Source organism: Anopheles nili, chromosome 2 (genome assembly GCF_943737925.1).
Source record: "Anopheles nili chromosome 2, idAnoNiliSN_F5_01, whole genome shotgun sequence".
Lineage (NCBI taxonomy): Eukaryota > Metazoa > Arthropoda > Insecta > Diptera > Culicidae > Anopheles > Anopheles nili.
In genome coordinates, this window is record NC_071291.1 from 57,524,683 (window position 1) to 57,596,528 (window position 71,846).

Consider the following 71,846-nt stretch of genomic DNA (forward strand, 5'->3'; position numbering starts at 1 on the left):
CAAAGTATGACATTATAAAACTGTAGTTAGAAGTTTAGTTTGAATACTTTAATTTACGAAGTGTAAAAATAACTGTATTATTATTATGATGATGATTTTGATTTAGGTCCTGATATTAAAATACTAATTTTGCCTACTCATTTTGTCTTTCATTTCAGCTATTTTGTAGATTCGAATACAATCTAAATAAGTGATCTTAGTAAGTGTACAATGTTACGACGGTCTTTTCCAGAATTGCTGAAGTTCTTATTTATGATGGCTCTTTTGATCTTTCTTGGAAGGATTATTATTATTATTTAAAATGACTAAACATAACGATACTTTATTAGAATTACCAAAACAATAATTTAGGGACGGATAAATAAAATATTTATTACATGATAGAATGAATTATTATACGGAAAGTAGATGTCCTTTAAATATATGTATATATTAAAATAGCTATATTGATAGCTTTCAGTTATGAAGAGCCGGCGGACAAATAGAAGAATTCGAAACCTCAATATTCGATAATCCGTTTCATTTGCTAACCACATAATTTTCTGAGTATAAAGAATATCTCAATGCATATCAATAATAAATGTTTATTACTCATCTTCATTTTGTGTGAAACTAGACTCTGTTTCCTATGTATAACATACATATACGTGTAGCTTCCACATAATTGCAAGAGATGTATTCTTGCTTCTTTTTCCAATAATTCTCAAAGGAGACTAGTAAGCATTATTATCCAGGGATGTGGTGTTATGTTCTTCCGGCGTGAAATGTTACGGCTACTAGTATGAATATTGTTCGTCATCGTCACTTCTTTCGTACCCAGAAGTTCAAATAACGATCTGGATGTACAACGGTTACATTTCATGGTTTGTGTTAATCGGCTTTCCTTTTCAATCCTTAATCAACATATCACTTTTAGAAAAATTTAAAATATCCTTAGAGAAGTTGAAGTTGAGAGATTGAGAAGTTTAAAAAATCCTGAAATATCTTAGGTTCAATTTTTGGAAAAATAGTTTTTGCACGAAACATACTTATGACTTGTTTGACAATTTTACAAAATAATATGATGATCGACATGATGATGATTATAATATGATGATGACAAAATGGAACAATAATATGATGATCGGAGTCTTTTTACTTCTTGTTCCTGCAATATGTTTTTATCCTTCTGTTACCCCTTACCAGTAGTATGTTCTGGATGTGTAGTATGCCGAGAGAATGTGCGGTTTTTTCATTTAACTGCTTTTGTTTTATTCATATTGTTTAGCAAAGTGATTAGTGTATTTTATAAATAAGGATCAAAATTTGTTCCTGGTGGCTAGAAAAGTACTAAGTGAGAATCAAAGAGTGAAAGTGCTTTTAAAAATACAGAAATATTTTCTGACGGCATAGATTTTGACCAAGCTACACAGTGGCCACCAATTAGAGTCGATCGAAATGAATACCCATCTCCAAGGATCATCCCCCAGGTCTCCGGCGCCGTCACCTGATCCTGACGTTGACGAGGGTAGTTCTAAAAAACAGGCAACAAGGTAAGTATCTATGTTGCGCTCGTATAGCACGTAGCTGACAGTATTAAGTTATTAATTATTTAGGCAGCAAAATAAAACAGCATTATACATGCGTTAAAAATCATATAATATTGCAATTTATATTTGTCGAAATATAACTTGTTATTAACGTGTTATACATTAAATTTTAACTAGCTTAGATATGCTTTTGTTGTGTATTGATGATGATAATGCTTAAGAAAGCAATTGTTAAATGTTAATTAAATGAGTTTCAATAATACTTTTCAATCAATACACGATACAATGTTAGGTTTTTGATTTTCAATAAATATTCATGATTTACAAAATATTTTTTTCTTTTTAATATTATAGAGTGTTTAAGAAAAGTTCTTCAAATGGCAAAATCACCGTTTATTTAGGAAAACGTGACTTCGTTGACCATATTACCCATGTCGATCCAATAGGTAAGCCAAATTAATGAGTTAAGCATTTGACTTCTTTCGCTTGCTTGACAGAATATGTTTTGTATAATCATGAATTTATTTTATCAATTGACTCTTTTTTTCTTTTCGTTACATGATACATTCCTACTACCTCCATGTAAATCGTAGATGGTGTCGTACTGATAGACCCCGACTATGTAAAAGAAAGGAAAGTTTTCGGACACGTACTATCTGCCTTTCGGTACGGCCGTGAGGATCTGGACGTGCTGGGACTAACCTTCAGAAAGGATCTTTATCTGGCATCAGAACAGGTTGGTATATACATGTTTGCATTTAATATTTTGAACAATAGGCCAATTCATCAAAATATGTCACATTTGTTTTGTTAATTTGAAAAATATTGTTTGCATAGATATTAGTTATTCATTTAAAAAGAAAATAACACTGCATTTTAATTATAATTGTTAATATTGTATTTTTATTAACCCGATTCAAACAATTTCTGGTATATTTTTTTATTTTAATTTATTGTAACACTTATCAAAAACATTGTTGTTTAAATGTAATGCTAAATGCTGCTAATGAAATGATCCCATGATAGAAGCGAACTTATTCAAACCAATTTGAGGTACATGATTTGACCCAACAAAATATGTTCACTGGGTGTATGCGCCACCATGCGTCTCCATTGCTTATGATTCAACTTATTGAAAAACCGTAAACCTTCCTGCAAGTAATGTATTTTGTTTGTTCAAAGGATACGATACAAGCGTGTTTCTAACATCAATAGAGATGATGTAATTTTGATTCCCTAAAAGCTTTTTTCTTTCGATCAAAGAATTTCAAGCAGAGTAAAAATTATGGATGTAAAATACGTTGAAATTCATTTTATAATGCCATTTCTATGTTCAGGCTTTGAAAAAATTGCCGGTGACGAATATTATCTTATTTTATCTCATTCCGCTATAGCTTGGAGCCATGTATGCCTTAGATAGAAGTTGGTTTACATTACACGTAACGAGCAAAGCATGTACCATGATCGTAATAAAAGTTTATGACTCCGTTGACACTAGAGAAGTGCATTAGTAAAAGTGCATTCCACTCGTTTTTTTGTTGCAATTGAAGTGACATATAACTTGACATGTCAAATATAAAATATGTTCGTTAGTTGAATATTTCTTGCGCTATTAATGTATATGCATTCCCAAATGCTTGTAATTGTTTTAGAAATACGTAGGATATTTGAGATAATTTGTATTAAGATAATAACACATATTTTTGTAATATTTACCGTTCAGTCATTTATTTTTCGTATGTCTATCATTGACTTTCTTTTTTGAATAAAAAGTGATATTATTTTTATAAATGATCTTTTTTCTTGATGTCAATTCGTTTCAAATGGAATAGTGCTTTTACATTGAGGAAAAATGCACTATTGCATAAGTCATTTTAGAAATAATAAATAGAATCCACATGAATAGAATCCACCGAATTAGTGGAAATGCATTAATATTCAATAATCAAAAATGTCATATTTATATGTTTATTATTCATTTACTTTTTCATTATTTTGATTGTTGCTAATTCATTATTCATTTTTTAAAATTGAATCTAATTTTATTTTCAAATGAACACGTATGATGTTAGAGTAGTATGATTGGCGCTATTGATTATTTGTATAGTTATATGTAGAATATAGATGTAGCTGTATAAATCATTCTTTATTAGTCTTTCTCAACGTATAACGTATATATAAATTCAATTATTCCTACGAACAGATTAGCAGGCAAGTTGACCGCCAGTATTGCTTCAATTATGCAATTCTCCCAGGCATTGTTTTGATTGTAATGTAATTTCGCCTCCATCCCACGGTTGGTTGTTAATTATTGCAGTCAAGTCGACCACAGCGACAGCAAAAACCACCATGGAGAACCGCTGCCATGCTCGACAGTGTTTTAGATAACATAATCTTTCATTTCCTTTTGGCAAATGGGAAAAGAACGTCTGGCCACTATGAGCAAGGAATGGTCAATAATGACGTGTCGATGGTCCTTGCTTCCTTCCTGCTATTGGTTATTATTACTGTAGATAGCCCAGCATGCTCTCGTCGATGGTTAGTTTGGTGTTGAGTACAAGCCTAAGTAATCCTGGTGTTAGTTTGACTTGAAGAAATTGGGTGAATTTAATGAGTCCCCAATTTGGTTAGATTTGAATGTTTTGCGGCAGTGCTTCGCAATAAAACTCTTTGAGCGTAACTTAACGATAGCAAGAATATGTTTTATTTTATACTACCACGATTAACATCCACTACTTAAGATATTGTTAATGACAAAAATTTTTTTTTCTCCTTCGGATTTTTATTGGTTACTATCTCGAATGGGAATACTCGAAATAAAGCCTATACTTATGTGTTTTTATAATTAAATTTATTAGTTGAAAAGGATTTTTTAGCCTTTTGCTATTTGTGCTTTTTTTAATTTGAATATTTTTAAGAACGATTCATGCATCAAAACATTATATTTCAAAGTTTTCGTCTTTTTATTATACAAGTATTCTTTTTTGATATGTTGTTTACGTTATATTTTTTTAAGTTCAACTGGAAATAAAAGTCTCATGCAAATACACATAATTTTTTTTTGTATTCATTGCATCGTAAACACATTCCAAGGTGTAATAAAAAATTTCATTCTGGAGGCAATCCCATTAATAACGGATTATTAACTACTTCTTAACAGATTTTTCCACCATTGGAGTCGGACCGGCCTCTCACCCGCCTACAGGAGCGTCTGATTCGGAAGCTCGGATCAAATGCGTATCCCTTCTACTTCGAGGTGCCCCCACACTGTCCAGCATCTGTCTCGTTGCAGCCAGCTCCCGGCGATACCGGTAAACCATGTGGTGTAGATTACGAGCTCAAGGCCTTTGTTGGCGAATCACAAGAAGACAAACCACATAAACGGAACTCGGTTCGGTTAGCGATAAGAAAAATCATGTACGCACCCTCGAAGCTTGGCGAGCAACCGTCAATTGAGGTTAGCAAAGAGTACATTCTAAAACCAAATAAAATTCACCTGGAGGCAAGTTTGGATAAAGAGGTAAGGCTTTACGTGTTAAAATATGTTTTAGGTTAGTAAGATCTAGATTTCTTCTTTACAATCAAAGATCTTTATCGTTTATTATTGAAACTGTTTTTAATGTTTTATGGTTTTATTTGCTTAATCTTTATCAGCTTTATCATCACGGCGAAAGCTTGTCAGTGAATGTACATATAGCAAATAATTCAAGTAAAACTGTTAAGAAAATTAAAGTGTCGGTCCGACAGTTTGCGGATATCTGTCTCTTCTCCACGGCGCAGTACAAGTGCACAGTAGCAGAAGTGGAATCAGAGTAAGTAGTGTGGTAGCTAGCAAAACGATTTTATAAATACTCCATTTCTTGAATATAATTCTTAATTCTAACGAATCAGCCAGTGTACCATCCCGATTGAGTTGCATAGTTTCAATATACTGTTTATTTTTATATAAGATAAGAATACTAGCAAAGATATTTCTCCATTTTCAAATTGTAAGCAAAAACAATAGTGAAACTGCATGATTTTTTATTAGTCGCGAGGTAAAAAGGACTCGCGTGTTTATATTTTAATGATGCTTGGATGAGGTGGAGTAGTTCCAAGCTGGTGAAGATTATCATAGTGTCACTTAAACATTCGGAATGTAAAAGTGCACTCTGGTTTATTTGAAGGATTGAATACTTGAAAAGAGAGGAAACATGTTTTGAGTCTTTTTCTCAAGGAGTAAATGTCTAGAGCTCCATGGTGAAGCATAAAAGTGTTACAATAACGACGAAAGCAAACGGAAAGGCATGAAGCTCCATGGCTATGTACGCGGGAGAGTTCAACCGCTACCGAATGCTCGGTTAGTTGCGTGAGGAATGGATTATGGGTACTCTCAAGGTTTTCAAGGATGTAATGCAAGGTTGTCACGAAACGACAACGTGAGGTTGGTAGCCAAAAGTGACTTAACGCGCGAATCTGTTTACTTCAGTTCGTGGATTTGTTAGCGTACATATGGCTGTTGGTGACATGTTACACTCCTGTTGGTGCAGGCAGTAGAAACGGTTTGCCACTTGGGGCTAACGATGCGTTGACGTTGCTCTTGCCCTGGTCTTCGTATGTACGCCGTTATTGCTTGTGTCTATAAGAGTTTCAGTGCCTCCTTAGAAGAAAAAAAAAATAATAAAGGTAAGTTCCAGAAAATGTGTTTTTTTTGTGATTACATACTGTTGACGGAGATTCCTCTTTGAAATCTACATAATGTTCTTTCATTTCATGGCGAGTTTTATACATGATTTATCCTAGTTACCGGATAGTTATTAGCTACCAGTTGCACGCTTACAAGCCATGGTATTTTATGTATACTTGCGCTACCATTTGATTCGAATTCTGACGGACCTATTAAGGGTTAAAAAGCGTATTTTGACATTTACATGCTACGTGATCCTTCAGTCGTTTATTAAATTTCCTTCCTAGAAGAACCGTTGATGAAGGATATAATATTAAAAAATAATGGGAAATTAAATTTTAACTAATAAACTGGTCGATAAATTGTATAAATATAATACTATTGTAGACATATAAATTTAATCATGTTGTTCTAAAAAATCGAAATTGTTTGTTTTTGTTTGATTGAATAACATTCAATGAATTTCAAGTAGATTCTAAGCAATCTATCAAGCTTGAACTCCTTTGACCACATTCTTGAACCATACGGCGGCATTACAAAAATCAATAACCGCTAAGTTACTAAAAGCGTATTCAACGAACACCGAACATACCCATTCGATGAGGGTGTTTTTTTCATTTGGCCTTTGCTCAAACAAAATGTTTCACGATACACTTTCCACCGTATTTCAACAAAACTGTGGTGAACGATAACTTTATCGAAAATCGTTTCTATGCTGCATTTGGAGGTCATATAAACCCTAATGAGAAAATAAGGTTTCTTGGAGCGCTTGTAATGGTTATCGGGAAGCCTTTTTACACAAGCCGATCGCGTCACAATAAATAGGACTAGTTCATGTACGACCATTACAATCTCAATAGATGTGAGGCAGCGTCTCTGAATGATTAATATATCTTTAAAAGAATTAGTTGAATGTTTCAATCGCATCGCGTCATGCGGCTTAAACGCATTTGTTGATTGCTATTCAATTTTAATCTTTACTGTTTCAGATGATGTTTTAATGTTTATATATTAAACGTTACACTTATTAGCTTTTTTCTTAAAATTCAAAACCTCGTCACAGAGAATACTCCGTAGGTCCCGGCTTTACCCTATCCAAAGTGTTCACCATTAAACCTCTTCTTAAGCACAACAAAAACAAACGTGGGCTTGCCCTGGACGGCCAGTTGAAGCATGAGGATACATATCTCGCTTCCAGCACGATGTAAGCAATACACATACGCGATATATGCACGATTATGTACCGGTGGAGGAGTTTGATCCGTGATAATGGGACGGTTAATCGAAAATTCGGCTTTTTAATACCTTGTCCATAGCATGTTCTTAAAATGGTTGTTTCCTGTTGTTTATATACACTCTCGTCGAGCGGCAGTAAAACCACCCTTCAAGTATCCTTTCATTTCAATCTGCATAACATTACACTCAGGCTGAATTTTAATTGATATTTTATTTTTAGTTGAATGATATATTATATACATTCAAATCGTTTTTCGTTTCGTATATAGTTGACCTTAATAATGGTACAAAGGTTTTTCTTGTAGCAGTATTTTGTTTTCGATAGGTAGTTTGCCATTTTCGAAAACTAGCCAGTTTCTTTCAAGCTAGTAATAGGCTAGTGAGAGCTAAAAAAGCTGCTTTATTATTATATTTTTAAGATATAATAAAATAAATCATAAGAATAACCCATTATAACAAATACTTTCATTGCATGGCGTTTCAATGTAACGTACCTTAAAAGTTTAGCGTACTTCGTCATTGAAAAGTTCATTAAATGTACTCTATGGTAAACAAAGCATGTGAAGCCTGTTAAATAATAGGTATCACGTTTGTAGACAATCGGATCAGGTGCCATCTTATAAATGATCAAAAATAACAATCAAATTTTGTATTTTTGTTATTAGCTAGTAAACATCTTTCAATTTGCTTAGATCAGTTGAGAAACCATATGAAAACACTGACAAACAATTGTTATTGTTTGTACGAGTATGTGCAGAATAATAGGAAGTTTTCTGGGTGGATGCTTGATTGGTAATAAGTTTCTTTTTTGACTAACACAATTCATGTCACTGTAGAAGATAAAATGAGTGTTATACATGTATTGGAGCAAATATTTCATACAGCTAAAGTTGATGTCATCATTCACAAGGATATAGCATAAACTATTTCGCAGCAACAAACGATGGGGACACAGTTTATGTTCGAAATATTACCTTCTTCTATAAATCTATGCCTGTTAAGAAAGGTTCAGTGAATTGTATTTATTTTGATTATGTTTCACTTATTGTGTTGTTATAATTTTAAGAAATTCCAGCTTTTTTGGAAAATTTTTGTAACTGTTGTGGAATTAAATTAGTGGCCTCGCTGGCAAATGTCGCTTAAACTGATTAGCAAAACATACTCTTCGATAAACTGGTGATGTGCTGTGTTGCGAGAGAAAGTGACCTAAACGGATTGAATGGTAGCGGAATGATCATGCGGTGTAGTGCTTGGAAAAGAAGATAACAGTTCGATTGTTAACTTCTTTGGGTTGTTCAGTACTGTAACTCTAGCAGTATTTCTGTTTTAACTGACGAGAATGGAAAAGGAGCAGAGTGCAGATAAAAGAAAATCAAATCATTCCACCGTTGCCACCGTTCACATTGCATATACTATATTGCTGGCTTTAAAAAAAAAGAATCAAGCACAATATTGCAAACAATTTGAAAGGTTGGCCCCCATATTGTGGCTTGAGTTAGTTTGGTTAGCATTCAACTCTGACCAGCACACGTGCGTGCCGCAAGTGATTAGCCTGCGTTTCCGATGAGTTTCCCGTGGATAACATTTGCTGTTAACCATGTGTTTGAGTGTGGATCGATGGGGGAACGTCGACAGCGCCACTACCGACGTCTCCACGACCTACGACATCGGTGGCGGTGGCGTGAAATCGATGGAAATTGGACCGGACAACATTTCATCAACTCTTTTCCATGATGTTGTTTGTGCAATTGCGCAAGTCTGTCGATGTGAATGTTGTTGATAATGCTAATTCATGGAGTGACGGTAATATGATTCGATTCAAAACCAACGTTCGTGAGCGTTTCACTTGATAAAGTTACCAGTCATAGAAAAGTGCGCCATTGGGCGTCTCCATCAAATATATGAGCCGTTTTTAACATATTTCATTTCTTAGTGTGAGAGTAAATTGACCAACAATCTCAAAAAATTCAGTATGTATTGTGCTTTAGTGATTTTGAACATATAATGTACGCACATGCTATTCATTCAAAATACAAATTATATTTAAAATATTGCAGATGGTGCACAGGCTAGATTCGTTGGATTGTTTTTAATTGAAAGTTAATGCATAAACATATTACATATTCTACGAAAATTAACGTCCATTATTTTCTTATTTTTTCTTTCCATGTTGATTTCGCAATATTTAAAATTTTATCTTTAATCCTTTTCTACGGTTTTCTCATATGGTACAACAATAAACTATTTTTATTTGATTGTATCTGCGAATTATAAACACTCATGTGATGAACGATGATTCGTAATTAATTTTTAAATGTTTCGGTTTAAAATACACATTTTTTGTGTATTCTTGTGTGTATGTACTGCCTTGGGAATTTGTCTAAAATGGCAATACATGTATAAATTATATCTCTGGTAACTTCTACGTCGATTCGTCGTTTTTGTGTCGGTACTCCGCCAATCATCAGAGACGGATGTCAGGTTGCTCCCGGTTTCACACTATCGAAAGTGTTTACGCTGACGCCACTGCTGGCCAATAATAAAGACAAGTGGGGCCTGGCTCTTGACGGCCAATTAAAGCACGAGGACACCAATCTGGCCTCGAGCACACTGTAAGTTGTTGATTTTTTCGCTTTTTTCTTTTTCAATTATTAGCATACACTGTTTGACTGTTCTTCTTTGTCTCAATCTGTTTGTCTAGTTTTTTTTTTACTTTTTCGCACCTCATAGGATTTACAACACCTTATAATTTAAATCATGATATATGGTGCATATTCAGACGCAACACAGAGTTTTTTGCTATCTGATATTCGTTTGTTGTTCTGATTCGTTTGTTTCTACAAATTTCGTAAGCTCCAGGTTTATTTTGACCATTTGTCACTCAGAGCTATTTTTGTTTCGAGTCGATCTTTTTTATGCATTAGTTTCATTAAAATTTGTTTATTTCATTCAAATATTTCATTCTTTGTGTGTGTTTTTTTGCATGCATGCATATTGTCTTTTTACTAGCAGTATAAATTGCTTTAAAATCACTTTTTCTAATTTTAAATTTAAGTCAAAATATAAAAATATACTACAATTGATCTTTAATCAATTATATTTGCGCAAAAGAATTCAAATTACATGCATAGGTTGACTGAGCTTCAACTATTTAATTGTAAAACTGTTGTCCATTTTTTTTTGTTTTTGTGTTAGTTGCAGCATAAGAACATTCATATTTCTGGATTTTTTTTCATGTTTAGCTCTATATCCATTTCTTTACGTATCTGGCTTTGCTTTCTTACATTTTAATTTTTTTTGCATCGAGTATATACTAATACATATATCTTTGTGTTTGTAGTATTTGTGTTTTAATGTTTGCATAATATTTGTATGTTTTATTTAACTCTTTATGTTTGTCTTAAAAATTTATATTTAGCCGCTAGCTTATAATATCTTCTTTTTTTCTCGCGCTTCGCTATATCTAACACTATTTAACTTATTTGCAGGTCTCGCACACTGGTCGACGGAAAATATAGGTAGAATCTTGAAAAAATTCTGGCATTTAATTTTGAAAATTTCTTTAGTGTAAAGTTTGAATATTAATCAATTCTTTGATTTGATATGCTTTAAAATAAAACAAAATAATGATCATTTTACAATCATTTTTTATCTTACATTTTTTTATAATTTTAATAGTTAAACAACATTTATTTTTGTAACATAAAACTGTTAAAAGATTTTTTGCTTGGTATATGTTTAAATGGAATTGTTCGTAACATTTGTATTATCATATTATACATTAAAATCTTATTTTATTATGAAGTTTATTTGCTTCATGTAGTCCAATTTTTATCGTTTCTGTAACACATTACCACATCCGCCACGTAATGATTTTACTTGCCGCTTCGATTTATGCTTAAGTTGTTTAGAATGTTATCGCTTGAATTTTACTTGTTTATTTTTATGAACACTCATTTAATTTTCCTCTCTATAATGTTATGTTTTTTGTTTTTGTATGCGTATTCGGATACAGAATTGCTGATCCTTCACAACGAGAAAACTTGGGCATCATTGTGCAGTACAAAGTAAAAGTTAAACTGTGCATCACACCATTGGGCGGGTAAATATTCATTTGCTGTACTTCTTGCATTGATGCACTTAAACAGTTGTTTTATTTACGTGCTTTGTTTATTCTATTCGCAGAGATTTGGTAGCCGAACTTCCGTTCATACTCATGCACCCGAAACCGGACGATGACGAACCCGTGATAGCGGACAGATCGCCGGGTCGGACGGTTAATAGTGCCGATAGAAAGCATTCTTACCAGAGCGGTCACGATATGGGCTCAAACAGCAACAACGGTGATGCGAACGCCACCAAAGAAGATGGTCCAAACCTAATTCAGCTGGACGGGTATGAATAAAAAATATATTTAAATTGAAAACATATTCGTTGCTAGATGTTACATCATATACAACAAGAAACAGATAATATAACGTTATATTTTGAGATTTATCATTTGAGAGAAAATGTAATTTTTGTTGAATCTAGATATATAAAACAGAATATTCGTAGAATTTATTCCGTTGCATTGAACATGTTTGTTTCTCGTTCATGAATCTATTGAATTTTAAATTGTAACGACTTTTATAAGACTTATTGTTATTTCTGTATACCATTGTTTGACTCATAACAATTTATTAAATAATCATGTAATGTAAGATTTTATTTGCGACATGCAAGCGATATTCAATCTTTTACTTTCTTATATTGACAATGATTTGTTCTAAGTGGGCTAACACTTTATTTTCGCTGTGCTTTGTGTTTTTAGAGATGACAACTGTCCAGATGATGATATTATATTTGAAGATTTCGCACGATTACGTCTGAAAGGTGCCGAAACGGAAGCTTAAATCCATGCTGATCAATTAGATTGCGATGTACGCTCGGCCTTCTTGAACGTCGTAACCAGACAACCATTAGTCAAGGCAAAGATGCAGCAAGAAACTGACCAACAGATAACTTAAGCTACGCCAAAGTATCCAACTTGGATGTTTTCAAACAATTGCCTAGCTCTTCCTCAACATTGCCCAGAATTGGACATTAAATCGTACAGCCGTTTAAACAATGAATAACGAAAAAATATTGTCATTTAACGGTTAGGACCAAAGCCTTTATTGGTTTTCTACAGCAAGAAAACGGACTATATTCAAAGTTAGACACATTCTAACTGTGCATTTTTGTAGGAGCTTTCGATCTAAATTAATTTTCTTTCGTGCACATATAAGCTCCCTTTATTTTATCTTTCCGTAAGAATGATTGATAAGATAAGATCGAAATTTCAAAGCAATTTTACAAGGTACATGAAACACCGAGATGATGCAAAACTGACGGTGAATCAAAAGTAACAATTATTTAAATAATAGATCGTTGGTGAAGGAGATCACACAATTTGAGAATCTTGTGCTCTGTCGCTTATTGAAGAAATTTTCGATTTATTCGTGAAAAAACGAGAAAGCATAAGATTTCGCTTCACGAAGTGTTTGATATGATTTTAGTTTAAAAAGCTATTAAATGGCATACATGAACGCTTAACGTTCTTGAGCGTATTTGTAGATAAATGTAACTAAAATGTTACTTGGTACAGTGAATGTAAGTCCACATTTGCATTTATTATGGGAAAAACTCAACACACAAAGCGAAGTTAGTAAAAAGAAATATATGTAATGGCAGAAGAGAATCCTAATTCAACGTAACATGTAGTAATCGTACGGTTGCAATAGTTTCTTGGTGAATTTTTATTTAATTAATAACGGTTTTCAAATCTTTAGTTAAAACGAACCACTGCGTCAATATTTATGACCTGTTAATAATGTGGATTAAGCTATCGAAAAGCTGTACTAAAGCTTGCGATGTGACACAAAAAGGGTCTAAAAGAATTTATATTATATATTGTTTTTTTGTTAATTACTTTCCTTCGTTTATGCTCTTTTCTATCGATTTTTTTTTTGTTTAAACTTTTGCGACCGATATGTCTAGTTCGTTGTAGTGATAATTATTAAATCGCACAACACAAAAGAGCAAGTATTTATTGGAAAACATTAGGTAGAAACTAAACGTAAACCATAAACACTTTACAAAATAAATAACACCCCTGCATAAATCACATAATGCACTCTCAAAACATAATGTCGTTACATGAATAAAGAACGAACAGGTGTAGGTTAAGCGTGACAACAATACAACAATTTTCGCATAAAATTTGTTCGATATTTCTAGTTTCAGGTCACGTGAGGTGAATTGTGCATCACATGCATGGAAGCGTACTATAGCTTTTTTCCGTTCGCCATTTCATTACAATAGATAAAACACATCCTTGTACCTTTTAGCCAACTAAAATTTAAAGACACCCATTCCGAAAGCTTTCCCATGCTCAGTTATTTCAATCGCGCGATTTCTGTTTCCTCTGTTAATGCGTGTGCTGTCGTTTCAACATTCGATCGTGATTAGAGTGTAGTACGGTAAGATGTATTACACTTGATAGTTGGATTATTTTATTGATAATTTGATTGCCGTTGACTGATTGGAACGAAGGGAATTAAGTAAGTTTGTTGTAGCTATTTATCTGTCTAATACGCTACCGGTTGATGACGCAAATTGTCATATAAAGGAAAAGAAAATACACATACCACCTTTATTAAAAAAAAAAGTTCATGTGATCGTAACCATAACAATTTGTACAATTTACCATGCCTCTAGCATTGGTGACTCAACAATTTCTAAGTGGCATTAAGACGACGAAAACAATGATGAAACAGTTTACAGTGTAATGCAAAATATACCATGTATTCTATCTTTAGATAAATAGAATAACCAATATATGCGGCAATGGTTACATGTTCGGTTTTTCGTTGTCTGTCTTGATGGGTGCGCTTCTTAATGTTCTGCAGTTTGAGCGATGAGGAAATAATGCAGCATATTTTCAGGAAGCTTTTCCGGCTCATGCGATTCAGTACACAGACTTATTATCAATGTTTTGCCAGATCGGAATTAATGAATCATGGGCGCGTAACATGATACGAAGATAACTGCTATGACGTTTCTATAGCGCAAGATTTACAACAAATATATTTTCAACGATCCTATACTTTTGATGGAAGTAAAATACAACAAAACTCTTCCTCGGTGGATGAGGCCAGGCAGGTTTGTTGATAAAACGTAGCATTTATCAAAAAAGCGATAAGATTCACAATTCCGCAACCTTCCATGTACGGTCTAGCAAGCCATAGTTGAATGTAGCCTAATTCAGTGGAACTATTATAAATAGTGGTGAAAAATTTGAATGTCATTATTATTTTTGCGAACGGAGCTAGAAGAGAAAATCGAAACGAAATATATAAGTCACACTGGATAAAATTATATAAAAGAGGCATAAAGTAAGGTTTCTACTGCATGTTATTGGCTACATTAACAAGTGTGTACCTTTTGCATTTTCTACCAAACGACTGCAAGTACTGGCACATGGTCTTACTGGCCCATGCACTAGGAATAGGATGAAAATCTCACTACGCATGCATGTGTTTGCATTTCATTGGGAGCTGGTAGCAGGTTCGAGTTTCGGTTTATTGGAAGTGAAATTTGTCTGAAGAAATTTTGGTACCTTCTGCTTGGTTTTAGGGAATCTCGCATAATAACTCTATAGACAAATATTGAACTAAAAAATTGAATAAAATCTAGAACAAATCTAACAGATGGAGCTGTTACATGTAACTTCATCTTGACTGCTGCAGTGCGGAGCTCGTATAAGTGCAGGTCTTTTCAGGAAGAACTGTCTCAGAAAAGTAAATATTATATTAAATGTTGCCAGGTAGAGACCGTAAATTGTGTATTCTAACCCTAGTACGAAAAGTATTGTGATGGAACTCACGCAAACAGCACACTAACGACATCGTCTATCTTGGTGTATATGTACTGTTAAGGTTAAGAACTCTGTTAGAGTTCTATCAAAAGGTGTCTTATCGTACGAATGTGTTTGGGTTTTCTTGGCGCTTGCCGCATGCGATAATGCTTTTCTGCATTTATTCGTTTATTAAAAGCAGAGGAAACGAGGTATCATCATTTTATTTTTCTGCAAAATAATATATTTAGTAACAGTTATTTTATGTATTATAAACATTTTTTAACGACAAATCATCAACTTCTTTGAGGCCTACAGTGGGTTATTTTGGCTCAATCAGTTCGATTAATTTATTGACGTATGATTTTCGTCGTTTGATGATGATGTTTCATGAATTGGAATAAATGCTCCATCTCTATTCTAAATTTTCCTTTTGAAATTCTTTTACTCGCACTGTCCTTCAAAGCAACTTCCTTTGTTGAAGTTAACGAAAAAAATAATGACCAACGAAACAACTGTTGCTCTTGTTCCGAACAATAACGCTTTCAGATTCTAACAATCACTAATTGACCGAATCGTTTTGTTGTCGAAAGTTAGATACATTTTACGTTGTAAAAACAATTTGCAACGTGCACTGTAATCCGCAACTAGGCATCAAAAGAAAAATTAAACACAAATATGAAATTTCGAAAAGTAGAAGAACCTTTATATCAGACTTCATGCAAATCTTTTGAACAAATGGCGAAACCCGCAAAGCCCGAAACGAGTCAAAATATCTTGGTGTAGTCCTTAAAGAGAGTCCATAAAATCGCTGAAATTGTTGTAGAAGAAGTATCGGCTGCACAGGAATAGTTGGAAAGCAACAGAAGAAACCACCATAAACTTTAGAACATGTGATTAATGCACAGATTCCCATCCACAACTTATTTTACCACCATTAGTGTGCATTTAAGCCAACATTGATCCACAACAATGAAAGTGGCACAATAAATGTGAACGGCGTGCGAGGTGCGAACGGGTATTGAACAGAAAGAGAGCATATGCATTATACAGTGATACCGAGAGAGGGATTCAAAGTTGGATGAAACAATCGAAACATTGCAACGGTTAATAAAATATACATAGTTACACACTAATATTCGAATGGAAACTGCAAACCTTACAACACGACACGCAACAAACACGTACACTTGAGGTACACTAACGAATAGAATTAACTGAAAACCGATGGTTTAAAAAACGCGGTTGGTTTAGACGATACGCATAATGTATGAACTGTGAACGGAGCAATCACTGTAACACGCCATCTCGTTTCAGTCCATCCTTTCAATGTATTTTGCCACACATTCGATGTTATATTTTAACGCATAATTAGGTTATGATTGAAGGCGAACGATTTTAACGATGGTGTAGTCAGAACGTGAGGCAAATATGCCAATGTTGAGCCGATATGTAACAAGCACAACTTACTCTAAATCGAAGTTCCCCCTCAAGGCGAGCTATTGGAGCGGACTGCAAAAACAAAATCGCAACAATAACAACACGTACACTATGTAGCACAAGTTTTGCAACAAAATGAAACCGACAGTGGGCGGCGGAAGAAGTAAACAAGTTTACAAAAATATAATTTGGTGTAAAAAAAGTACCTGTTGTAAGCGTGTTGAACATGTGCGTCGCTCTCCGAGCGCAATTGATGACATTCCTTATTATTTGGCACTTTGTTTTAACCATTTTCATACCGTTTCAGATTTCGTAACAATTCACTAGGCAACAAATTCTTTACAAAGCACAAGTATGCAGAAAAACATCGAAACATAAACAGCATAATATGTTGTGTGAGATATTGCTTTTTTGTGGTTGACATCTTTCTTATCATGTGGGGTACACTGTCCTTATCAGATTAAATGGCACGATAAGGGTGCGCTTTAGTTGTTTAGCTCTTGGCAAGACGTTGGGTGACCATTACGCACAGTCTTCGTAAAAGAACTACAGTGTGAAGCTGAAGTGAAACAAACCGTGATAAATTTGGCGTGTTCAGGGTTGAAAACATCAAACAAAACATAAAGAATTATTCTTCAGAGCATATATTATTTTAAATAGTGTTGAAATCAGTTACTCAGTACGCTGGAATCGTTTTCGCTGAAATGAAAAGTGTTTAATGTGCAGTAACAACAAATATTCTCGTACAGAGATCCTAATTTGAACCTCTATTGAAAAATTGATTTTATAAGCCACTAATTGCGTTTACAGGCGTACGGTATGTGAGACCTATGTTTAATGGCTTAGCTTATCTTCAAAAAGATATATTGATATTGCGTTGCCCGTGTCACAAACACTAACCACCATTCCATAACATGCAATTAGTCATCGAGACATCGGTAAACTGTTGTAATAAGCGTGCGAATGTTAAAAAAAGAAGCTATTGCTGAAAGTAATTACAAAAAGGCTGCATAAATGGCCCGAGAAGCTCCGAATCACGGGATAAAACGTTCCCTGTTAACATTGAGCCTTGGGTTACTGCCGTGTTTCGTTGTACTATTGGGTAAGTGTCATCAAATGTCGAAATCGTATGATTCGTACAGCCTTCAGTGATGTACCGCTGCAGCTAGCTTGAATGCCGCTGAAGGAGCCTATAATATCCCGGATGAACTCGTGCACTGCTATCGCGGAAATGCTACGCTTCCGGGTCCTCCACATACACTTCGGTATCTGCTGGAGCTGATACGCAAGATCGAAAGGCACAACCCCACTACACTGGATATACGCATGCTAAGTGCTGAGTTGATACACCGGTAAGAACCGTTTGAATGAATAATAATGTCCTGTTCTCGTTGAGGCTGTTGGCTAATATACATTGTTTTTCCATTTCCATTCATATCCCCGCGATACATTAGCATGCGAGTGGACGGTATCGAAAAGGTTCCCGGTGTAGCGGAAACAGACTGGGTAACTCCGTACAGCCCACGAGGCATAATGGTTCCGAAGTACGTGCTACTTCGGCAGCTCGTGTCCAACGTACCGGGACGAATCGATTTCGAGGCGTTCCTTACGCCGAGCGAGATCTGCAATCTGCACCGAATGCTTAGCAGCTCCGTGGAACCGTTCCAGCGTGACGACGAACGCACTACCTGTCCACTAACGCTTATGAGTAGCGATGGTAACGCCCAGGCACCTTGGATAACGCAGAACAAGTAAAAAAAAGCAGAACGCTTCCGTTGCAGTTTCGTTCACATGTCGATCACAGCATGCCATTCTTTCCAGGGTTCAGAAGAACAATTCCAACAGGACCACGTTTGCGCGTCCAATTTCACGCTGTCCACTGGAACGGGGAACCTGTCGCACGGTGGACTACGGTACGATTGCACCGGGAGTGGTCATAATGTCCATAACCGCCGGGCTACAGCCACAGAACGTGCTGATCAGCGAGTTCGTGACGGCGTACCGCAAGAAGAACCCGTACGAAAATCTCGAAACCATGGATACAGCGGACACGCGAAGGCAGCTCGATAAATTGTTCGCATCGTTGGACTCGATCGACAACATGTACGCTGCCGGATTGGCGGGTGATCTGGCCGAAGTGTGCCTCTACCAAGGACCGACGCTCATGACGGACGTTGTGATTGGGCTGGCTGGCAGCTGGAACGATAGTTACTTCCCGCGTGCACATTTTCTGAACCAAAACCACGCCGGCCGGTGGGAGATGACGGACAGCGAGATACTGGCCGGGCTCGATGGATACTTTCTCGCCCAGCAAACCCCGGAACTGTACAAACGCTTGCGCCGGTTGCGCCTATCACAAGTGCTGGAGATGTTTTACAGCGATCGTGGCATTCCGGTAGCGGCGATCGAGAACGTCTCCCATCGGAGACGATTAGGCGGCACAAGGCGCACGGGAACTGTGAATGGTTGGTCCGAGCAGCATGCAGCAGCCGTTCAGCGTCCAGGATCACGGCTCACGGATGCGGACGAAAAGGCACACTTTAACGCAAAGGCTGGCGGTAGAAATCGCTTTCACGCGGTGTTCGATGGCGATGAGGATGACGAACAGGTCCAGCAGCAAGCGATCGACGTTACACGAGCATGCCAACGGAAGGACATCCTGCGTACGATCGATTGGGAAAAGATGAAGCAAGAAACGAGCAAATTCGTCGAGGTGCTACAGTACACTACCGGGAGTGTCGTGGTTAACGAGAGATTAATGCAACGCATCTGTAACGCGACGGTGGACAGGTTTGCCGAGCAGGCTGGCTTGCTGCTGGACACGCTGGCCGACTGTCCACCGGAGGAAAACGAGCCAAAGTTCGCGATGAAAGCAACCATGGATCTTACCGTCATTCTCGATGGTTCCAGGGACGAGTACCACAATCTACAGCTGGTCGCGTGAGTCTACCGAAAGAATGGTGCCGAAAGAATTTAAAATAAACTCATTGTCCCTTCATGTTCTCTTGCAGCTATCTGGTTGATTTGATCGACGTTTCGAACTATGGCTCTTCTATCGCGATAGTGCATGGCACCACCGGCCAGTACATTGTCAACCGTACGCACAGCATCTCGACGGTGTTTGAGCAGCTGCAGCTTTTCCACGGATCATGTAACGCCACAGACAGAAGCGCATTTTGATTGTGTCTAATGTGTGTGTGTGTGTGTTCTTTTTTTTGCAGTCCCTCGTCAGCTTTCACTATCGCGAAGTTTTGCTGCGATCGTCGACACCCTCGGAAGGCAAATGGATGAAGAACGAGCCAACTTTATCGTCGGAGCAAATGCACCCGTCATTCTCGTGCTCTCGCAGTCTCATCGAATCGTAAACGCGGATTTTGAAAGCGCCCGCCGGATGCTCCGCGGTTCGTTCGAACAGTTTCCCGATCTTTATTTCGCGTTTGTCACCAACGACGTGCCCACGTTCCAGCAACTAACCGATTTTGTATGCTACTGAGCAACTGAGGCGGCGCATGTTCGATTGATGTTCCATTTTGTGCTCTTTTCTTTTGTTTTTTAGACCGACACAACGCACAGCCGATCGGCGGAGGAGCACTATCACATCGTTGAAGCCACGCAAACGTCGATCGAAAGCATTTCACGGGATGTAGCGGCCGTTTTGCGTGGTATTCCGCAGCGTTTGATTTCACCAAATTGCCACACCGACGCAAATCGGGCCAGCTGGCGAGCTGCTGCGGTACGCGAGGAATACGAGCAATATCTTTCGCCGGGTGTTGAGTTACGGTACCGTTTGGGGCAACTCTTCCTGCGTAACAGCGGCGAGGTTCGCGTGCAGTTCATGAACACAAATTACGGCGAGTTTACGGTGTGCGAAGGGCGCAACCATCGCGTTGTGCCGGAAAACTGCCAATCGACGGGACCCGATCGGGAAAGCATCTGGTTTAACCACAGCTGGCCGTGTAGCGGTGGTACGGATCAGGCGTGCCGGGCGCTTTACTACACCGTACGCCTCGATAGCTCCAATATGCTGTGCAACGAGAATGACTGCCGCTATCCGGATCAGGTGCGGTTTGTCATACGCCACGAGGGGTTGCGGTGCATCGGGGATGATGGAAGTGGCGCACCACCGCCGGTGGCTGCGTGGCATTCGTTTTGGATGGCGATTTTTATAGTGATAGTTTTGAGGTTAAGCTCCTACCGATCGCTAACACTAGCTCTATTAGTGTAAAGAACACCCACGTCTCGTTTACTTTTTCAAATTTCTGTTATTTTCTGTTTTGAGAATGCGTCTCAAAACACGTTACCATTCCATTGTTATATCACATTGAATCATGTACTTGCATATTATATCAGTCACGTTTGAAATGACATCAAATAAATATAAATTATAAATTCAATCGAGTTTTTCTTTATTACGTTAAAACTCATCCAGAAATACATACAACATTCGTGGTCGTCAAAGCGGTCTTTTAAGTCGGCATTATACTTTCGGTTGCATTTTGCTTCGCAATTCAATATGTTCTGCACAGTTCCAGCAGGAGAGCATAGTTGGTGTAAAAATATTTGTCGTTCATAGTTCAAAGTCCAGTGGGTTTCAAATAAAGAGTTGAAAAAATATCACTATTATTGTTTTTTAGAACAACAATAGTCCTAAAATAAAGAAATAAAATGAATAAATGTGAATTACTAGAAGAAAGGTTTAATAGCTGCTTTTTGAAACTTTCCTATTTATATTGTTAACAATCTACAAAATCATTGCAAATCGCCCAAACAGTAGATATCACGTTATTCCAAACCAATAGAATCGAAAAGAACATGTTTATTACACGCATATACACTATACCGTGCAGAGCGGGAAGAATGGATAATGGAGAACTGGCACTCGAAAACAGGAATTTTTTCGCCAAAGTAACAGGAGAGCATACCAGCCAGGAGGACACGTGCTAACTGTGCTACTCAGAAAATATCCGTATAACACTTTTGATGCCGCTGTACAAAAACAATAGTTTTCTCCAACAGATGGCGCTAAATAAAAAAATATTATGCTATAATTTAAATTGTCTGTGCTATGAGCGCCATCTAGGCGACAGAATATAAAACAATAAGTATTACAGCGCTATCTATGAGTGAATAATAGTGAATAATGCCTGCGGTTCAACCGACAAAAATGTAACCTCTTGACTGGTATGCTCTCCTGTTACTTTTGCGTAAAAATTTATCAGTTTTCTCGTGCAGTGCGCGGGATTTTTATTTCACGTTTTTCGTTGTGCTTGCTGTTATGTATTCGCATGCACGTTCTTGGCGAATATGTTTGGAATGGGAATGCATTTAGTGCGTAATTTCTATGCAAATGCAAGCAATAAAACTAGAATTAAAAATGCCACATTATACGTATTTGTTCGAAATGATGCTATTTAAAAAAATGCCAAATGGTTTGAAACAACAATATATTGAGGAAAGGCTAAAGGGTGCAAATCACAAACGAAAAGTGTGAGTTTTTGAATGGAAAACACGAAAGAAATAGTGATAATTTCAATAATACATGGTGATGATAAAAAAGCTTCGTACTAATTATACTATACTAAATAGGGAGTGAAGAAGATAAAAATTAAGCAATATATTATTCAACATAATCTATATGAACCTGTTCATTTCTTTGGTCGTTACACTTTTCAACAAAGAACTGGAAGAATTGTCATTGCATGAATTGCTATAATATTAAGCATGCCAACTCCATAGGAGATCATTTAGGATAAAATTTGGTACACTTTTCTGTGAATAATATCCTTAAACATTTACATAAAAAAGTACATGATGTTTGAATTTAAAAAATTTACGGTATTTTATTGCCCATAGTACAGCAAACGAACACTGTCATTATTTGTTTACGTGCGTGCAGTACTAGAATATTGACAGTTATCATGCAAATAAAATGACAGTTCCGGGTTATTGAAAATTTGTCAACGTCACTCGATATCAGCAGGATTGTTTTCCAATAAATAAAACTTTAGTTTGCTTGTGTCCTCGTCGCTTCGCCTTTTTATCGGCCTCTGTTTCGATGGCGACCCTCAAAGATCGTCAGATAAGTATGTTTTTTCATCAGCTACATTTGTTACTTTTGTTCTAACACCGTTTGAAATCCGTCCATGTACAGATGCTATCAAGCAGATGCTGAACCTTAATCAACCGCTCGCAAAAGCAATATCGGCGGAACCAGTATGGAAATTGTTGATATACGATCGTACAGGGCAGGACATTATTTCGCCGCTGATATCCATTCGCGAGCTGCGGGAAATGGGCATCACGCTGCATATGTAATGAAACAGCTCCGCTTCGCGGCTACGTGGTTCGTAACACGTTTCATTTCACTAATTAATGTCTTCCGTTTCCAGCCAACTGCATTCCGATCGAGATTCCATTCCGGACGTACCGGCGATTTACTTCTGTGCACCAACGGAAGAAAATCTTGGACGCATTGCGCAGGATTTTCAGAATGGCCTGTACGACGTGTACCACCTAAACTTCATAGCACCGATATCGCGACAGAAGCTGGAAGATCTCGCAGCAGCTGCCTTGCAGGCCGGCTGCGTGGCAAACATCCACAAAGTGTACGATCAGTATTTAAACTTCATAACGCTGGAAGACGATATGTTCGTACTGAAACACCAAAACAGTGATGCATTGTCTTATTACGGTTGGTTGTTGCTCATGAACCAGGTGATCGAAAGGCTTATTAAGTGCTTTCTCAATGTTCTCATTTTAGCCATCAATCGTGCTAATACGCAGGATGTCGAAATGGAGTGCATAATGGACAGCATTGTGGATAGTTTGTTTGCCGTGTTTGTTACACTCGGGACCGTTCCAATCATACGCTGCCCAAAAAATAGTGCCGCCGAAATGGTGGCCCGAAAGCTGGAGAAAAAACTGCGCGAAAACTTGTGGGACGCTCGGAACAATCTGTTCCACATGGATGCTACCCAGACGGGTGCGTTTAGCTTCCAGCGGCCACTCTTGGTTCTGCTCGATCGGAGCATCGACATGGCGACGCCATTGCATCATACCTGGACGTATCAAGCGTTGGCCCACGACGTGCTGGAGCTTGCCCTGAATCGTGTCGTGGTGGAAGAGGATCCAGCTGCCGATCAGCAGCAGTACGCTGCGACGGGAGCAAAACCAAAGATGAAAGCGTGCGATTTGGATTCACGTGACCGGTTCTGGTGCACGCACAAAGGAAGCCCATTTCCTACGGTGGCGGAAGCAATACAGGAAGAGCTCGAACAGTATCGCTCGTCGGAGGAGGAAATCAAGAAGCTTAAGACGACGATGGGAATCGACGGGGAATCGGATGTTGCTTTCTCGATGGTGAACGATAACACGGCCAAACTGACGAACGCGGTTAACTCATTGCCGCAGTTACTGGAAAAGAAACGGCTTATCGATATGCATACGAAGATTGCGACTTCAATACTAAACTACATAAAGTCGCGTCGTTTGGATTCATTTTTCGAGTTGGAGGAAAAAATCATGTCAAAGCAGGCCTTGGACCGTGCGTTGAGCGAGCTGTTGAAGGATCCCGAATTCGGGCTTCCCGAGGACAAGATGCGGTTATTCATCATCTATTTCATATGTAGCAACGTAAGCGATGCGGAATTCAAACGTGTCGAAGAATCGTTGAAAGAGTGCGGTTGTGATTTGTCTCCACTGCCTTACATACAACGATGGAGGTACGTTAGAAGGAAATTGCTGCTCTTGAGCACATCGAATTGTTCGTTAATTACATTCTCTGGTTTTGCAGGAGTATCATGAAAAGCACTCTAGCAAATTCCAACCAATATGAGGGAAGTGGCACAAAAACCGTCTCTATGTTTTCAAAACTAGTGTCCCAAGGGTCGTCGTTTGTGATGGAGGGAGTAAAAAATTTAGTCGTCAAACGACATGTGAGTACCAATGCATGAATGTGCACCGTTTAAGGTGGTACTTACTTTTAACTTGTTTGTGCTTTATTAGAATCTTCCAGTTACTAAAATCACGGAGCAGCTAATGGAATGTCGTTCCGGGGGATCTGAGGTGGACGACTACCTGTACTTGGATCCGAAGTTGCTCAAGGGTAACGATGTGTTACCAAAGAACCGAGCACCGTTCCAGGACGCCATCGTGTTTGTGGTGGGTGGAGGCAACTACATCGAGTATCAGAATTTGGTGGATTTCATAAAATCGAAGCAAAGCACAAACAGCATTAGACGCATCATCTATGGTGCTTCAACGCTTACAAACGCGAAACAATTTCTAAAACAATTGTCACTGCTTGGTCAGGAGATTACAAGTGTATAGAGCAGGTCTTGTGTTCGTCCAGTGCGCCGCAGTGGAATTGACCGTTGTTTTGGCGTTTCTCAACATGGGAGCGCCGCGTGTGAGCTTAGCTAGGTAAAATGTTGGGTTAGCTGGACCATTAGATATGATACGCGGTTAGTAAACTCTATTGGCTAAGGATTTAATTTCTTTCTATTTTACTGTACAGTAAATAAACCATTTATTCTATTTGTTAGCTTATGCTTAAGATTACATAGCTCATGGTTACTACTAAATTTCAATGTTCTGAACATTTATTTTATTCATATTTCTATATTGAACTCGTTTGGGATAGGTTTGATAACCGATTGATTCTACGTATAGGGTTGATAACAGAACTGATTGGATCGAAATGGTGGACACCAAACAAAATATATGAAATGCATTTATCAGCTAAATTGTTCGAAAGGAGTTGCATTGTACTGTCTTCATTAATTTTTATGTGTATTAAAGAATGAAACAAAGAGATTATTTTCAGTTTTAATTCTTATTTTTTTTATTTGTATCCGTTTTCATTTCGATATGGCAGAAGCAAACTGTACTTTAATATACTTTAATTAATTTTCCATACCTGAAATAGCTATCCGGACCTGGAACGTTTATGCAATCGTTTTACCTAAAACACTTTGATGAAGATGCACAAAATAAAAGTTTTTTCTGTATCCAATCAAATGATCGAATTAAAAAAACGTTCCATTCAAAATTGAAGAAATAAATTCATAAAGTAAGGCATAAGGCAGTCTTCCAATTGATATATTTTCGAGTAATATATAAATTCGAGCAGATTGCATTAGTGCAATCTGTCATGCAGTTAATGCGTTGACATCGCGGTAAATCCCCGGCAAATATTTGTTCTGTTTAATTATAGATGTCACTTGCATTATAATTCCATTATTGGTAATTTAAAAATGCATATGAATAAAGCTACAATTGTGCTTGATACGAATATACCGGAAAGCTCTCGTTGTTGTATGTACTTTATTATGGATTGTTGCTTTGAAATAGCATAAAAAACAAGCATTTTGTCGAATATGCCGAGCGGATATTCAAGAGCATTTCTGGATTTTACTAACACGGATTTGAGCGTTATCTATCCAAGTAGAGTTGCAGAGTTCAGTTGCAAAGGAATTACACAAAAAATCGCGTTTGTGTAATACCCAAAAACCTATAATCTTCGTCATCTCGTAAATACATCATTACGTCGATATGTCATCACTTGAAATTAATTTTGCGAAATTATGGCTAGTTTAATTTATACCTAGTGTAAATGAATAAGGAGTATAATACATACTCAAACAATACATTACTAGACTATTGCTTTTTCTTAAGATTAATAAATATAAATTTTCAATCTATTTTATACTATTGGTTTGGTTGTTCGAACGGACTATCAAAACATCAAGAGAAACCATTATTAATTCCATCACGTAGCGACCTTTAGGATTGTATAAGGTGAGATAGTTTTTTTTGAATCTGTGCTTCCAGAGGCTCAAGTTTGATTATTATTTAAAAAAAATCAATATTAATTATTTCTGAAATAAAAAAGTACTTTTTGTACGCATTTTAAGCACCCTGAAAGGATTTTTTTCTTTTTAAAAATGATCAATAATGGATGGTCTTACGAACACACAAAAATGTAACCGTATATTTATTCAACTCTTCCTTTCGATTTGGTGATATATTTTTCTTCCAGCACCATCATTGATGGGTTTTGGATTAGATTCGTTGCACAAACAATGCAATTTCACCGTGCCAAAACGCCCACCGGTGGAAAAGCCAGTGAAACAACTTAACCGTAACCGTTGTTGAAAAGACATAAAGTTATACGACGGTATATCTTGCGCTGTAACAATGACCGAAAGTGTGGTTTTATTCGAGGGCGATGATCGCCGCCTCAAAGTGAAGTGGTCCATTTTATTGATGAACGATGTTGGTGGTTCTTCACTTTCCGATCTTTCTCCAAATGGTTTCATCGCAGATCGGATGCGTGTGTGCATTCATGTGTTTCGAATTAGGCCATAATATCTGTTATCGAAAGATATTAGTGCATTTACGGGAGGAATATCACACAGATGAGAGCATTGACACTTGATATAATATAAACTTATCTACCCCTGGAGATTGAGAGTGAATTCTCGCGCTTTGTGGACTTCCTGTATCCGATTACATACGATTTTGTTTGCGATCAATTTCATCCAGAATAAACCCAATCATAATGAAAATAAAAATCCACCGTTCGAAAGAGCCTCCTCGATTTGGGTTGGAGAGCTTTTGAAGCTTTCGTGATTAGAGCACTCGAGATTTCGAAACGATAAAGAACGCGGACAGGGAAAAGAATAAAAAAGGTTTCTAGACGGCTTTCCTTCATCTACAATTATGTTTAAAAATATTTGTAAAATACTCCTCGATTTATTTATTGAGCATTTCACTTATAATAATTGATAGGTACGCAACTTACTTTGGGAGTCCGTTTAAAATGTTCATTTCGTTTTATTTTATGTTATTAAAATTTTATATGAAATATGATTTAACACCTTGAGTGCCACATCACCCAAAAAGTGGGTGATGTAAATTTTTACAAAACGCCATGTCACCCATTTTTGGGTTACGGCAAAAACGCATCATTTTAAAATGCAATTTTTGAATATTTAGAACAGCTATTATTCTCACTTATCGCATTTGTGACCGAATAAAAATACGAATGAATGCGAAGAAAACCAAAAATTCATCACAAACGTAGAACGTTAAGAATTAGAGCCAGTGCAACCGAGGCTCTGACGTATGAGCAAGAATCGCTTGAATCGTGGCATTTTGTGCACTTTCCTAAAAAAACGCTTGGCACGCAAGGTGTTAAAATATTTGTTTTTGATACCACGACATAGCCATCGGGCCATCGATTCGGCTGCAATCGGCTTGTTGTATGTGCCTAAATGTGTATTCAAAAATCGTTCCCATGCTTCATGTTCCCCTAATAACGTACGATACGTGTGCAATGAAGCGATCGTTGTCCACAATCAACGCACACCTTCCTGGCGCGATCCAAAACTACCCCAATACGCGTAGTCGTGCCGCATTGGTGGGGATAAACGCTTCCAGGGTAGCTCTCGCGATCGCACCCGAACCGATCGCTCGAAAGTTTCACTTTTCGAGCAACCTTTCGATCGCACGGACGCACCGGTAAAGGGCTTCACAACCAAGTCAGCCAAGTGTACCGGAACCGTACATACATCCGCCGGGTGTGGTTTACGCGCCTCGTTTCCGTCAACTCGCGTACTTGCCGTGTGGTGTCGTGGCGCGCAGGTGAAACTCGGTGCCTCAGCAAACGGTTACGCGTGGGTGCAGAAGCAGCAGTCACAGCAGTTAGACGAAGCGTCGAGAAAGCGTCGTTGCACAGTGGATTATCGTGCATTATCACCAGCAGGTCAAAGGTTAGTTTTCGTTGATCGTCGTTGAGGTGTAATTTTGTAGTCATTAGCTGCACCTTGGGGTGGTTGTTCGGTAACCGTGATCGTAGCAAAGGGAACGGCAACAAGTGCTCGAGGCGGACGTTAATGCGTTAAACTGTGCAAGAACGTTGAGACCCGCGGTGAATGTGCATGAAATAAGAAAGCTACGGGAGAAAGCTCGACGTGCAACCTCTTTTGGGAACGTTGAAAATGAGTCAAACGGGTTTTTTTTCGGTTGCGCCACTTATTTTGGCCCGTTTCGATACCGTTGTAACTCGTACGGTCGAACTATGTGGTACGGACGAATAATGCACAATATATACTATCTTAAGCTTAACCGTGACCATGAAAAGGCAAAAATACCAAGTTAAAACGTGTTAAAAAGACATGCACTCAACAATAATTGCTATCGTAAGTTGGATGTGCACTCAACAAATACTTAAAGTTGAGATAGATAACTACCTATGCAGACCTTTACTTTACTGGAAATTGTTTATGACGTACAAAATACCAAAAAATTAAAGAATATAACATGCACAATATAAATGACCTCATGCAAATCTTCTTTTAAGAAGAATGTTTAGTTTTTTTTTTGTATTTTTGAAACGAACAAAGCGTTTACCATGGTTAGGATTCAAAATCAAAGCAAAAATCGTTGTGTATAGTATGCCCACCTCTAGGGATTGATCCAAAATGAATCAGAAACAAGGAAAAACTGAGCACAGAGGCGCTCCCTGAATGTGCAGAACATAAAAAAACATCCTTGGTTTTATTACAAAAGCGCTTTTGGACCTGTTTTATTTGTAAACTGATGCATAACCATTGAAACTAATGTTTATTACCGGGATTGGTTTCGGGCTACCCCACAGTGCAATGAAACACGTTCGATGCGTCGTAGGACTAGTTTTTTTATGCAGAAATGCATTTTTTGATCTTTAGCGCATTTTTCCCAAAAAAAAACACATTCCAAAACCCGTTTTCAGACTGAAAAATGTCACGCGAACCGGCTTAAATTTTGAAAATTTGAATATCTGATTTTATATACATGGTTAGCCAAATTTTGGCAAACGCATTGATACGCTATATTATCCGCCTTCGTTCTTCGCGTTGGTGCATTCTTGCTAAAGGCTCTCATTCAGTTGGGTGTTTAGTTTCGGCGTTGCATCATCCGTCCTTGCTTGCTTACTAACGACAGATCAATTTATTACAACATTCGTCCACCGTCCGGCATGTATCGAAAGGTGCAGTCTGGGTTTTCGGCTTGTTCAGCCCTCTGGCATAAGGCCCCGTGGTGGACATGGTGGAAACCGAGGGCGTTACGAAATGTGGCCGAAAGCAGACATCGCAAAGCTGCCAAATCTTATCCACCAAAAATCATCATGCCTGCAAGACACACCACGATACGAGGGCTTTGATTACGTTTTCCCATTTGTGAAAGCGACAACCAAATCAATGAGGAATGGATCTCTAATATATCAAATGTGTTATTTGAATGGCATTTTTGCTTTTCGCCATGCAATGCATTGCAAAATTATCATTTTTCACTTAATTGAGCTCGGCCGAGAGGCGTTGATGAATAATAAAATGGAAATATTAACTATTAATAAGCCCCATTGTCATACCCCATTTTGACAATGTGATATCATCTGTTTTTGGGAATAATGGAGATCGTTCCAATCCGATCCTTCGGGTAATCAGGATCTGGGACCGTGTTGACCCCAAGGGTATTCGCAAAATTCATGAGATACGCAATCTGGTCGATTATTATTTTAATAATGAATATTCAGTAGTTTAATTTGGCTGAGCGATGATGTGAGAGGTTGATCATGAGACAGGATCTTTACATCTATTGACCCTAGGGCAACGCGGGTAAATGGGATACGTCATTTTTCATGCGCCGATCAACGATGATCGTGCTCTCAGCCATAAATGGTCAACTAACTTCACTCACTTCAGCGCAAATGATGCGCAATTAGCTTCCGGGAAAGTGATCTTTCGTAGCAATGTGCATAAATAAGCGACACGGCTTGTGAACAGCAAGTTACGTTACTTATAAATGCATTCATCTTAGCTTAGCGTCGATGTGCTAGGTTGTAGAATGTGTGAAAAAAAAAATCGTAGGCAAACGTGCTAATAACAACTCGTAGGTAATCCTTGGTTCAAATGACCATACCAGGGATGGTTGTTAGTTGGCTTGCTAAACGATGAATCGCTGGATCCGTTGTATGCTACGTACAGATGATTACGTGTTAATTGCTGCTTTTGCGAGAATTTGTTTTAGGTATTAAAAAAGTCGACGTCATCTGAAGGTCAGATGGAAATGAGCAATTGGGTGCGCAGGTGAATTTAATCGAGGGAAACACATTCAGCAGTATACTTTCAATGATGCTGGGAAGAATGTTACAGTTTACTAGAGCCTAGATTTCTGAACTGAATGTTCATTTTCGTGTGAATGTCGAGTTTGTTACCGTCCGCGTTGAGTATGGAATCACTCAGTGTTCGCTCAAGCCAGAAGACAGGTCATCTTACACATAATGTGAGAGTCTTTGTTTGTCCGAAAAAACAATCGCAACATCTTTAAGGTTGGAGAAAATAATCAACCGAATGGACTAACGGTGTGTTGGGTAATGCAGTCCACTGCACGTTAGCTGAAGTCCTCCTAATAGCGACCTCGCGTGCGGAAAGCTTGAAATTTTCCCAAAAACCTAACGTCCAATACGGTTGGATTAGTTTCACTTTCGTCTCGAATCGAAGACGACATCGAGCAGGGTCGGTTCGGTAACAGTGAGAAGGCACCGAAAATCAAAAGGCTGACCACAGCTTTCACGAAGCAGGTACGCATCTGAGCGTTGGACGTTGGACAAAACTATGGCGAGCCCTTGCATAAGATGCCCACGGTTCGGAGGTTTACAAATTCAGCTCCTGCCTTCGCTACGTCATATCAGCTATATTGAAATAAATTTGAATTTATTTCCAACAATCAGGTGATAGAAATTCATATAGCTAAGGGCTGAAATCGGAAGGGTCTATGACGCAACGACCTGATGTAAATAGGAACATGTAACGTCCAGGCTTTTGTGAGGGAACACATAGAGATATGATCGAGATATTCCCTGATCGTTGATGCTTAAACTTTTAACTATGATTATATGGTTAGTAGTAGTTTTGATCGTATTATTTAGAATAGTATCTGGCGATACATCAGTAAATCGTTTGCATGTTCTCAAGCTAAACATTCGCTAAACACATTTGATGGCTTTATTGAAATCCAACTGTCCCTTTATTGGCATTTATTCTGGATGAGTTCTCGATTGAAGATGATTAGAAGAGAAAAAAAAACAAATGGAAACACAAAGTATACTTCCTTTATTTGGCATACCTCAACGAGGGACTGCAATAAAGGAACGAAGACAATTTGCATGCGATTGAAGTAGGTTATTAGAGGGATAAAAAACGACCAAACCGTGCAAACAATTCAAAATGAGTGGCACGCAAAAAAAAAAACGCGCCACGCAGATGATACGCAAATCATCGTTCTCGCGCGCGCGCGCGTAAGTGAATGAAACATAGTGCGCGAGAGAGTCAGTTATGCTAGAAATGAATGGGTAGAAAAATATTATATTAATGTTTTTTTGTTCAAACTCTATCTTCCCTCAACATATCCGGGTTCGATACCCCCGCCACGCCGGCACATACACATTTTTGAGTTCTTGGGAATAAAAAGGCGTACTTGCGACATGTTTGCGTGGCGCGAGTACTCCTCTATTTCCAAACCAACTCGGTTCTGCAATTACCATGCATGATCTGCGTTCCGTTCTTCGGTTTGTGCTGTGAAGTGCGTTTGAGATGAGGATGCCTCGAAGGCTCAGTACAAATTTGCGTACAATTTATTTTAACGAACTCGCCAGCTACTTCGTCCACTCCGTCCTGGTGGCTCCATAAACATTTGAATGGCAGCCCTGGCATGGAGTGTTTCTCAGAATCTGCACCCGAGAACGACAAAAAGTGCGATCTTTCCGTCCCGGCGTGAAGTGCTCACCGCGGGAGCGCTAAGTACACGACAGACACCATAAGGAGTGCCTGACGAAGTGGCTTAGTGTGGTGACAAGCAGCACAGGAATCAAAGAGTGGGAAACGAAGTGAACAGACAGCAAAAAATCACGATACACAAATATTGATGCTGCACGTTAGGGGCAGCTTTTATTGCGTTTTTGCCACCTCACCTAGCGTGGCGTAAAAGGAAGATGGCAGGTGGAATTATTCTATCGCAAGCACCTGGGAGCATTCTTCCCACCATCATGACGTAGAAAACACCATGAAACACACCTCTGCCTGTCCGTTTGTGAAGGTAATGGATACTGTTGTCAGTTGTGTAGTCCCATTTTGCATGGTACTGGAGAAAGAGTTGCGGAATGCCACGGTTATGTTGCGGCCATTTTTCAACGGCGATTCCAACGTGACCAGACGGACGCGCTCGTTCGCGAATGTTCTCAAGGATGATGATCGATCGATATGAAAACATTCTCGGGAATTCTTTTTTTTTTGACTCGATCATTAACGACGATTGAATTGCGTGTCAAAAAAGTGTTTAACAAAGCAATAATAAGTGACCACATTCGGAATGGTTACGGTCTGTGGTGCTCAGATTCGGTTCTGTGGCCGCTGTTTGGTCGCTCTTCCGCCGTGACATCACATATTTCGATTGTAGATATTACTAATGACCGTTTGAGGGCCTGTTAAAACGTCATCGGTGGTTATAATTCCTCTAACCGATGTTTATTTGCGGTGTGCGATGTTTGAGTAGTTTGTTGAGAATATTTGGGTTCAAATAAAATAAATAAATATTGATTTTTTTTTGAAGTTCGTAAAATATGCAATGTGGTATATTTTAAATATCATTCATTTTATGCTCTTAAATACATCGCATGTGTGGTGAAAATAGAATTGTTTGCTTAATCGATCGAACCTGATTTATTAGAGAGTTATTAATGAAACATCTGCTTATCAGAAATATGATTATTCCAATTTTATTGTGCCTCTGTAGCAAATCTCTACGATTTTGTTTCTACAGCACACCTATCAAGAAGTCAATTAGTCCTGAAGTTTGACCCTGAACTATTGAACAACGATCGATTGGAAAACGCTTCGCGATCAACAGCATTATGTTTTCGACAACATTTAAGCTTTATCTATTCGGTAACAAAAATCTGAAAGTCATGCTCAATGCTTTCCATGTAGGGCATGGTACTCTTTGACCCGTACAGCAGATTACGTTGTTCGATGATCGTAGAGCTTGTGGCTATTACGAACAATAAAAGTGATTCAAAATTAGTATCAATAATGTAACTGAAAAAAACCATGTTTAATTTATTATATCTTTGTAAATATTCAGTTCACTTAATAAAATGGTTAATTGTGTCATAGATTGGTAAGGTGTAGGAATAAATGTTTAAATGTTAAGAGTAATGTAAAATTCTGCTATCTAGACAGTTTCAAGGTGTATAATTTTAGCATGGTATGACTCGAATGATAAAGTGTATTGGTCGGTGAACACATGAACTAATCTATTTCTTTTCTTCTCCGGTGTGCTCGTTTCATTTTCTAGCCCACTTACCCACTGTAGAAAATGTCGCTCCTCGGGTTCAACGACCCGCTGACGGCGATAGCGTCCGTCATCACGGGACTAGCGATCATACTGTCACTAATCAAATACTACCTATACCTCACCTGCGGGCACTTTAACTCCACTGTAAGCGAACAATGGTGAAAGCACGGATCGTGACCGTGAAAAACCTCTCTTCAGCGAACGGTTGCATTTCCCGTGACGCGCACTCACTCTCTACTTCGTTTTTCGTTTCGATTCTCTCGCATACCAACGCAGCGCAAGATGGAGGGCAAGACGGTGATCATTACCGGCGCCAACTCGGGCATTGGCAAGGAAACTGCCCGTGATTTGGCCAACCGGGGAGCCCGCGTCATCATGGCCTGCCGGAACATGGAGACGGCGAAGCAGGCACAAGGTACGTCCGACTTGTTTGGTAACGCTTAATGGGTCTGTTGTTTCTTCGCAACAGCTGCTTACTTCTTACGTTTTGGTGGTCTAACGGTGTGTTTTTTCATTAGATTGCGGAAATGTGTACGTCCAGTGGACGTTCGGAAAAAATACTAATACGAATTTGGTGATGGAAAATGGATAAACTCCGCGATGCAATCTCAATATACTAGCATCCTTACGGGCTACTTTGGGGACTCTTTTCAAGTAACGTTCTACTTTCTTTGGCAAATCTCTCACTATCGAAATTGTGCGTGCGTAGTTAAATGTCATAACGTGGTAGGTTTCTTATCACTCATATCCTGCTATTGGTCGTCCATTCGTGTGAGTTTTTGTGTGTTTCTCCGATAAATGACGTGAATCGTGTATAAAGCCTGTTGTAAAAAGCCTTCATCCTGAATCGTGAATCGTGTATAAAGCCTGTTGCAAAAAAAATCTTCCTCCCAAATACTCCGTTGCACGTGCATGCGCTCGCTGTACCTTCCCCAAAAACCCAAACCCAAAGACAGCTGTACATAGTCGCCAGCCCTGCAGGACTGCTTGCAAACACAACTCGCCGCCCGGACAACTCGCCATGAAACACGCTTTTTTCTCCGCAGATGAGATAGTGAAGGGCACAGGCAACACAAACGTTACCGTCCTGAAGCTCGACCTCAGCTCGCAAAGCTCGATCCGCGAATTCGCGACCGAAGTGTTGCGCACCGAGCGCAAACTGGACGTGCTGATCCACAACGCGGGCTTCGCCGAGACGTTCCGGAAATCGCGTTCCGCCGACGGTATCGAATTCACGATGGCAACCAACCACTACGGACCGTTTCTGCTGACGCACCTGCTGATCGATCTGCTGAAGCGATCTTCCCCGAGCCGCATCGTCGTAGTCGCGTCCGAGCTGTACCGGTTCGCTTCGGTCGACTTGGCCAACCTGAACCCGGTCGGTAGCCTGCCGGCGTACCTGTACTACGTGTCCAAGTGCGCCAACATCATGTTTACGCGCGAGCTAGCCCGTCGGCTCGAGGGTACCGCCGTCACGGCCAACTGTCTCCATCCGGGCATGATCGACTCCGGTATCTGGCGCAATGTGCCGTTCCCGCTAACGCTTCCGATGCGCTTGATCAAGAGCTTCTTCAAGACGACCGAGCAGGGTGCGCAGACCTCGCTGTATCTTGCCTGTTCCGAGGAGGTGCAGGGCGTTACTGGCCGATATTTCATGGACTGCAAGGAAGCGAGCTTGAGCGCGGGTATCAGCGATATGGAGAAGGCCCGCAAGCTCTGGGAGGAGTCCGCCAAGATGGTCAAGCTCACCGACAGTGATCCAAAAATTTAGTTCCTCATCTGCTTTCCCACCACTGGGTGTTGGTCATTTTTGTTTCGTTTTAGCAATTTTTTTTCTTGATTACCATCCTCGAATGATCCCCAAAATAATTTCCGTGCATCCGTACATGTGTGTGTGCGAGTGTGACTTAATTAAATAAATATTCCGCTGAACGAGGCGTCGATCGCGACTTCCGCGTGGAAGCAAGAATTCCGGCGCCTGTGTTTCGTTTCGCCCTGTTGTGTCGCGTGAGCATGCTTGCTAGTACTGGTGGGTTTTTTTCTGCACTTTGCGCTTCATTTCGTACGTGTGATTCTCGTGTGGCTTTCGTTTTGCGCTTCGTTGACGATTTTGTTCCCTAACCTACATTGTACCTACGCGCCATTGCACTGTCATCACCATTGGCCGTGTGTGATTTTTTTTCTCATACTATTATATGTTGCTAATTTCATGCGTCACTCAAGAAACGGTTGGTAAAATGTGCGATTGGCTAGTGGAGAACAAAACAAAACCATATCTGGTGGCAGGATGGATGAAAGCTCGAAAATCCATCTTACTTAGTGCTTTACTCATCCAATTTTAAACGTTTTTCAAAGCAAACGTAAACTATTGACTCTGATCATTTGATAATTGTTTTGTTAATGTGTGTCATCCATCCATTTGGAATCATGGTTATGTTAACGTGGCTTAGTTTACTACCTTGAAGCACTTATTTGGGAAGCTTCTCAAATTCTTTTTTATCATTTAACAAGTGCTTTCAGGAGAAATATGAATGATTTAATTTGAAGACATCGTGAATTATTTAAAAGGCACAACATTTGTTACAATTTGTTGCTGAGAAAATTCGGTGTCCAACATAATCTGATGTGCACTGAGAGCACTGCATTTTATGGAAAAATGATTGTGAAACATTTCATAATTCGCCGTTGGTGCAATTTTAAATGTTACCAGGTATATGAAAGCATGTTTCTTCAGGAGTTTTCAATGAAATTACAGAAGTCAATCGCAATATTTAAAATGTATACAAACTGCTAGTAAAATATAGTATAAAAATAGTTCTCAACCATTATGCTATGATTTATGATTCATGCAGGATTTATGTTTCACGTAGCAAAACAGCGCCGCAAACTTTAAGATGAAATATTTCACTGGTGAAAGTTCATCAAAAGCTTTTAGTCTCATTAAGTGATGTTTACACTGACTGATTAAAATGAGTAGTTTTCTTTACACAATTCATGTAGCATTTCCAAAACTTAGATGATTTGAGCTAAGCCATCTTGAATTGAACCATTGGTAATCGTTGGCAACTAATCAAAAGTGTGTTTACAAATTTATTAACCTGTTTGTCATTTCACTTTGGCTTTTTGTGACCATTTTTCATGTGACATTACCATAAAAAGAAATGTGATCTATTAAGAGAACTTCTATCGAGTTAAGTAGTTTCGTTGAATTTGTGTTACATCGTTTGTTAGCTAACATCTTACCACTGAGTATTTCGGTTTCCGCCCAAACTCACCGATTCGTTCTTGCAGAGGAAATCACGGCCGAAACCGGCAACACCAAGCTGCTCATCAAGCACATCGACGTTAGCTCTCTGGCGTCGGTGCGGGCATTCGCTAAGGACATCCTCGCTACCGAGCCTGTGATCGACGTCCTGATACACAACGCCGGTGTAGCACAAGGCTACAACAATAAGGTGACACCGGATGGGCTCGAGTTCACGATGGCAACCAACTACTACGGACCGTTCTTGCTGACCCATCTGCTGATAGATCTGCTTAAGAAGTCCCAACAGGGCCGAATCGTGATCGTTTCGTCAAAGTTGTACCAGTTCGCGTCCCTCAACCCGGCCAACATTAACAGCATCAACCCGGTTAACTACTTCTCGCTGTTCCCGATCCACCTGTACAACCTGTCCAAGTTCGCGGAGATCATGTTCACGCAGGAGCTGGCCCGGCGCCTGGAAGGCACGAATGTTACTGCAAATTGCCTACACCCGGGCGTCATCGATACCGGCATCTGGCGCAACGTGCCATTCCCGATCAGCATTCTGTTCAAGCCGATTCAGATGTGCTTCCGCACACCGGAAGAAGGTGCTCGCACCAGCATCTTTCTGGCCGTGTCACCGGATGTGGAGAAGATCAGCGGCCAGTACTTCCGGGGTTGCAAGGTGCATCAGCTGAACCGACGCGTCCAGCACGTGGCCCGACAGCATGAGCTGTGGGAGGCATCGAAGAAGTTGGTGAAGCTTTCCGCTGAGGATCCACAGATCTAAGCTACGCTCAGGATGTCACCAGACGCCTCGATCTGGACTTGGATCCGAGTGTGTGAAAGTGCAGGGAGGAGCCCATGACGTACGTACTAGAGTTAAGGATTGTAATAAACTATGGTGTGCATATTGTGTGCCAGTGAGTGATGGTATTTTCTAATAATAATTGCCGTGGTGTTTTGCATCCATTCCGAATTATTTGAACGAGCTCCTAAAGCAGAAGATGATAGCAGAAGACTGAGGGAAACATATTTTTTACATTCAGAACCAACCGAACACCACTCAAAGTAAAAGTTAAAATGTTGAAACCGATTTCATAAAAGATAATCTAAAGCTCAATCATCGTTTTTCTCTCGAGCTTTTGAAGGTTTTTTGTAGCCAATGTTTTTTGCATAAGCATATTATTTGGAAAAAGGACGCTTCTTTAATCTCACAGACAGCATTTTCTATCGTCTATCGTCTTTAAACTGTTTCAACGATAAGCAAGCAACGATTTTCTTCAATTATTCACCTGTTGTGAACCCGGGCTGGGAAAATCGTTAACGCTCATATCGTTGAATTAAATTTCACATTAAATTGAACATTAAAAATTGAATTAAACATTAAATTTTGATCGTCACGCTAGCATGTTCGAGGTTATTTTTTGAGTGTTTAAGAAGACAACTTTAAAATATGACCTGGCCGTTTCTCATTTAAAAAAGATTGTTGCTTAAAATAAGTATAAAGATTTAACCGTTGGCATTTAAATGTATCAAGAAATATGAATGAAGTCCTTAAAAAGAAGAACGATTGAACAGAAGCACTCTAAATAAATTCGTTCGGGAAATTGCTAGTTCCTTCGGTGCATAATTGCATCTGACGCCACTGCCCGGTTTTCTTTTTCAAAAACTCATCACCCACCCCCGCCACGAAAATACGCAAAGTACCATTCAAACAAAAGTAATGCGCCCTCCAGCGCGCCGATGTTGTCCCGAAATTAACCAAACTTTTGTCCCGAGCTTGGCCCACTTTTGCACCACCCGTCGAAGTTTTGCGTTCGATTCCCGCGAATCCCCGCTGCACCGGTTGCATCGATCGGATTTCCATCTCGCGCCAAGTTGAGCCGCTCCCGAAAACGTCCTACCGAGGGAATGAAGAATTAATTGCACAAATCGGCTTGATGGATCGTTTGGCAGGGCACGCGGAAGCGCACCCTTGGTGAGGACTTTTCCTTTCGGCTGTGAGTGTTGATCCAGGGCAAAGTTTTGACGGTAATAATTTTCCTCTCCAGCACGCGGAGCTCCTAGACGTCGGCAGCAGTCGCAATAATTGCACGGATGGGATGACCGAAATGAAATCGCCTCGAGATCGTGAAATTGCGTATCGTCCTGAGACGGTGATCGTAGCTTTTTTTTTCTCGCTCTCTTCTTCTCAAAGGGCCGCCCGGAACCGAACGCACCCGTGGAGGTTAATGGTTGGGACGGAATTAGTCTCACTTTTTGACACTCTTTCCGAAGCGCTGCCACTGTCAGGTCGCCGGACCGTGGGTGCTCTGGGCACGCGGCTAAAGTTTTTTAATTGGAATTTTTCACCATCATCCCCGCGTGGGTTGGGGTGGGAAAATGGAAATAATAAGGCGCTCGTGGGTGGTTTGGGGGAGGGAGATAAATCTTTCACCAGCAAACCATCGCAACGGAAAGTAGCACCGAGCAAAGTGCAGGACGTGCTAAAATGATGCCACCGGACGCTTTCTTGTTGTGCTGGTGAAAATGAGGGGTGAAAAACACACATGGAAACGAATGGGAAGGATGTAAAATGAAAGAAAGGGCAAAACAAAAATTGGATACTCACTACCGGGAGCTTTAAAGTAAAGAATGTGTAAACGTACTGGAGCATACATTTTAAATTAACTCCCTCACTTGCTGGGCGTGTGCTCGACCTGAACCCTGTCCCCGTGTTGATGATGAACTGCTAGAAGGAAGAACAGCACGGTGTGCATTACTGCGAAGAGCGTCACTAGTGGGGACACAGGATGAGTGAAAGTGCAAAAAAAAAAAAACACACAGCATATATATAAACGCAATTCAACCGACCGGGTGGCCCTTTACCGGGGGGAACCAAATTGGATGGTCGACCGTGTGTGTCTTCCAGCACGAAGCCATCCTCGGGTTCGTTTGTCCTCGGAGACAAAGGTGGCGGGACAGGAGTGTTTGTCTTCTCCCACACTCGCCACCAAAGGACAGCGTCAGGATATGAGGGATGGACGCTCGAATGCCCCTCGGAGATGCCCATCCCAAGCGACATCTGCCAGTTCCGAAGGGTTGGTAAATTTGAGCCTCATTTTAACCCATCCATCGTTCCATTGCGAGGAAAGGCCGAAAGTGGCGATGTCTCGAAACTGACGGGGAGGGCAAAACGCGATACCACCGAGTGGCACATTGGAGAGCTTCACTCGAATCGCGTGGAGAATGTCGTTATGCACAAATCGGCAATCAGCGTTAGCGTGGTTCGTCTCTGGTGCAATATTGTAAGCTTCGCTTCCTGAGTGGGTCGCAAAATTTCCTAGTCACTTTACATCATCGTGTTCTTTTTTCTTCATTTACTTGTTTGTGTTTACTCCAGCGCTACGTAATTATAAGCTTACTTTTAGATTCACCAACGTGGTGATCGCGGACAGCAATCAGCAAATGTTGCTAAATGAGCGTGAATGCTTGGCTCGATGCAATAAGGTAATTTACACATCTCGAAATTTCTACGCTCGTCTTCTGATTTTTGGAGTTTAACTGTTTCTTTTTTTAAATTAAATTGCATTCCACAGCTTTTATAGTTTCTTTCTGCTCTAATATAATCTTTTCAAATATTTTTGTAGAGCTTGAAAGTGTAACTCTACGATTGGATTTTTTCTGAGTAAAACACTGTTCAGTGAGTGACCAAAAAGAGAAGCCAAAAGTTGTAGAAGTTATGAATGTATTTAATGGCAACCCGAAATGTACAATAGATCTGAAGCATGGCGGTTCTCAAAACCCGAAAAAAGCATTCATTATGTCAATGGGTTTGATTTGGTCCTTATAAAAAACCCGTTATCCAACACCTGCACGGCATCCACTTGAGTGCATTTTCTAAATAATTAAAACCATTGCAGCTTCATGAATGGCCTGCAAAATTCTATTTCACCATCATCTCGACAATGGATGCATGCATGCTCCTTTTATCCTTTTGAAAGAACCAAGCAACAACAAAAATACACACAGACAGATACTAACTACAACGCCAACGGTGGGCCAAACCGTGCTCATCGATTGTGGCACGGCTATCCGCCTCGCCGGGCCCGTAAAGGACATTCAGCGCACAAACGTCCTAGACCGGGATGTGGGCTCCACTGTCTGATGGCTTCTCGTTGCAATTGTAATTTTCCAAATCAACCGGCCGGGCAGCCCTTTTTACATTCGCCCGTCCAGTGCCCGGTGCCGGGTTCAAATATTTAAACATTCCCGTCACGAACCTATCCCAATCGTTATCGAAACCATCGCAAGCAATCCAATCCGGGAATGTGGCGGCGGCTTTTCCGACCCAACCACGAAACCAGGTAGGAGGGATGGGTGGAAAAATGAAATGCAAACAACAAACAGGCGAATTTCGCCAGCCACCACCGGCGGATTTTGGCGAACCGGCCCCGTACCTTGAGCGTGTGCGTGTCTGCTCGTCCTGTGAGTCGAGCTTTCTAGGTGGGGTTTGGTAAGGAAACCCTATTGATCCGATTCAGACACGAAGGGCCGGCACGGGATGCTGGTGGGGCACCATTGATTCAAAAAGAGAAGGACAAAGGCATGGAGGAATGATGGGCAAAAAAAAATGTCCACGGTGAAATTAATTTTCAACCTGCCCTTAAATGGAGGCAGACGTTTTTTCGCATTCGAGTTTATGGATGCTGATGGATATTACATTAGAATTGATGAATACCGGAGCGAACGCTTCATGGGATGATGGAAACATGTAATCAAAATTCCACCCGGACGGTTTGTGCTTTTACTTATTCAAAATAACTGCAAACGCAAACCTCGCACATTGTATTTCGATCGTGCAATTTGGTCAATCAGCATTGCAGCATGAATATGTGTCACGGCATGGTAGTTTTTTCGGGCTGTTCTTTAGTGTACGTTGTTTTCTGACTCGCATATCTATTTAATTTATTCAGCTCAATACAATGTAGCTGTGAAATAGTTCGCTCATGAGGCATGCTGGAAGAATTGATTCAGCTGATTTTATAATGGTTACATTATTATACTAATTGAATTATCGATTATACTTATTGAAAAAATTACGTAAAAAGCACTTCGAAATTGTATCTAATACAAAACCTAACATTCGAAATGTTCGTAAAGGATTTATTATTTTTTAAATATAGATCCTTTAATCCCGACAAATGGAATCAATTTTTACAACTCAACGTACATACTTGTCCTTTGATTCTGCTGCGTTATCACATATCTGCACTTCCGTTTCAAGCTAACCTAATTGAAAAAATAATAATAACGCTCGCGTTTATTCTTCTCATCCGTCAAATTTGACATTATCTTTATTTATATTTCGGCTTCTTGATTGCTTTAGGCAGACAAAAAAAAAGCGCTTCCAGGTCAAATTTTCGCATCATCCAAAATGTACATTAAATCACTTTAAAAGTACATCCTAAGGCGGCTATAATAGGGTACAGATCCTCACTTAAGCTTATTAGGACGCTCCTCCTAATTTCTGGCGCTAAACTTGATTCAGTAATTTATTGACGCAGCTGCTTGGGTGGCGTGTTGAAGGAATGGCGTGTCTTTATATATTTTTTGTTGTTACTCGCTGAAACGTTGCACCGGACACAAACCGAAACATTATCTCTAAAATATGCTTTTTGCCATACACTCCGCCCGGTCAGTGGTTAGCGTCGATAAGAAGCTGCGGTGCCGGTGTTTATGTAGAAGGAAAATAAATGGACTTTTCATGCTTCTTTCGGGCTGCTGTGCTCGGATGTTTGGGAGTTGTTGCTACGGCTTCCGTTCCTGGTATTTCATTTAAAACGAACCCGAAGTACGTTCATATTTTTCGTCCACCCCGGTTGCCAGCCTGGCCAAAGTAAGCAGCTTGTCTTAGGTTAATTCATTAATCTCGGCGCGCTTTCCACAGCAAACGTCGGAGCTCCGGTGCCTGGGTTGTGGTTTGGACATCGCTTTGACCGCACCGTTCAAGGGACGGCCCACAACGAGGGCCGAAATGAGGATGGATGGCGGTGGAGTGATTATAAAAATAGATATTGTCGTGAGAACGAACGAATCCAGAGAAAAGACCGTTTGCCTGGTGCTTGTGTGTCCTTCCGAAAGCTGGCGTTCTAATCGTAAGCACATAAGGGAATGAAAGCGGAAAACATTAAAGATATTTCAAAAGGATTTCCTGAAGATTTGAAGATAAAGTACGATTTTGCAAAAAATTGTTAATAAAGCTTTACGAAAACTGTATGTATGTGTACTTTTTTTTATTGTTAGTGGATTTATTGTTTTTTCTTGTTCTATTTTTACTGTGCCGTAATACTTTGGAAAAGATAGATAGCTAGTTTTTCAAAACCTTTTTTAAACGAGATATTGCTTGTTCTTTTAAGTGATATAAACACATTGCATGCATAATGATCATATTGTTGATAACAAAGAATGTAATTTGCATTTTTTTTACATTTATATACAGATCGATTTTCATTTAAAATAAATGAAGCCATCATTCAGCATGACAATGACGACATGTCCAATATTTTGCGAGGAGATCTAGATTGAATCTGTCATGTGAAAACCAGAAGGTCTTCGCAGGATAATTTAGGTCCAGCTCAAAACACAATCCCTGATACGCATCGTCCAATCCCTACGGGAATATGACAAACGAAAAATGAAACGGGAGTGTGCTCATAAACTTATGCCTGCTCTTTTTTTTTTTCTTCTTAGCTCTATATTCATGTTCCATGTTCTAGACCTTTCTAATTTTTTTCACCTAGCAGCATCTTGTCGACACTGGCTTTGTGTGCGATAGAATACAAACACAATGAGCGGAAAAAAGCACGAAGAGACTCACCAGAGAGCTACCGTAGTCGTAGACGAATCAGACATGGTTTATGCGCAAACTATTTCGGGACAATCCGGTTTTGCGATGCCGGTAAGTACCGGCAATTAAAACGATCGCTCTCGCTGTGAATAATTGATGCGACTGTGCTGCTTCTGATGGAGCGTCGCTTTAGTGCTGGCTTCGTGATGGGTTATTCAGGTGAAGGATGTGTTATTGCTGGACGCGTCTGAACATTGTTGCGGGCTTCTTTTATTCAAATGTCATCAACATGATATAATTCAATTTCACAAAGGTAAATGGAGAAACGTTTTTCTCTTGATTCAATGAAGAAAATGTTGTGTTGTGCTCCGGATCGCGGTACTGAAGTGCACGAAAGTACAAGAAATGCACATTAGTACGAACTGCAGAGAGGTGCTTAGTTGACATAAGACTTTACTTTTCACCAAACGGAAGCGGAAGTCCTTGGTTGCTCGACGTAAATCTCTCATTACTGCGGAGAACGCGACTTTAGCATCTTTTTGCTTGAAAAAAAGAGCCTTCTTGGATTGTAAAGAATAAAGCTCGTTTTTAAATGAATGAGTTTCATGAAATGAAATGATCCCTTCAGATCATGATAAACGAATTTTCCAGGACAGTAGCTACTCAATTGATGTCACACATTTCGAACGGTCACATGAGACGGAAGTTACTGTAATCATGATAGTAGCCCTTCCAACCTCGAGAACAATCGAATGAGCTCGATTTTAACCTCATTTGTGACACCACCCGCCATAGAAGCTGATTCCGTTTGAAGTTGAACCAAAATGAAACGAAATAAAGCACAAGCTCCTTCGGTTCTTCGACTTGGCACCGGCGCGTAACCGATCCGTTCATTCACTCAACCGTTATAAATTTTTGAAATTCATTTTGATTACCCTTGTGACGCAAACTATTTTTCCTTCGACTCTCTTTTCCCAATCGAGTGGGCAATACAATTGTTCACTCGACTGGTCGATCGGGTTTGGGTTGTTTGGGTTGCGTTCCACCGGCAGGATCAGTATTTGTTCGGTTGCTGAACTAAGCTACATTTGTAAGGTAAATCCATCGCTTGAGTGAACCCATCGCTTGGGACCGATGAAAACCAGACAACTGCCCCAAAACCGGATGCATTCCATTCCATCGTTGATGACAACGGAAAAATTATCGCCCACAAAACAAAAAAGGATTCTAGCGGTTCGCAAACAAACCACCGGCCATCGCCATTTTGAGAAAAAGTCACGGAAGCGTGGAAGTGTTGAAAAATGTCTTCACTAAGTGCCACCGTCGAGGCGGCGCTCTAATTAAAAGCAGACGGTGCTGGATCGTGGTCCTTGGCAAAAGTTGCGTTAGATTACGGAATGCTAATGAACAGCGCTTGCGATCCATCTTGCGCGTCCAACGTGTCCTGGCGCGCCCGGTCCCGGGCTATTTGCGCGGCTTTCGATGGTCGTCAAAAACCGAAATGAATACCGAGCGAATGATAATCGGAATTTTCCGGCCGGTCCAGCGCACCGTGGTTCGCTTTTCTCCACTTATGACGCTCGGATGTCGCTCGCTGGGCCGGATTCCTCGTGCGACCATAAATTATCTTAATAAATCGTTCCGGCGAATAACGCTCGCTGCGGATAGGGTGCTTGGGCCGTGATAACGACGAATGAAGTTACGCTGGGTTCGGCTCTCCGGAGACGGAAACATGATGCTCGGGAACACTGGAACCATCAGGCTGGTTTGCGCGTCCCGGCTGAGGACGAATTAAATTTACACCGAAGGACTTTCTCTTTCGGGGCCTTTCTTTCACGGCCGTACGGGTCGCACCGGGACCGGAATCGGTGTGAGGAGATGCCATTTTGTGAGAGGCCGAGACTGGGCAGGGTTGAGAAATTCGGAAATCTGTTTCCGGCGCGACCCGGTTGGTGGTTTACGGCGGCCTGGAACCGAATAGATCGGTCCGGGATATTGCTCCGGTAATGGTGCAAGTTGTAGGACATCATCGCACAATATATATGGCCCAATTATGGAAATGAGCCCGAGCCCGAGACGGTGATATTTGAGCCGGCAGCGCTTCTCGAGCCGAGTAATGTTACAATTAAAAGTTTGCATGTTCGGTGTAAATTTCGACATGTCGTGAAAGCACACGAGAGAAGACATATTATCGTGGGGCAGCTTATCGGCCCCGTGCCACGGAGCGTATGTATTTCGGAGGGGATTTTTTCATCCATCTATTTTAAGGATACTTTCAAGGAACACTTTTTAACGGGGAATTACGAGAACAAGTTAAAAGTAGCCCATAGCTTTCGCACAATTTGCAATAAATGATTAAGTGTACTTATACTGATTTTGTGTTGTTTTATGTAAAGCCCGTAAATTTTTAGCTCATCGTAATTAGACCACAATAGTAACAATGTGGAAGTAAAATCTAAACGACTATTATGCCTTGTTTTATTTTCTTGTTCAGAATCAACTGATCATATTCGCCTAAATGTAGGCAATGTATGATGCTTTTCATTTTGTCCATTTCAACGAAAACATGGCTCTTTCTTTTGTCTGGTAATTGGTGAAACAAATGATACATTAAAATACCTAGTTCTATTGACTATTCTATATTCAAATAGTCCTTGTTTTAACGTATTCCCTTGCTCACATTTCATGACTTAAAATGAACTAGTCCTTGAGAGTTTGCTGTTAATATTTCATGGAAAAACTACCTCAAAATAAGAAACCACTACGTGCGAAAAACTTTCTAACGTACACGTTCACCGTAAGCTGACGTATGCACCGATGCACTTAAGTACTGCTGCAACAAGGAAGCTGCCCGTAATGTCACCGTTAGTACACCGGGCATACATTACGGTGCATCAAGCGCGAAACCAATGCATTCCGACAGGCGACGGTGTGCCCTCAACCGCAACGACACGAACCCATTGTGGCGGCCGCTTCCGCAGCGCTTTAAGCCCACCACCTTGACACGCGGACTAAATGAATGTCTTCGTTCGACAAAACGTCTTGCAAGATTTGCGCACAAGTGTTGACACGCGGACACGCGCTTCGTCACTTCGTCGTTCTACGAACGGGCGGATTTATGATGGCTAATGGTTCGTTCCGTTTCAGTGTCTCACCAGCAGCAGCATGTGTTTTTGTGGGCGGAAATATGTGTGGTTTTTTTTTGTGTCTCTGGCTCACACTCCCGGTAGCAGATGGGCGAAATCGTAGCAGTTCGTTCCGCTGAACTGCGGCAAGAAGCTCAACGTTGGCAGCCCGACGATGCTTCGGCGGAGGTCGTGCGCTTTATGTAAAGTTTTTCGCTTAGTTGGAGGGAATCATTTTTCATTCTTATCACAGTCCACCCTCGGCGAACGGGAGTCATCCCCGCAGCTGGCGGTAGATTATTGCATGACGCCGCTCGCTGGTTTCCTGCGAAAGGACGACGGCTCCATGCGATGGAGGGCACCGGATTTGGTCAACCGGGGGATGATAGGGGATCTGCTTAAGGGCCTTTGGACTATAGAACGTGTCTTCGATTTTAGACAATTGTGGAGACGATATGTAAAATATCAATTTTTTAATTCAGCTCTGCAGGCCAGTAATTTAAAATAACATTTTATCAGATAAGCTAAATATATTAATTTTTAAATTATGCTTTTTCACAACCGTTATAAATTTTAAGTGCCACAAGGCAAGGCGAGCATAATTCATCGACCTTATTCAATCCATGTTAAAGTTATGATGCAAAAGTGCACCGTTTGCAGCAAATCCCATTTCTAGCCATCTCGCTCAGCCAACGGCTCCCAGTTGTGCAATGATGCGTGAAACGTTTCGCGTGTGTGCATGTGATCGTGTTCGTGCCCTCAGTGTTGATAGGTGGAACACTTCATCAGCACCCAAGACGCACGGTGCAAGTAAATTATGAAACGAAGCTGAACGAAGCCACTGATCCTTGCCAACAGGGGAAACCGAGAGAGCAATCATTCTTAAACAATCGAGCAAGAGCGAGAGCGAGAGAGAGAGAAGGAAAGAAAGAGCAAGAGTGAGGGGGGAAGAATGTGTTATCACTTGTTCACCTTGTAGTTTGCTCAGGATTTGTTCCATCCTCTCGTCCCTAAAACCGTCGGGCTTGAGGATGAAGCCATCCATGGAAATGTTTGACGCGGTATGAAGGCGGCTTCTGGCACCCCCAGCAGCTACCCGAGAAGGGATTCCCCAGGATAAGGTGCAAAAAATACGCACAAATTTTGCCACCCCCCCAACACCCTGCGGACGGAAGCTTACTCACTCCACGCACCACCGAATCACGTCAGCATATGTAATGCTGTGATAATGATGTTGGAAAGGCGCTGCGGTTTGCAGATAAGCAGGTAATGAGTAGGAAATGAACGGAGGCTTGGTTGAGCCGCATGGCCGGGATCCGGAAGGCTTTTCGGCAACAGAGCGCATGGGTTTCGTTGGGTAAATCTATTACTGACTACAGATGCCTTGTGTGTATGAGTAACGAAGTTTGAAGGGTTATTACAATTATGCCATGTAAGTAGATTGGGTCGGCTTCTAGTTGAGCTTGACACCTTTTAATAATAAAATATATTTTCTAAGCTATGGTTGGAAATGTTTGTAAGCAAAAAAAAATATTGGAGTTTAAAAAAGCATTAGATATTTAAGTCGTTTTCGTAGCTTGTTTAAAACAATTAATTAAAGTCATTGAAAACAGTGTATGGTATACTTTACTTATTTCAAGAATATCGCAAAATCGATGTTTCTTACTTATTCTTCGTCCTGGTGAAAGGTAGTTTTATGAAACTAATTAACTTGATTGCTGTACGGCCATCGTCACTAATCCGGCCTGTGTTCAGTAAAAGGACAATGCCGATCGAAGTGATAGCTGCATTTCCGCCGATTGTTCTTTAGAATCTAGCTCACTTGTGACGCCATCTAGACGCGTAATCGTGACGCTCTATTGCGTGGTCAAGCTGGTACGGAAAAACGATAAGTACGAGTGGTACAATTTATTGTTCGAAGGATTGAACGCACCCGTTGAAGTGTAGCGCCGATGAACTGATAAAAGAGTTACAAGTATCCATGCGCCTGGAACGCTCCCTCTGTACTCCTCATTGGGGTGGCTTTCACGGGAAACGGTACTCAATCGCAACTGGGAACGATTTTCCGATAGTTAATGTGCGTTGAAGCGCAGGAAACAGGATTTTCACCGTCTCATGCTGCAATCGGTACCGATTGCTTCGCCAGCACACGTCGTACCGGTTGACTGTCAAAGCCAACGCCATCGTGTTGGTTGCAGATGCACGCTTGGGTGGAAAATAGGGTCTGAAACGCGACCGAGAGCTGTTTTCTTGCGATTGGAAATCAAATTGGTTCTCGCTTTCCGTTAAGACACCCCGGTTGTCGGATCTAGGTGGAATCCTGGTAAGATCTTCAGCATGCCAAACAGCACAAAAGGACAAGCCTGGCATGCGGGAGCAAAAAAGGGACGATGATTTTTCCGGCTTCACTTTGAGACAGGAAAATAAAGTACGGTCAGCCAGTAGGGGAAAATCTGTGCGAAATCCAACCCAGAGGCTCCCGGAAGTATGCCGGGAAAAACGTTCTCAGATCTTGATGAACGGAAAGATAAAGAAAGAGCGGCTTAGCCAAGACCCTTGGGTCAGGGTGAATTTGAAAGAAGAAAGAATTAATACGAAGAAGACAAGTATATACACTCACTAAAGGTGGGCGCAGGCTTACGAGAAGCCGCTGGAATAGGAAAGTTTGTGGCATTAATTCTAACGGCACTGTATACAGTACAGAATGATAAATATTATCATCGTTTTTAGAGTCCCATCAACCCTAATGACCTGCAGGAAATTGAACACAAATCTATGCACACGCAATGGCTAGGGCTAGTTCTTCCAGAGCACGAGCACGAATAAATTTGTGCGTAAGTTTTGCTGCAAATGTACGATCGATAATCAAACCAATGATCCTTGGACGTGTCGCATAGGTATCGGCTATTGCCTGTGCTTTATAGTATAATAGAGGATAATCTGACACCAAAACAATACAAAACTGCTCTAGAAAAGTGATGGGAATTGATGGAAAACTGTATTTTCTTATTGTGTAAGTTCTACTATATAAAAGGCCACACGTTTTATGCCGTATGACTGTGTGATGTATGTTACATAACTGAACATATAATAATACTGGAAAACACTCTTTCAGGAATCGTAGGTTTTCTTATAAAATGATAAGCTAATAAAATATTCAGAGATGTAATTCTTGTCGTTGTTGCAATATAGAAGTTGATCGATTTTTCTGCAGCTCCAAGCGCCTCCATTACAACAGCATTTCTGCACTATCATGTTATTAAGGTAACGTTTGTTATTATCTTGTTATTCCCCTGTATGTCTCGAAATGTTGATCTAACGCTAGCATGACGCAAACACAATTCAAACCTGCTCCAAAGAAGAAGCAATTATAAAGACCAACATATATTTTGAAATTGTTTATGCACTGCTAAATAAAAGACAAAACTTTTTGTTCCAAATGTCCGTGTGTTGTGCATTGATTAACTTAACATATAATAATATTATACACTGCTTAAAAAGAAATCATGCTTTTGTTATAAATTAAGCCAAGAAAATGTTCAATGATTTTATTTCTTCGTTGTTGTACTTTAGAAATCCAACAAATTTAGTGAAGCACCAAGCGCCTCCATTGAACAACAATTCTGGACTTTGCATTATGTCATGTTATCATTTGGTCATTATCCTGTATGTTATCCTGCAAAACTAAACTAGATTGGGTACAGTATATTACTTTTCAGTTTCTTTATTTGAGATTCTCTTAGCAATGTTATTAATATATGATTTGTATGTGTTCTGATCATTTATCTTAGAAAAAAGTAGCTTTTGTGGACAGACAGTGATACTAAAGAAAGAAAAATAATACACTTGTATGTAGAAAAACTTATTTAAAATATTTACTCTATTTGGTTCATATTTCATCATTAGCCAAAATAATTTTTGTGTGCCCTTCTGTCGGCTCCTGGCAACACTTCCCATTGTGCTCCGTTTGTGTTGATCCCCCGGTTTGTTTACATCGCTCATTCGCCTGTACGCCAAGCGCGCGCATTATGCTCCAACCATTCTCTCAAACAGAAGCATACTCTCGCTTTGGGAAGCGCTCTCCAACACGCGTCCCACGCTTTGTTGACTTCTGCTCGAACCGCGCCAGTAACGTACACCCAAACAACATTCGCCGGTCGTGCCACACAGGCTTGCAGCTCCAAGCAACAGCATCCGTCTCTCTGGGCTCTCTGGGCCTACTGCGATTGTTTGTTTATTTTGCATCCGAAACCGGGTACGATGCGCGAGAGTTCGCATCGCCGCCCCGTGGGTGGCATTTCCCGCGAGCGAGAGCGGAAAACTCGCTCACCCTACCACCCCATGCACGCCAGCTGAGAGCGAGAGCGAGAGCGAGATTGGTTCAAATAGGGGCCCCAACACGCGACGGCCGTTTAAACAGCGTCGAGACTTTCAACCGTCGGCACGTTGTCGTCGTCTTTCGTTCCGTTAGCACGCGCAGCACGCCAACGTTCCGCGCTTTTGGGAACCTTTGCGCGGTGAGTGTGATTCGAGCGGTTGTTTTAAATGTGAAGAAAAAAAAAACACCGACCCCGACGTCTGCACCATCTAGACTGGATTTTCCGTCACGAATAAACGCGAAAGGAAAAAAAAAGGAAAAATCAAGTGTACTGTTTACAGATCTATTTCTCGCGTGTTTAGGCGTAGTGAGTGGCAAATATTTCCCAATTTTGTGTACGAGTGTGTGACTGTGTTTATTATTTCCTTTTCGTCGTGCTTCGGGCCACCAATCCAGGACAGGAAATTAATTCCAATTGGTGGGAAACTTTATCGTGGTCGTCGGTGTATTTTTTTGCTGTCCCTTCATTTCACTCCATCTCGTCCTCGTAACGCCGGCAGTGTGAGGATAATCTTGCAAGAGCTCATTTTGGTTTGCTTCCTTCGACACAATCCACCGGCCGTTCGATGCCACCCGCAAGGAAAGTTTTTCACGCGACCGTCACCGGGAGTGGGCTTGCATTATTAGCATGAAACGGTCGCGCGCGCGCCCGGAATCGCGTGGGCCACGAAAGTTTTGCCCGCGCACCGTTTTACTTATTCATAAATTGTGTGCGTTAGCAAGATTTCGCCCAACCGAGCTCTGGACCTTAAGGCCGGTGTTTACCGCGTGAGAAGCATGTTCAGGATGGAAGAAAATTGGAGCTCGCACATCGCAGCGTGGACGAAAAATCGTGCGCTGCTCAGTGACCACCATGGCCACGGTTCCGCGAACTCGTGCCGCTAATGGATGATGGCGTGCGGTCGGAATTGCGAGAAGAGAACGACGTTTGGCAGAAATCAAAGCCAACCGTTGTGATTTGTTCTAGCACATTTAGCGCATCGGAAGCGCTATCGTGACGTGGACCGTTTCGTCTGATCGAGCTCTCGATTCGATACGATCGTGGAAAAGACCCCAGTGTGTGTGTGTGGGGGTGTGTGAGAGTGAACCGGGGTTGTGGTGGAACGTCGTCGACGAAACGGATCGGATACACAGTCGTTAACGTTTATGACTCAGCGGCCAAAATCGAACCTGCCATACACAAACACACCTACACACACACACACGTGTGTGAGGGCGCGAAGGGAACACTCGCAAAAATTATCCTCCTCACTTCCAATTGCCAACACCTGCCCGGCAGGATGCCCCTTTGGGCATTCCGAATGGGGAATCAAATATTAAAACCTCACTTACGTACACATTCGCGCACGAACGCGTTCCTTATTCTGGGTGAAAAAGAGGTTGGTGGGAAAAAAAGGTGGGTGCTATTTTTGTGAAGTGGCATTTCGGTTCAGTATCAATTTCGCCAGTTTCCCGCGCACGTGTGCATGCGTCCGTGTGTGTTTGTGTATGTGCGCCTCCTCCCGGTTACGGTTGGGATTTTCATTGCCTTTTGCGCGAGATACGTGCCAAGGATCGCGATTCCGTTTGTTTTGATGGGGCTGGGATGGGTTTGGCATGAAGTCGGCGAAAAAAGGAATGTTGTGGGGGGTGGGTTTTTTTATTCCGTGCCACCATCCCCCCCGTTCATCCCGTGTGTGAGAGCTGTATTTACACGCGCGATCAGGAATGGTTGATATCCGTAAGACACTTGTTTGCGCTGGTGGTGTTGTTTGCGAGAAGGAAACATGCCACTTTAATGATACAAGCTTCTCGTCGTTGTCGCTGTTTGTTGTTGGGTTGTTAAAATGACTCAAAAACGGTAGTTTTTTAATCAGAAAACCCATCAGCGTGGAAACTTTACTCTTGTTCAGTGTTTTAATAGTGCAGTTGTTTTTTTTTAATTCCCAGTTTTTTGGATTCAATCGAAGTAAGTAACTTTCGTGAGTGACTTGTGCGAAAAGCAAAACTTTGTGTAAAGTCTAACAGTGGTGTAATGGAGTGATTTGCATCGCCGTTGAATTGGTAAGTACCTCCATTGTACTGCGACTTAGTTTTGGTTCTATCCAGAAAAATAAAAGCACAAACAAAGCCTTAGATTCTTTTCCGAAGGGCAGTAAGCCTCCAAACCACTTCGGTTAATTTATTCTGCACAATCTCAAACCAAAACCGGCGTTTGGACTGTTCTTAGTAAAGTCTTTGATACGGCATCGCTTTCCATGGCGCCGGTATCAATAGATACCGTGCTCAATCTTTCATCGTGGTGGAATAAATTTGAAAGATACCACCATTTTACTTCAATTGGACCTATAGCGAGTGAGAAAAGAGAGAAAAAAGGGACCCAAAAGCCAAAAACGTCTGTATCGATCAACCGGCGCGTAAATCAATAAGCGTTTCATCAACCGTCAGCCCTCCGCTGCGGCTGGCGCTGGGATATTCGAATACGATTTAAAATTCATCCCTGCCTTGAAAAGGAATCGCGCCCATCCTTGCGGACGGTTTTAAGCACAAATCTCGGCACCCATCCGTTCTACGCACATTTTCCACCGGATGCCAGCCGGCCGTTACGCCATGCGTAACGCTTTAAATGTTACAAAACGTTCTTTAATGAATTATTAATGATGAGGTGGGTTGCATTATTCCCGCCCCAGGGCGGTTTCAAGCTGAGCCGGAAAGTACTAAAGTATGCAAAACATCACTGCCGATATGGAAATGATCGCCAAAAAAGTGGCATCAATTAGCTGCGTCAGCTTTCCGCCGGCGTTGGTTGAGAAAGGATTCCGAGCTCGCTCCGAGTCCGTTCGGTCAGAATCCTGCAACGCAACATTATTGTATGTTAAATTTAGATCAAAAAGCACAAAAAAAAACCAACGCAAATCATATGCCTATCGCGCACTGCGCGGAAAAAAGGCGGCGGAAATGGGCTGCAAACCGCAACGGTGGTTTTGATGTTGATTGAGATGTTTTTCGCTAAATTAAGCGTAGCTAATTATGTTCCTCTGGTATCTGGAGAAAGCATAATTAAGGGCTTGTCCACGGGCCGTGTACCTATTGCACAATAATTTTGAGGATTTTCACCAGTTTCCCTTTTCGTTCTGCGTTTTTAGTATGCATGGAGAACTCTATTCTGAGGATTCTCTGTCATTTTCCTAAAAGTTTTCATTTATTCCCTGATATACACCTTTCCGTTGCTGTTTCCTAGAGCTCATAAAAAATCTTATCACGTCTTAAATTGTGATTTTTCGTGATGCACTGTCGTTTGAAACGTTTTACGTCGTCTTCGTCCTCTTCGTTGACGCTCTTCTACGAAATAAAAATAATACTTGAAAACCATGCTTCCCACTGAGATGGTTCCTTAAACTTAAGCTTTATTCTAAACGAACAACATGAGGGTGGCAAAAAATCTCCGTCTCTCATAAACTTTGTTCGGGTCGTTTCATCGCGTCCCTGTGACCGGGCGATCCACCACGACGAGTGTTCTTTTGAACGGTTCGACGAGGGTGAAAAAATCACACCTTCAAGCGAATCGGCACTCCGTTGAAGGGTCGTTAAACGTTACAGTTTTTTTTTCGCCCGGGCCTCAAGAAAATCCACCGCCCGGAAGCCCTTCAGAAGCCGTAGTTTTTCTTCCATATTTTTATGACCGTCCGTCCGCTTCAAAGGAACGCGCTGTTTGCGTTTGTGGCCCGTAAGTGTCCTCGAAAAAAAAAGCGACCATCCTTTGCGCTAAAGGACGCGCCGTGAATGGAGCCGTTAGAAGCTGAAACTGCTTACCCCGATCAAGCCCGTTGGATTGATTCCGTGGCCACTATCCCATCGGCTATCGTGCTGCCAGTTTGGTCCTCGCTTTTTTTTGGCGATTATGTAATCGCGCGATGGCAACTGCACGCGAGGACACGCGGCGCACGAATTACAGTTTCCGGACGACTGGACCACATCAATGAGATCCGGAAGCGATGGGGTGAGCTTCCGGGGGGTGGCTCCACCGGTCGATGGATTTCCCTCAGCATTTCCCTCAGGGCGGTAAAGATCAGCTGGCGATAATCCTGTTATCGGGCATCCGGCCAGCGGGTGGGTGACGCGCGTGTTTGCACGGCTGGAGCACGCGAAAATCAATAAGAAAGCGTGGTACGGGTCGATTTCCCGGAAACCACCGGATCTCCTGCTGACTGAGGGAAGAAGTGCCGAAACAAGCGAGTGGAGACACCAAAGGACGAATGTAAGGAAATGATGAAGCTCTCTCGATTGCCCATACAGCGAGTGGCGGAAGATAGTTTGATGTTTTCCGAGGAAGGAGCGCGAGTGCAAACAACTGTATTCGACGGATTAGCTGTCGAGAGGCTGTCATCGGAGCGTGAGTCTGATGCTTGGGGGATTAGCGAGTTGTCGAGGAGGAGGACCAAATGGTTTGCCACCGCGCAAGGACTGTCGTGTTCGTGACAGACGGAAGCCCAGCGTAGATCGCATCTTATCAGTCATTTTCTTTTGTTCAATGGCAGTTGCGTGATAATTATTGCTCACGCAAAACCCCCGGCAAGTGTTTTCAATAAAGCCCAACAATTGACAAGAGATAAGGTTAATCGACAATGGGAGAAAAAGCGAACATGTCGTCGTTGGTGTAAGGCGCTGAAATGGGCACCAAGCAAATGGTGGAAACACTGTATGGGCTTTTGGTTGAGTGTATTTAACATGCCGTGGGTTTTCTTTCCTTTGATGATTAATCATTCGCAGCCCATCTGCCATACGCTGTGATGTTTGGTGTTGGGAGTTTTTGAATAACAAAAATAATCAATGACTAGAGGCTCATTTGTTTTCATATATTGCTGGTACCAATTGAGTACTATCATTAGTTCACACTAATGAATGTAGTAATCAGTAGTAAATTTTCCAAGAACATTTAGATGTAGGGGTCTCTTATAACTTACAGAATTTGTATATATATTTTCGATTCAATAATAATAAAAACAGTTCAAGTAAAACATAAATGAGACAAATAATGAAAAAATAATAAAATGAAGAAAATATGAGTAAAAATATTAAATGGTCATATCAAAACCTGATAAAAGATATTAGAATTAATAAGTTGAAAAAAAGTTTTCTGAAATTATTATTATCAAACAAATCTTATCACTCGTAGTACTCAAAGTAAATCTGATAGTTTTGTATCGATCTCCTTTCAAATGTGGCAGCTTAACTTATCAAATTGTGTACCAAGCGTTGCTTAAGTTTGCTTTTATCGTCTTTATTGCATATTTTATTTCGAAAAGGTCTGTTCGCTATGGATCAGCTCTTTTGTAGAGATCATTAAAAAAGTTAAACATGAAAAACTCTATAAATAGTTAATGAATTTATTCGGATCTATTTTAAGCAACCATTTATTTTCTAATACAAAACCGTCCCATACGTGCTGTATGTTTTTCCATCAAAAACCCGCATTGAAATGGCTTATATTTTCGATCCAATATTTTTCTTCTCCTTGAAAATTCCATTCCAAGCCGACTCGCTCCGGCCGGGCTAATAATTTTAATGGAACACTCTTGTCATCTGCCATCGGGGTGAAGACGGATGTAAACCAACCAGCGTCCCGGTGCTTGACCGGATGGCAAACCGTTTCCAGCGGCCGGCAGTCCAACCCGTACGCCTAAAACGTGTGCCAGAATCCAGTGGGAAAGAGGGCGCGCGGTAGATCGATCGAAAATCCACGCCACACCGGCTCCCCGAAGGCTTAACCTTCAATCAGGCCAATATCTCCGCTGGGAGTCGTTAGAAAAACATAAACCTCTAGGTATGGCTGGGAAAATCAGATCACTGCTCCGATCGGAGATTTTTCCTCGACCTCACGAGCCCGAACGCGTGCAAGAAGCCAGGAAAAAGCGAGATGAAGGAATGGGGAGTGAAAAAAAAAATCACCAGCAAGTTGACGAAGCGATATTTATCGAGGGCGGAAAGTCCATCCGGAAGGATAATTTTCTTCCATTTCCAATCGGATCTACTTCCTACTCGTTAACTCTGCCTTCTCGAACAAACACACCCTGCAGGCATCACTGCATCAAGCGGTTCCGTGAGTCCCAACAGCAAAACTAACCGTGCGTCTACACCTCCGGGCTGAAGTGCTTTCGCAGTTTCGTTTCCATCAACCATCGGGCCCACGGGAGAAGAGTTAGTGATGCTTCCATTTTCGGCATCACGAGCAAGGGAGAGGCATGGAATTGAAATTTTGATTCACCCAAAGATCACCCACCGTCATCGTGTGTCACTCGCTGCAGACACCCGAAAGGATGCTGGCAACCGTGTCCTGAATCGGCGTAGCGCGTCAATCGTCAGCCACTGTAGCTTGCGTTTGATCCAAGTTCAAAGGTCGCTACCCATCCAATCATAGCACGTCGTGCTGTCCCGATTTCAGCTTCCAGTTCTAATCGGCAACCGGGTACTCGGTGTTCGTGCACGTGTGCTGCATGTCATGCAGGACCTCGCCAGGACTTCACGTCTTGCATTAACCGTCGTCGTTTGTGGCGTCGTTGTCAGTTAAGTGGCACATCTCGGTCGCTGTTTGTCGTTTGACGAAAAGGCGAAATCGCTTGCTGGGTGCTCGAGGTCCAGTGTCCTGGTGACGATCTCGAGAATGCATCAACAAATAACCAGCAAGCACTTCGCACTGTCTTGTCCACGCGGTGAGAGTCTTGTCCACGCTGCACGCTTATCGTGCTTCAAATTCGTCACAAGAGACCACCGGCACATGATAAATGTTTCATGGTGGCTTGCGCGGAACCGGACGAGCCCGGCGTTTTGCTCCTGTTGATGTCGGTCCTATTCTGAGCGCGTCCTGTCTCAGCAAACGAACCACTGTCTGGTGGAATACGCCACAACGCTTACCGTGCGCTTGTACCAAACATCATTTATTTACCATCCAAGCAGCGCTTGGTTATGCTTCTTTTTTTCTCGTTCCAACACAAACGGTTCGAATTCAAATGGTACGTCCCATTTTCAAGCGTGCTTGAAATTAACCATTTCATTTGCTATATTAGCGTCCTGACTCTTGTGCGCCACAAAGGTACACCTTGAAGGCAACCGAGGCTTGGCAATCCGCACTGCGGACGAAGCACTTGCCCTGCCTGCCAATACGATAATTAAATTCTGATCAAACCAGTTTCCATCGAGACCATCATTAATCCAACCAGTCGGGGCAAAATCCTGGAGCGGGTAGATTCAATTTTATCGCTCGTTATTAGGTTACGGCCACGAGTGCGCATACGAGCGAGTGTACGAGTGTGGTGTGACTCGCAGAAGTCTGTAGTGTGGGTCTTAGAATTGAACGAGGATTTATGTACGAAATAAATCATTTTTTTTCTACAAAGGTCCTTGGAAACACTAACAACCACAAAACGAATGTTATGTGTGAAATAAATTAATCCTTTTTTTCTGTGGAAGTTGAATTGGTCTCGGAGTTGTAAGTCTTGGGGTTGTTAGATATCCTTTCAACAATTAAAAATAAAATAACTTATAAATAATTATATCCGAGTATCAACAAAAAAGCATTTGATTTAGGAGCTTGTTTTCTTACACAACAATTCGGACTCTTAATGCACCAAAATTTATGTATCCATGTTCATTGCTCAGTAACGGACGTAGTGACTTTCGACGCAGTGACCCTACTCCATTCCGTGCCATGTGCCGTTAGTATGCGTGATGTGTTACAATACTTTTTGTTTCATACCACGGCACCCGTCCGATCGATCCAAACCCCCCACACGGGTTCCCCATGTGCTTTCAAGGTTAATCAATCCACTTCAGGCGTCGTCACGGTGCCCGCACTTGGTGGGCGTCCGCCTGGCCGTAGTCAACGGAGACCCCAAACTGGATTGCTTCACCGCACGAACGAGCGATGCCGCCCGCTTGGCAAATTGTATAATCATCTGGCGGTTCCGCCGGTGATGGGTGCAAGAAAAATCGACGAAAGCACCCTCGCGTCGCAGGCAGCGGCAAAAGGAAAAAGGAAAATTGAATACTCACCCAAGCGTAACGGATCTCGCGGCCCGCAGCTTTAAAGTTTGAGTTCAAGTTCAATTAACTCATGTCAATTACATCACGGTGCGCGTGGAGGGAGTGCGAGAGAGAGAGAGCTATGTGATCGTACTCATGTGCAGCTCCTCTGCTAGGTGGGTGGGTTTCCAATCCGCCCGATTCGAATTTTTCGCCGCTTCTCGAACGCGCTGTTTTTTCCTTTTCTTCTTTTGGTTGGATTCTCTATCACGCTGATGGAAATGAAAGTCAGCGGAGCGGTGGTTAATTATTCACTAAAACTTTTACCACCCTCCGTGGGTTTTCTCGTGTATGGTTGTCGTGTGGATGGCATTTTCCCGCTGGTGATCGATTCTGATGGGCGTAATGGTCGTGGATGGAATCGCAAGAAACTCGTCCTGGTCGCTGCGTCAACCGAAAGGTAAATAGATATGAAATTTCATCCAACAACCATCCCAACCACGACCCGACCGTTTTCTGGAACGCGTTTGCTACGGTTCATGGTGCGGTCAAGCAGGTCGATCTCGGTATCGTCCTTTCTCGTGCGCGGTCTTTATAGAAATTGATGATGCACATCGTCGTGTCCTGGCTGTCCTGGGTAATATCGTCCCATAACACAAAGTGGCTTTTGATACGAATTCCACGGCGACGTTATCGAAGCCATTGTGCGTTTGATACCAAAGCCCATGGTTTGCCTTGGGGCTAACAGAAATGCTCCGAAAACCCGAGCGTCTTCTTTACCTCGACAAAACCATGACTTCGGGGATGACTTTAGGATGACTTCCAACTTCACTGCACGTGGCCGATCAAGGTCCTTTAACGATCCGTACCGACGGGTTGTTCCTTGATAAGCAAACCGGTGGGTTGGTGCCAGAGAGCTCTACTTCCGATGGTCGCACACCTGCACACGTACGGCGTGTGGGTGTGTGTGTCGGTAAATTGAGAAACGGCTCGAAATGGGCCGCCCATTTTCGGGACCGAACCTTCCGGACGCAAGCTGACCAGTGCCGTGTAAATAACCAACCGACCCTTAATGTGAAAAGAAGCTTTAAAGGGGTGTCTGGGTGATGGGTCAGTAGAAAAAGGATATTTTGAAGACGAGAAAAAAATCCTGTTTCTTTCACCTACCTCGGGCCAAAGCAGAGCTCGGAAATGGGTCCGAATGGGTGACGATAATGATGCTACCGGTCGAGGACGCCACCCTCGCAAGGGATGCGGTGTTTATGATGTGTTGAATCGTCTTACGGGCGGCTGAAAACGCTACAACAAAACGCCGATGATTGATTTCTGACGCTTTGTCAGACGCCGTTGGATTTGTGCGTGTTGCGAAGTTTCGGTGCGGCATCGGGAAAATCCAACTCACGCTTCGCTATCGCAAACTTTTGCAACTATTTCCGTAACCAAAATCGTTCCCGCTAATGAGTAGGAAAAGTCGAACCGCTTCCTTCGAGGCATGGCGGCGATCAGCTGTGATAAGGTTATGTTGCACGGCACATTAGCAACTTTGACAGCGGCGTTATTCATCACCTCGACATGGGCAGGTCGAGTTCGGTAGGTCGAGTTTTTCCGACGTAACGAGCTCTTCCCCACCCCCAGTAAAGAAAACACCCTCCGGACAATGGCATCGGTATGCCTTTTTCGCTCCGTTCAAAGCCCGCGCTCGGGGTTTATTAACGTTGATTGAATTCTCCGTAACGCAACGCATATCAATGTGCCAACGATGCGTATCACATATCTAGGAAAGTTGTAATGCCGTTTTTTTTTCTGCCTTCCTTTCATTCCTTTCCCTCCCCCTCCTCGTTTGCCTGCTGGCTCGGGCGGAAAGAGACTATTATGTCTGCGGGCGAACGCACCCTCCCCCGGAAGTTTTGGAAGGGGCGAAAAGTTTGCCACCGTTTGACATGCTTGTATGTTAATGAACAACGCGTAACCTCTCGGCCGGATGTTACCGGTTGTCTGGCTAAGACACGCGTTACCATCTGGGTGGCGCTTTCTTTGCCCTCAAACACCTATCTGGGGGATATTTTCGGAGCGGTTTGTGTGTGTGTTTTTTTTTGTTTGCCCCAGAACACACAACACCGCGTTATGCGTGTGTATTTTTTTGTTGTTCAGTCCCGCTTCTTTGCCATCAAGACGCCAACCATTTTCGGTTCAAAATTGGCAGAACATTGGACCTTTCTGCGCCACCGCTTCGGTGCCACGGAGTTGCGTAAAGTTCTGCCTGCAGCTTGCGCTCGCTCACCCCCATTCCAGCTTCAGCAGGAAGAATGCGTAATCAGTACGAAATTAGTCGAACCGTGCTGCAGAGCAGGCCTGCAGAAGCACGGGAAGCACTTCGGATTCACTCGATCCTTTGGTAATTAAGTTCAGGTTCGTGTCTTTCGAACGGGCGGGCATTTGTTTTTTTTGTTCTTTTCATTTTCTTCCCGTTTTTCTTTTCTTCCTCTGAGCCATTCGAGCGCGCGCGCGCGCGCGCGGGAGAGAACCGAAAAGTTTGGCGTTAATTTTTCCGGCTCTCGCACCATCCGGCGAACGAGCATAAGTAAGTTAATCTCGGCATACTTTTCGCCGCGGCACACGGGCTGATTAGCATAATTTTGAATAGCGAATGGCGAATGTTACGGGGTACATTTTTTTTTAACGATTTGTTATGTCGGGCCGGTCTCTGTTTTTTTTTTGCTCTACCGTTATTTTTAACGCCTTGCCGGGCCCTTTTTTTACATGGCGAAAGGAGCTTGCCAGCGGGAAAGACAAAAGGGAGCTGGGTAAAAGTAAGTTCTCGCTCAAACGACACAGCCTCTTGGACAGGTTTTTTAATGTTTGAGGAGCTTAGTTTTGCATCCCACACCCGCCTACTGGGATGCTATTTTAATAGACCGTGTTGCGGAATAGCTGGTCGCGCTGCCCAGCCTGCTGGGGATTATATCACACGTGCGTTAAGTATGAGCAAGAAACACAACAAGAACCTCCGAGGAGTCCTATAAGGGACATCAGGTTGGTTTTAAAATAAAAAAAAAACAAATACAAGTTACGTTTTAGCATAACCCAACGACCCTAGCGGATTGATTTCGTCAAATCGAGTTCCGCAAAGCGGTTCGAACCAGGTGAACTGCCGATACGAGCCTACTAAGGCGGTAAGACGATCTCGAGGGGCCGGTTTGGCAAGAATGGTTCAGTGACCTTTTCCGTTTCGTCGAACCGGTCCCGGTGAGCCATGTGTGTGCCACTGTGTGTGTGCGTGTGTGTATGTGCTTCATCCGTAGAACGAATCCCTGCGGTGTGTTCCATCGGTCTGGGTTTATAATTTTGCCTTCTTAAGGTGCGTTCTCGGGGTGCGTCTCGCTCCAGTCGTGATTTCTCACTTAGGCGCCCCGAGGGTCAATCACATGTTGTTTTAAGCGCCCGATACAGGTTGGTGCGGTTTGTTTCGTTGTTGTTTTTCGTGTGGTGGCTCGTGCGTGTGTGTGCTCCAGAATCGGTGACGTTCCCAAGATGGCGGGCGTATCGCGCTCGTGTGAAACGTCACCAAAATATGTGCTCACGCAGCTGGCCGTTTAGTTTAAAACAAGCTGCATTTGATCCCAATCCCTGTGTAATGTGTTTAACTCGCATTGATACAAATCCATCATCGATTAAAGCTTAACGCACGCGTGATTAATGATGCCCCGTCTCGACACGGATAAACATGTTTTCCGGAAGGACCTGGGCTCTTCACCCCACATGTGTGTGTGTGCATGTGTTGGGGAGGGCGAACCAGTTTTGCAAACTCATTGAAGTCATATCCGAATTTAAAGACTTCGATATGGAAGCGAGAGGAAATGAATTATGACAAGACGGATCGGATCCACCCCAAGGGTTTCGCAGATGCCGCCCGGGAGTTTCTCTCGGATGGGGAGTTTAGAGCAGAAAAATTCGGCATCAACCGGGGAAGCTATCAATCAAAATAATAATAATAATGATGCTTCATCATTCATGTTGCATTAACAGCTCATCCGGCGCAAATAAACCAGCAAATTATTTTTTGGCGAAACATCGTGTACGTGGCATGGCTTGGCAGTTACCAGAACTCAAATGGGCGCAGAAGTTTGTTGACAGCAATTGAGAAGTAAATTGCCCAAATTAAAGCCGGATTACGTTCGGTTCTTTTGGCTAGATTAATTTATTCACAAGTCAAGTAGCCGTTTAGAAAGCACACAGTTTATTCCTTGTGTCGTGTTTCAAGAATTTTTTTCAATCCAAAAACTGATTGCTTGTGAACTGTAAAACTATTACGCAAAACATCATCAATGCTCATTTGTGATTCTTTCAATCTCAAAGTTAGTTAACGTCATTACGCTTGCATTAGGAAAATTCCGCCCCATCACTACACCTGCCGTAATTTCTAGGCATTATAAAATTTTATTGTAATTTTATTGTAATTAGATTAGCGTGAACAGGCAAACCCGCCCCCGGAAAGGACGGATCATTATGCAGCGTGCTTGTGATCAAGGAGTTGCTTCATAATTTAATCTGCGAATCTTAATCTACTCGGACCAGCGGCAAAGGGACGTCCACCGGTCCGGGCAGTTACTCAGTGGCAATGAGCGTTAGTGTGGTCGAGTCTTCATGGTGGAGGATTTCTTTTTCCCTCCACCTGCTTGCGTGGGTGGTTTTCCTTTACTACCACCGGAATGGTTGGACACCCGTTTTGGGCACGCCGAGGAAAAAGCCATCAAACTCAGACGTTGCCACCGGGCAGAAGCTTCACCACGCGCGAAATCCACCGTTTCAGTGTGAGGATTTGATTCCTTACCTTAATAAATTTCAAGCCAACGGTGTTAAACCCTGGATGGTAAATGACCACGGGCACACTCCGGTGTGTCGGGAAAAACAGAAGCTGCGGAAAAACCATCCCTTCGTCGGAGTAGCCTTTTTGAGGGGATGCTCGGAGGTCCGGAAAGGCGGAACAAAAGAAAGGAGACCGAAAAAGACAGAAATTAAATTATGCAACGGATCTTGGAGCTTCCATTCGGTTGACATTTCCATTTTATCCCTAGCTCCGTTTGGTGCCGGTACACACAGAGGGCTAGAATATTCCGGAAGGTAAAGCTCGAACTGGTTCTGGCCCGGTGAAGGTCCGGCATTTTTTTTTTGCATCTTCCCACTGCCTCTACCTCTCCACTAGGACTAGGACTTCTTTTCTTTTGTTTTTGTCTTACACTTTTCCCTACGCAAACCGCTCACAGCATCCGGAAAGAGACGCTTCGTTCCGGCGGACAAAGACGTTGCCCGTTGCTCGCTTTTCCGGCTACCCGGTTCGCGTGACCACCGCCAAATGGAGCATGGCCACCGCTCCCGCGTTTTCCCTTTCCGGGTGGTTCCGGTGGGTGAAAGTGTCGTTTACGGAAGTGGAGTCCAAAAAGTTGGAGCCCTAGCTGGAAATCCACTCAATGAAACAAAGAAAATGATGATAGATAACGATCTACGTTCTTCGCATTTCGCTCGCCTTCTCGTCTGGCTCCCAATTTCGCTCCCTTTTCCGTTGGCTGGCTTTTCACTACGGTTTGTGGGGGGGCCTTTTTTTGCCCCCTCCCCGCTCCCATCCACTGGGGAGCGTTTCCGCCCAAGGAAGCATTCGGTCCGGCTCCGATATATCCTTTATTTCCTTCGCTTCGCGCTGAGGGAGGCCACACGCAGGCTCTTGTTGCGCATAAACTCCTTCACGCGTACGCGCACTCGGCCGGCATGGTAGAGTGAACATGAATCAACCATCCCTCTCCCGGGTGGGTGGTGGGTTGCTTGCTGGGTCTAATGTATTTTTTCCTCGCACACCCGTGATGGACTGCGGAATTGATGTGCGATGAAGCCTGAAGCATAAAAGGACGCTGCGGTGGGTGGCGTCCTGAATGGGGGGAGGAGAGAAAAGGCAAAAAATAGGAAAAAAGAACAAGAGAGGGCATTCCAGGCATCAACTTCCGGTCGAGGAGTCATTTGTTCGGTGAGCGTCGGGGAGTCGGCGGAGCAGGAACGTGCCCGCGTTCGAAGGGCGTCCGGAACGAATTAATTTACTGCTGACCTAAAGTTCCCGAATATAATTTCCATCTACATAAATACATAATGTACCACAAACCGGCCGTTGGTTACAGTCGCTTGGGCATTCGGCCTGCCTGTCACACGGTTCCCGACGGTTTCTGAGGGCCAAAGGGACCCGTAGGGACACGCTTCGTCTGGTCTGGTGGCACAGGTGCATACTTTTCCCGACCAGGTAGCCGGGACGGTGCGTTTTCTCACTCCGCCGACCCATTCCGACCCAACCTCTGCTCAGTTAGTGAGATTAGTTTGCTGGTCCGTGTGGCCGTTTTTCCACTTGCTCCGTTTCGTTGGCTCGTGCTTCCCCTTTTTTTTCACCCCTCAAACGAGCTCGCCACACAGAGCCGTCCCAGACAGACCGGGGGATGTCAACTTTAACTGAGATGTCCGCTTTTTGTGCAGTTCCCAGATGGAATTGCGTCGCCGGCTATCATCCGTTTCTTGGACGGTCTCCGTTCTGTGGGAGCACTATTTAATGATATGGCAGGGAAAATCTGTGCTACAGTGTTGCAGCTAGGGCAAACGGCTTACGGAAGCGTTTCGGTTGGCGTTTTTTCCCCTCCCCAGTTAGAGCTACGATTTACTTCATTTGTTCCGCTGAAGGTTGAAGAGTTTACAACGTCCCTGCTGTCGGCATGTACGTGATTAATTTGTGAATTTCACTCGCACACAAACTGGTATTTTAAGTTAATTATTTTGAAACCATTTTACGCTCTCACAAATGAACTGAAAGGTGATAAAAAAAACCTATTTGAACTACTCCAAAAGGAATGCACTTTTTATTTACAGTACAAGAAATCTGTAAACCAGTTTCAATGCAAATAATCACTTATCAAAGATTTCGAGCATTTTCTTCCGTTTCCAACCGTTTTACAAATCTTTTTGAAAAAAAAACCAGCCCCAGGAAACGAAGTCCTTCTAAAGTTTGTCCCTGTCACCCCAAACAACGCCTTCCTCTCGAAAGAAGGATAATAGCGAAAAAAAGCACCCTTTGCTTTACGGTTGCTTCAAGCGCAATAGAAATCAAAATTCTGTCCACTCCCACGAGCGTCTCGGTCGACCGGAAATGACCAAAAACGCCGGAAAGGGTTGGTGACATCACGCCGCGGTCGGTCGGCTCGCGCCGGCTAAGGAAAAGTTCCGACCGAGTGGAGCTTGCTGAATGGAAAATAAATCACGCCAAAAAAGTGTCATAACGTGAGCCCGTGCGCCGGAAAAGCCGGCCAGCGGGTTGATCCGTCGCCCCTTTTGTTTCGCGGTACCAATAGAGGATCCGCCGCGATCAAAAGGACACCGGGCATAATGGGGGGGGGGGGGGGGGGGTGGGGGCGAAAAACTAAAAGCAAAAGCTCCGTCCGTTGCACCGACGAGCATTGTTGGTCAAGGCAAAAACGAAACAAAACAAAAAAAGGAACCATCATAAGCCACACTGCCATAAAAGGCGGTCGATGATTTTTTTTCTCCCCTTTCGTACTCCTAATTCACGCCTCAAGGATGCAATGGCGCCCGGGGAACCAATTAACCTTTGACCTTGTTTCGGGATGGTTCGCTCGCCCATAAAAAGGGGGATCCGTGACGGCCATTTTCACACTCGCGTTACATTGACCGAAACGGCTGACTGGCTGGCGCAAGACCGGGCGCCAAAAAAGTGAGAAAAAAGGACCTGGCCCCTTGAAGCCCGGCTAGGAAGTGGAAAAACGCTCGCCTGGCCGGGTTTGTTTCATTTCCATCAAGCCGGAGCATTTTAATTAAATTAGCATCCAGACAATCGCTTACGCTGACCCACCCAGCGTCCCAAAGCCGACGACCCTCGCGAGGGTACTTGTCGTAAGCGAAAAGCGCGTCCTGCCATCCTGCGAAGGAAACTCGCGTTTTGCCAAAACAGAACCGAGCTTTCCGTCCGCCTATGGGTTGCCCGGGAAATGAAGCTTTTCGCCGTTTTGCTAGCACGTTTTGTGCGCGATTTTAATACACCACCGTGTTATCTTCTTCGCGTACCTCATTTTTTGTTTTGTTTTCTGTTCGCTTAGTCCTCTTTCGAGGGGATAGAACGGAACCGAACCATTATCCCGACGATGCACACGAGTGCACTTAAATCTGTTCATGCGAAAAAGGGAACCAGCGCGAACTCCTGCACCGACCAATCGTTGATGGAAGTTTTAACGGTTCCATCCTTGCCGGACTTCTCTCGGTAAAGCTCGCCGGAGCAAAAAGGACCCAAACAAGGAGCGGGTCTGACTTGCTGGCAAGGGGTTGAACTAGCCCAAAACCGGGCCCGGAGCCCTTTATAGATTGGATTCAGCTATGGTGAGGTTCTGGCGAGTGGCAGCGAGGGCGTAATCAACTAGCAAGGATTATCGTTCCCGGCCATCCCGGCAAACCCACCCCCGCAGGCTAGACTGGTTAGACTTGCTGCGCATTCCACTGGCCCACAGGGGCCGACCCACGGGTCAGAAGGGAGCCCGGTAAAATGAGTACTTTTAAGAGTATAAATATGCAAACTCCCATCGCACTAGCGCTAATGGTTTCGCTTTCAGCTGCACTTCTTGTTCGCCGGCTTGTTCGGGGCCGGCGTTTCGCTGGACTTATCGTGATGAGCGCTTTAAAGGCACAAATGCAGCGACCGGTTGCCCTGGATGGGAGGGAGAACCCCAAAGGGCCTGCCTGGGTGTGGAAGACGACGCGGGAATGCATAATTAATTGCTACAATTTAGCTGTTAGTTATCGTTTCATGACCCACGGTAAGGAATGAACCCCCGGGTGCTGGGCTCCGGTTCGAGGGCGCGTTCGCACGTCTGCAGTTGTCACCAAACTAATTGGCATGATTCAATTACAATGTCCATCGGCACTGGAGGGCGATGGTGAGTCTTTGGGACGTAAATTTTAAAGAAAAACATGCAACCAAAATAAAAGCCAACTTGAAGCCAGCTTTGAGCTTTGGGAGCTGTCATTTTTGGCATGATTTCAGACGGTGAGATGAGTCAAATCGAGTCAATACTTTTGTTAAAGCGCTTATGCAATGCATTTCCCAGGACTGCACCGGTTCATAAAGTGCATTCCGACTCTGGCAACCTCTCTGCGGGTGGAATCTGCTTTTAGCATCGATTAATCATTGAAAACTTTTACAAGTTTCAAATCTCGATGGAATCTCGATTCGCTTCTGTGTTTGCGAGCACTTTCGACGTGTCTTTTTCGAATGGGTGCTTGGGATGAGAAAAGCTTCGTTGAAGGTTTTTTTTTCCACTCGTTCTGACTTGTTGAAGCAAACCTCGTGCGACAGGGCCGTTAGGGAGTAGACATCCATGTGAAATGGTTTCCACTTGAAAATTGAATGCGTTTGGGAAAGTTTTGTAACAGCTGCAAACCGGGGAAAGGACGATCCGTTTCCTGGGGCTGTTAGCTGGAAACTTGGCCATTATCTCAATGATGCAATCCGCCAACCTACGATGTCGTGTCGTCAAACAGCCGCAATAATCGTATACGATGTTTATGCAAAACTCAAAACGGCATCTCAAAAGCCCATATCTTGCAGAGGAGGGATTTTATAGTGAAAGGATTTTATGTTTTTACATTGAAATCAATGTGCCATAGCGGGGGCTTTATTCACAGATTTTTGCTACGGAATCTAGCTAAAAGTTTTCATAATTAAATGCATTAATGTGAAATACAATGTGCAGTCGCAAGAAACGCTTTTTTTCCGTGTAATTATTTGAATAAAAAGTTGCTTTTATTTACTTAGCATAAAAATACTGATTGTTAAGAGTGTTAAAGTCGTAGGTTGAAAACCGGTTAGCAAAATGTTCACAATGAATTTGCTATCTAATTAATATTTTTCAGGGGAAATACATTTTTGTAATGGAATTATAATAAATAATCGCTAATGTATAATCGATTTACAAGATGATTACGTAGAACATTACTACAAAATATTTATTTTTATTCGTTATGTTTCTTAAATTTTGCGTATACTCCTCTTCTCGCAAAAAAAATGTTAGCAAAAGTTGCGTAAGTTATAAAGTTACGATGTTGTGAAGATAAGTTCTCCTTCATTTTCTTTACTCCTTTAAGATTTTTTTCCTTTTTAAAATAATTTATAGAAATACTATCAAGCTAGAGAAGAAAATAGTTCATAAAGTTTAAGAACTACAGTTCTATAGACGAGTATCTAGCTGAGTTAGCGTTGCATTTTTACTGCCCTTGAAAAACCGATGGAATGCGTAACATTTCCAAATCGATTTGCGTTGAATAAATGGTTCGTTGGTATTCTACAAACGAACAAAACCCCAGTCATAATCGTTCATCACTAGCTTATCATTTTTCTTTTGCTTTTTGTATAGAATAGACTCACTATCACGGGTAGATTACTGCACAGCGAGCGTGTACCTCTTTTGCCACTCGATTAGCCATAGCTTAAATTATGTTTTTACACGCTGCACCAAACGTGCAGTCCGTCAAATCGCACCAAAAGCGACAGCTGTGCGCAAACTAGCCGTTAGATTTATATTTATTTTTCCACTTCATTTTTCATTCGACAGGTTTTGGCAAAAAACCCACCATTCGATCGGACTGTTTGTTCCGCAGTGGCTATAAAACAGTGGAATTATCAATTAGACCATCAGCGCCGGTGCATACTCTGCTCGGGTGGTAAGTTGTGCATCATGTTCTCTTTTGTCCGTTGGAGAAAAAAAAACATAACGCGTCCTCAGCGTGGTTTTCCCTTCACCGTGCGACTCCTGAACGAATCCACGAGCGATACTTTAGCCGTCTTTTTTTTATGATTCCCATCGGCCATTCCGGATCATCCAATCCGACTATGGTTTGAGCGGTCGTGTCGGCTCCATTAACGTTCGCACATGTCCGAACGTTGGCCGAACGATGGTGCATGGGGTTTTTGCACCACCGGAAGCGATGATTTGTGCAACGAAAAGGCGCATCCCTGACCGGAAGGAAGAGGTGGTGCACACGTTTTTTTTTTGTGTTATCATCGAAAAACAATCGCGTTGGCTTACGGTTGGTGTCTCGCGCGCGCGCCACCCGGAGTGCATCGAACAAATAAATCAAGTGCGATCACGCGTGTTTTTCACGTGCCGAAAATTGAAAGTTACCATCGAATATCGGTTCGACACGAGGGCTACAACCCTTCGGGTGGCAACGCACGCCCAGGTTTACACCTTTCTTTTGTGCTTTTAATACGCACCCTATTTCCTAGCGCTTTTTTTCTCTTTCTCGCCACCTTTTTGATTGCCAACATAACAGACGTAATGAAGTTATGCTGTCGGTTCCTTCGGTTTAGATTCGTGAAGGGCATTGTAATTGTGGGCGTTGTGGTTTAATTTTTTTTACGCCTCGTTCAAGGGTTAATGCCACCGGATTGCAACACGCCCGGTACGCTCGATGGTCGATCTCTGGTGTCATGTTCAATTTGTAGCATGGTTTTTTTTGTTTTGTTCCATCGATCCGTTAATCTATGCTCCACGTGCCAATGCTTCAAGAGCCGCCTGTTCGTTTATCGGAATGGGTGTAGGTGGCATGTTGTGAGAATAAAAAAAAACTATTCGTTTGGTTTCTTTTTTCAATTTTATTTCGTAACCACACGAGGACCCGATTTGGCCAGTGTTTATTTCTCCCGCAGTGGCTAAAAACCGGACCGCGGTTGAAATCGAGTCATTAACTCATTTCGACTCGTTGCTGGAAGGCAGGAAAAAGACACCCGCCACGGGTGGGATTGGGAAATCTGGCCAGGCACCCAAAAACCCCTTCCGGCGCAATCTCGCACCCTCTCGCAAACACCCTGCCGGGGGTGTGGTTTATGATACTGCGGGTTATGCGGTAGCAAAAAGCAATAGACTTTAATTAACGGTCCTAGAATGCCCCACAGTGACCGCGGGTTGATTTTTTGTTTATCAGCTTCGCCATTTTCCCGTTTTCGACTCATGCGTGAGATGGGCTTCGAGTCCGAAATTCACCCACCCCCTAAAGGCGAAGGGTGAATTAAAAATAACGCCCTACACGCT

General features: G+C 42.0%; 5 protein-coding genes across 5 annotated transcripts; all 5 read left to right on the forward strand.

Annotated features, from left to right (window-relative positions):
* The first annotated feature begins 1,437 nt into the window (after positions 1–1,437).
* On the forward strand, positions 1,438–12,326 carry LOC128730585 (arrestin red cell). Its single transcript, XM_053823659.1, has 10 exons — positions 1,438–1,532; positions 1,884–1,975; positions 2,123–2,265; positions 4,690–5,049; positions 5,184–5,341; positions 9,900–10,043; positions 10,920–10,949; positions 11,447–11,533; positions 11,617–11,826; positions 12,245–12,326. The coding sequence occupies exons 1-10, from the start codon at positions 1,438–1,440 to the stop codon at positions 12,324–12,326; spliced, it is 1,401 nt and encodes a 466-aa protein (XP_053679634.1).
* A 5,438-nt stretch (positions 12,327–17,764) lies between these two features.
* Positions 17,765–21,137, forward strand: LOC128726725 (uncharacterized). The gene is made up of 7 exons (XM_053820553.1): positions 17,765–17,852; positions 17,916–18,102; positions 18,205–18,501; positions 18,572–19,690; positions 19,762–19,901; positions 19,972–20,231; positions 20,307–21,137. Exons 1-7 carry the CDS (start codon positions 17,765–17,767, stop codon positions 20,973–20,975), a joined length of 2,760 nt encoding a protein of 919 aa, XP_053676528.1. The 3' UTR covers positions 20,976–21,137.
* A 1,668-nt stretch (positions 21,138–22,805) lies between these two features.
* Positions 22,806–25,221, forward strand: LOC128731666 (protein sly1 homolog). The gene is made up of 6 exons (XM_053824799.1): positions 22,806–22,833; positions 22,902–23,061; positions 23,140–23,441; positions 23,511–24,471; positions 24,543–24,684; positions 24,755–25,221. Exons 1-6 carry the CDS (start codon positions 22,806–22,808, stop codon positions 25,076–25,078), a joined length of 1,917 nt encoding a protein of 638 aa, XP_053680774.1. The 3' UTR covers positions 25,079–25,221.
* A 9,202-nt stretch (positions 25,222–34,423) lies between these two features.
* On the forward strand, positions 34,424–35,931 carry LOC128730310 (retinol dehydrogenase 14-like). The gene is made up of 2 exons (XM_053823351.1): positions 34,424–34,562; positions 35,194–35,931. The coding sequence occupies exons 1-2, from the start codon at positions 34,430–34,432 to the stop codon at positions 35,916–35,918; spliced, it is 858 nt and encodes a 285-aa protein (XP_053679326.1). The 5' UTR covers positions 34,424–34,429; the 3' UTR covers positions 35,919–35,931.
* A 101-nt stretch (positions 35,932–36,032) lies between these two features.
* On the forward strand, positions 36,033–38,313 carry LOC128730311 (retinol dehydrogenase 14-like). The gene is made up of 2 exons (XM_053823352.1): positions 36,033–36,176; positions 37,439–38,313. The coding sequence occupies exons 1-2, from the start codon at positions 36,161–36,163 to the stop codon at positions 38,179–38,181; spliced, it is 759 nt and encodes a 252-aa protein (XP_053679327.1). The 5' UTR covers positions 36,033–36,160; the 3' UTR covers positions 38,182–38,313.
* Positions 38,314–71,846: the final 33,533 nt, after the last annotated feature.

Bases quoted from the DNA above. Each gene is read 5' to 3' on its own strand.
- LOC128731666 (XM_053824799.1), top strand. From the start codon at position 22,806: ATGGCGACCCTCAAAGATCGTCAGATAA. The intron at 23,062-23,139 runs GTAATGAAACAG...TTCCGTTTCCAG, and splicing joins ATGGGCATCACGCTGCATAT to CCAACTGCATTCCGATCGAG. The intron at 24,472-24,542 runs GTACGTTAGAAG...CTGGTTTTGCAG, and splicing joins CCTTACATACAACGATGGAG to GAGTATCATGAAAAGCACTC.
- LOC128730585 (XM_053823659.1), top strand. From the start codon at position 1,438: ATGAATACCCATCTCCAAGGATCATCCCCCAGGTCTCCGGCGCCGTCA. The intron at 2,266-4,689 runs GTTGGTATATAC...ACTTCTTAACAG, and splicing joins TTTATCTGGCATCAGAACAG to ATTTTTCCACCATTGGAGTC. The intron at 10,950-11,446 runs GTAGAATCTTGA...ATTCGGATACAG, and splicing joins CTGGTCGACGGAAAATATAG to AATTGCTGATCCTTCACAAC.
- LOC128730310 (XM_053823351.1), top strand. From the start codon at position 34,430: ATGGAGGGCAAGACGGTGATCATTACCGGCGCCAACTCGGGCATTGGC. The intron at 34,563-35,193 runs GTACGTCCGACT...TTTTCTCCGCAG, and splicing joins GACGGCGAAGCAGGCACAAG to ATGAGATAGTGAAGGGCACA.
- LOC128726725 (XM_053820553.1), top strand. From the start codon at position 17,765: ATGGCCCGAGAAGCTCCGAATCACGGGATAAAACGTTCCCTGTTAACA. The intron at 17,853-17,915 runs GTAAGTGTCATC...GTACCGCTGCAG, and splicing joins GTGTTTCGTTGTACTATTGG to CTAGCTTGAATGCCGCTGAA. The intron at 18,103-18,204 runs GTAAGAACCGTT...GCGATACATTAG, and splicing joins AGTGCTGAGTTGATACACCG to CATGCGAGTGGACGGTATCG.